This window comes from Elaeis guineensis, chromosome 8 (assembly GCF_000442705.2).
Source record: "Elaeis guineensis isolate ETL-2024a chromosome 8, EG11, whole genome shotgun sequence".
Classification (NCBI taxonomy): domain Eukaryota; kingdom Viridiplantae; phylum Streptophyta; class Magnoliopsida; order Arecales; family Arecaceae; genus Elaeis; species Elaeis guineensis.
This window is the reverse complement of record NC_026000.2, coordinates 6,394,270-6,466,358: the sequence shown is the minus strand read 5'-3', so window position 1 is coordinate 6,466,358 and position 72,089 is coordinate 6,394,270. Positions and strand designations below refer to the sequence as shown.

General features: G+C 37.8%; 4 protein-coding genes and 2 pseudogenes across 16 annotated transcripts; 1 reads left to right on the top strand and 5 right to left on the bottom strand.

Annotated features, from left to right (window-relative positions):
* Window positions 1–22,437: 22,437 nt before the first annotated feature.
* LOC105050538 (uncharacterized) lies at window positions 22,438–30,240 on the top strand. Of its 6 annotated transcripts, none has more exons than XM_019852563.3 (4): window positions 22,438–22,527; window positions 23,901–24,280; window positions 25,110–26,331; window positions 27,135–30,240. In XM_019852563.3, exons 2-4 carry the CDS (start codon window positions 24,126–24,128, stop codon window positions 29,880–29,882), a joined length of 4,125 nt encoding a protein of 1,374 aa, XP_019708122.1. In that variant the 5' UTR covers window positions 22,438–22,527; window positions 23,901–24,125; the 3' UTR covers window positions 29,883–30,240. The 6 variants fall into 6 exon arrangements, with proteins under 6 accessions (XP_019708122.1, XP_010928902.1, XP_019708121.1 ...); XM_010930600.4 differs by having other exon boundaries at window positions 22,499–22,656; XM_019852562.3 differs by having other exon boundaries at window positions 22,524–22,660.
* A 2,361-nt stretch (window positions 30,241–32,601) lies between these two features.
* LOC105050604 (chlorophyll a-b binding protein 8, chloroplastic-like) lies at window positions 32,602–33,412 on the bottom strand (annotated as a pseudogene).
* Window positions 33,413–34,815: 1,403 nt separating this feature from the next.
* On the bottom strand, window positions 34,816–42,390 carry LOC105050539 (uncharacterized). 7 transcript variants are annotated; one of them, XM_073242457.1, is made up of 8 exons: window positions 41,407–42,390; window positions 38,011–38,133; window positions 37,591–37,683; window positions 37,339–37,440; window positions 36,975–37,094; window positions 36,124–36,264; window positions 35,707–36,054; window positions 34,816–35,234 (listed from the first exon to the last, which is right to left on the bottom strand). In XM_073242457.1, the coding sequence occupies exons 1-8, from the start codon at window positions 41,899–41,901 to the stop codon at window positions 34,941–34,943; spliced, it is 1,716 nt and encodes a 571-aa protein (XP_073098558.1). In that variant the 5' UTR covers window positions 41,902–42,390; the 3' UTR covers window positions 34,816–34,940. The 7 variants fall into 7 exon arrangements, with proteins under 7 accessions (XP_073098558.1, XP_073098556.1, XP_073098557.1 ...); XM_073242455.1 differs by having other exon boundaries at window positions 37,969–38,133; window positions 41,407–42,389; XM_073242456.1 differs by having other exon boundaries at window positions 37,591–37,689; window positions 41,407–42,389.
* Window positions 42,391–48,200: 5,810 nt separating this feature from the next.
* LOC105050607 (zinc finger protein ZAT2-like) lies at window positions 48,201–49,404 on the bottom strand. Its single transcript, XM_019852232.3, has one exon. The coding sequence runs from the start codon at window positions 49,260–49,262 to the stop codon at window positions 48,321–48,323; it is 942 nt and encodes a 313-aa protein (XP_019707791.1). The 5' UTR covers window positions 49,263–49,404; the 3' UTR covers window positions 48,201–48,320.
* A 4,530-nt stretch (window positions 49,405–53,934) lies between these two features.
* Window positions 53,935–60,423, bottom strand: LOC105050540 (ubiquitin-conjugating enzyme E2 28). 2 transcript variants are annotated; one of them, XM_010930607.3, is made up of 4 exons: window positions 60,285–60,377; window positions 59,705–59,760; window positions 56,641–56,864; window positions 53,935–54,363 (listed from the first exon to the last, which is right to left on the bottom strand). In XM_010930607.3, the coding sequence occupies exons 3-4, from the start codon at window positions 56,854–56,856 to the stop codon at window positions 54,133–54,135; spliced, it is 447 nt and encodes a 148-aa protein (XP_010928909.1). In that variant the 5' UTR covers window positions 56,857–56,864; window positions 59,705–59,760; window positions 60,285–60,377; the 3' UTR covers window positions 53,935–54,132. The 2 variants fall into 2 exon arrangements, with proteins under 2 accessions (XP_010928909.1, XP_010928908.1); XM_010930606.4 differs by lacking the exon at window positions 59,705–59,760 and having other exon boundaries at window positions 60,285–60,423.
* A 3,235-nt stretch (window positions 60,424–63,658) lies between these two features.
* Window positions 63,659–68,374, bottom strand: LOC105050541 (uncharacterized WD repeat-containing protein C2A9.03-like; annotated as a pseudogene).
* Window positions 68,375–72,089: the final 3,715 nt, after the last annotated feature.

Here is a 72,089-nt window from a genome sequence, read left to right as displayed (position 1 = left end):
GTTCCCCTAACAGGCCTTTTATAAGGTTTTAAACCTGATTAGATCCTGTTTAGGAGTCATAATCAGGCCTTAACAACTCAATAAAAATCTCCCAAACCATTGGATCGAGATCGGGATCAACTCATGCCTTTCGATCGTGCACCAGTCTATGAAATAGTGCCATGGACTGCACGAAATGCGTAAAAAATGCCCACACGGTCCACGCCATCCTCTGTGCACCACCCGATCCATGGTGGATCAGGTAATCGGGCTCCCAGCGTGGCGTGCTGGGCCTGGCCGCGCACGCCTGGGCCTGGCGCCCGCGTGCTCGCACGCCCGAGTCTGGGTCACGCCTGCACGCCCGGGCCTGGCCGGCGCCACGCGCTAGGCCGCACCCAGCCGTGCGCTGCCACACCTGAGACGTGTGCGGCTGCACTGCCGCCAGCCTGCCGCCAGCGACGGCCGCGGTCTTTCGCTACTCCGAATTTCATGCCAACTTCTCTCACGCGTATTTCCTCCGTCCAAGCTCCGTTTGAGGTGATCTTAGTCTCGTTAGACTCTATTTTTTATCGCGGACCTCACTGTGGACTCAATATGGATCGAATTTTGATGCATCAAATCCTAACAATCTCTACCTCGATTCGATATTCGATCTCCTCTTGACTCCGAAAGCTTCTGGATCTCTTCGCCCTCATACTTTTGGGCAATCGCCTGCAGATCATGGATGGACAAACATGAGAATCAAGCCAGATCGTTCGATCTCATTTCTGTCGTATATTGTGTTCCACCTGATCTGAGATCTGCTCAGACCATCATCTTGCGACAATAGGAACTCATCTTGCAACGTCGCCTCCCGTCCGTCCGAGTCTCTTGTCTCGTGTCCGATCCACCTCCACTTGGAGCTCCACCTTTTCTGGACTCCTAGCTCCTGAAGCTCCACCTCGCACTGGACTCCTCGCCAGATAATAATGTCCTCTCTTCTCCTTCTTTCCCTCCAGAATAATCCTATCGCCGCATAGCACCTTCAGGATTCCTTCACCAGCTACCGTCCTGTAGCCTCTCAAATCCAATCTACTTAGTGAGATAAGATTCCATCTGAAATTGGATATGTATCGTACCTCCCCAATCTTCTCACTGCACCATCACGTGTCCTCTAGTTGACTGTCCTGATGTCTCTGATCGCACAGCTCGATCCATCCGACAGATAAACAATGCCTTCATTGTTCTTCAGGGAGTCAAACTACTCCTCTCTGCAACATATATGATGGGTGCATGCAGAATTTAATATCCACTGCTGAGAAGAAGTAGATACCTCATCAGATATCTCCAAGACATCTCATTCTGAATTACTACTGACCGTCGCCATAGTAGTCATTGTCCGATTTTTGAGTTGAGAGCAATCTCTAGCTAGATGCCCCAACTCGTCACACCGGTAACACCTGATCTTGCTCAAGTCCCTCTTGGACTTGAACCGCCCTGGTCGCAATCTCTTGTCGCTCCGTTTACCGCCTCCTGCTCCTCCAGAAACCATCAAAGCTGAACTACCGCCACCTGTGCTCGAAGCTGGATTCTCCCTTCTGAGAATCTCGTTCTGGAGTATCGCCGCGGTGATCTCGTCCATCTTGATGGTGCTCTTCCCTACTAGAAAGCAGTCATTAAGGACTCATACGAAGGAGAAAGCGACGCTAGCAAGACCAATGCCCTGGTCTTCTCCTTAACATTCTCGCCAATGCTGAGGAGATCGATGAGGATCTTCTGAAAGTGGCTGAGATGCTCCTACACGCTCTGTCTTTCAGTCATCTGCAATTGATAGAACTGCCTCTAGAGGAAAAGAGTGTTGGTGAGAGACTTCACTATGTACAATTCCTCGAGCTTCGACCACAGTACTGTCGGAAAAGTCTCGCTAAGCACATGGATTACCACATCATCTGCTAGGTATATGCGGTGGTACTCACCACCTGCATTTGTAGCCGTTTCCAATCCCGCAACTCTATGGTGATCGGCTTCTCATCGCACAAGAAGCATCAATCAACTCTTACTGGATGAGCACGTCCTTCACCCTTGCCTGCCATAAGGAGAAATTGCTTTTACCATCAAACTTGTTGATCTCCATCTTAATTGATCATGTCTTCTCCATCTTCATTTTGCTCACCACCGCTGCAATCTGCATCTTTGTACCACCTTACTCTGATTTCACTTGTAGGATGGATGTCTGGCCAGGACACCACCTTCCTGGACCTTTTCAGTACTACGCGATGCAGTAGAAAAAAGAAAAATAAAACAGAAACAATCAAAATACGTAGATCAGCCAAAAAAGGGCTCGCCTTATGAGGCATGCAAACTTTACTATGAAAAAAATATATTACAAGAGGAGATCTCATTCTCAACCCTCGTACACCTAATTTCTCCCTCACAGGAAGTTCTTTCTCACAAAAACTCTCTTTCTAAGAAGACCACCTGAACCCCTGAAGTGACCACTGTCCGCTGTCTAGGAGCGCCCTGCTCTTTCTCCTCTCAACACCGCATCACCTCTCACACTGGGTCCAATTTTTTCATTGTTGAAGGAAACCGCGCAAGACCACACAGTCCTCTGTTCCCCAAACAACTCAATAAAAACCTCCCAAACCGTTGGATTGAGATCGGGATCAAACCATACCCTCTGATCGCACGTCGGTCCACGAAATAGTATCATGGACTGTGCAAAATATGTGGAAGATACCCACGTGGTCCATGCCATCCTCTCTGCACTGCCCGATCCACGGTGTACCGAGCAATCGAGCTCCCAGCGCGATGCGCTGGCCAGGCCAACTCGGCGCTCGCGTTCCTGGGTCGCATCCCGCACGCTCGGCCTAGGTCGTGCCCTGCCGCACCCAGTCTCGCACTACCGTGCCTGAGCCGTGTACGGCCGCGCCGCCGCCGGCCATCGGCGGTCCTCCACTACTCTAGATTCCGTGTCGATTTTTTCCATGCGTATCTCTTCCGTCCAAGCTCCGTTTGAGATGATCTTGATCTCGTTGGACTCTGTTTTTCATCGCGACCTCGCTGTAGACTCAATGTGGATTGAATCTCGAGAATCAAATTCTAACACATATCCTGACGATTGGATATTGGGATGACGTACTCATCCATTGGATTTGCTCATATGGTGGAGAGGAGCCGTCTATTCATTCAAACTCGGTTCCGAATCGAATATTCTTTGATGGGGTTGGAGTCCTATGATCACGCTCAGAGAGATAGATGCACCGTCTTGCCCCCTCTAACTCCAGTTTGTTTTAGCAAAAAAAAAAAAAAATCATCTGTACCATCAATGAAATACAATGAACAATATCGCCCACAATCCTTTAAAAGAGAATAAAAACTAATTTCATTAGACGATGATTTTAAGAGCCAATTAACAACTGTCTTAGATTCTTCATCCAAACAACAAATATGAGCGGTGTCTGGACAATATAATTCAGTCCTTCCCATGCGATATGTAGTTCGGAACAGTCGTATAACCATTGCTCTGCTTTCATGGTCATAAGGTAAAATGAGATTCTTTCAAAAGGGTTATTGGCGTTCTAAAAAAAAAAGGGTTATTGGCGTTGTAACCATTTCATATTAAAAAAAAAAAAAAAATGAAGAATGATCAGTCTCCATTTCCTTTACTGGAATGATGATCTCATCTGAAAAATTTCAGCACCAGCTCTCATAATCTAACAGCAATTCACAAGATTGTCCTAGGCTGTCTGGGGTTTGACGACAAGGCCGGCGACTTCGCCGGCCGAGCCGGTGGCCTGGTTCCATCAAACAATGCATTGAAATCCGGAAGAGGACACTGTTTGAAGAACTGAATGAGGTCGGCCGTGGACTTTTCCTAGCAAGACAACCACAAAAGGCCACTTTGCCCTTACCTTTCGGCCGTGGTAGGGTTTGAGTAGGCCTACGCCAGTATTTAAGCAAGGAAAGCTGCCGTATCTGGCGCTATCCTAATATTATTTACTCTCAACGGTGGGAGCCTTCGTCATCTCCCTCTCGCCCACCTAATGCCTACTTTCCAGCTTATTGGGCAGAGTGAAACGTATACATTGAAATTTTAACCAAAAAACAAGAGAGGGTTGGCACGTACCAAGGATTCTTAAGTTTTCTTCTCTCTCCCTCACAATGGACACCTCGAGCATGCGTATTCCCAGGTTCTACACCTCATTAAAGAAATATGTGGTAGCTACTTAAATGGTATGCAGAGGAAACTCCGGGGACATTTTGATTCTTGCTGCATCTTATGCTTGATTGAAGCTTATGGCGGCAGAAGGGCGGGTGGGTCTACACTTCCAAGTTCCATGTCATATTTCCAACTTTTTGAAGTTTAGATTGTGATGGTGGACCTAAGGCAAGTGCAACTACTTTGGAGCTAAAAGAGTAAACTATCATTCGATCTCGTGAATGAGATGAATTTGTCACTATTGTCATTTATAATATGTAATTTGTTTGTTTTATTTGTTCGGCAGTCTTTTGAGATGTTGATTCACTGGATCAATCAAATCTTTTATTACTGCATATTAAAAGAATTTACAACTCGGAAAGAGAACGAGATTAGTTAGAAAGAAAAAAGAATGAATAATAGAAACACAGATGAAAAAAATATGAGGAGAGTAAGGAATATCCTTGATTTTGCTCCAAATTCTCTTGAAGGTTGATAGCTTTTTTTGATCGTATAGATACACCACTCATTGAAATTATGAAAGACCTGCATTAGCAATAGAAATAATGAAGGATTGCTTGCTAAGAAAAATTCATGCATGTTTCCTTTCAAATCTTGATTTTATTTGTAAAAATACGGTTAGATGAAGAATTAAACAAAGAAGAAGAAAGAATTCTTTTTTAAAAAAAATGCGGCTGTACGTTACCCAAAAAAAAGCAAGAGAAAAGGCTACAGTTGCTGCATTTTGTCACAAGATTAGAGAACAATTTAACCATGTAATGAGCAATATATTATGCAAAGACTATTAACAGACAAGGAGCACACCAAATGAATCCCTATCAATCTTACTAAACAATCGGTACTAAATTATTAAAGAGGTTGATAAATCCTATCCGTACTAAAAATATTTATTATAATATGGGGTGAGAAATCAAAAAAGAAAATGCTGCAATATTTAAAAGTTATGGTGTGGTAGTACATCCATAAAAGAAAATGCATGCGATAGGGGATGCCTTTTTTTTTTTCATGATACCAAAAAAGTTACAGAATAGGAACCATGTATTGGGGGATTTTATGTACCGTGTGCGAAGTATCCCTCGAGTACAACATGCAAACCCCATCCCACTACCCCCTCCAAAAACAAACGCATGGAAGTGGCAACGGACAAAATCAAAAGATCATGCGTATTTACGAAGAATAAAAAGAGAAACAACCTAAATTGTACCTACAAACAACCAAATTATCAAAGAGAAATAATCAGATTATATGAACTTTGCAGTTCTAAATATAACTGGTTGCAGATCTTGGAGGGAAATTGCTTCTCTAGAGGGTTATTAAAAAATAAAAAATATTTTAGAGCTTATGTGGTTAAGAGGCTATTGTATAATTGCCTGATCTTTCAAGTTTAACTTCAAGAGTGTTCTTGTTTCACGATAGAAATTTGAATCGGTATTGGAATGAATTAAAATGAGAATCGAAATGGCCAATCTCCTGACATGTTTGCTTCATGACTGAAATCGTAATGAAATTTACATATCAAAAAAGAATAGAGATTGGATTTTGGAGATTAAAATATTTTCGTTCCTCCTCCCTCCCTCAAAATTAGAATGAAATTTAAATACCAAAGAAAAATAGAGATCAAGTTCCAGAGAAATTAGGATATTTTCATTCTTTTCTTTTATTAGGAATCGGAATGAAAATAAAATTCTTTTCAACCAAATAATTGGAATGAGAGCCACAGTCCAACTCTTCCCATCAAATATGCCCTAAATGATAAAACTAATTAATTAAAAAATCATTTATTTCATTCCCCTAGGACTCCCCTCAAGTATCAAACTAGATTTTGAATTCTTGATCATTGTCCAAGATGGTTCGATACCAACATATTTGTCCCCTACATCAATTGCAAGTCTTCTTTGCCACTACATTGATCAATTTGAATCTAGTGGTCACAATTAAATGACCTTTCATACCGTCAATCTCTCCCATCATTGATCTCAAGTTGCAACGTAGTATCTTCATGATCCCAAGATTTCATTCATCAGTTATTAATTCTAACCTATAGTTGCCATATGATAAACAAGGAGGTACTTAGGCAAGGAAAAAACTTCTATAGCCGAGCCTATTATGAAAAGAATCATGGTCAGACTGTCATCGTCTACCATGTGTATATATTGGGATATCCATCAAAAAAGAATGATTATGTAATGTTTATCTAAACTGTTCAAATATCTCTATGATTTATTCATTTATTTTTTTTTAGTATTTTAACATGCACGATAACTCATTTTTTGATGGACGTTTCTGAAACATATCCGATCATAATTTCTTTCATGATGACTATTGAAGTTTTGTCCCTTCGGCAAGGTCTATTTCAACACCCACAATCGCACCCCTCCATGATATATTTTTCCTTTTGTAAAGCAGGAGGCACTTTTAGGAAGCATCTCTGATATAAATAAAAAGCATGAGGAATCCTAAAGATTCTGTTGGTCAAAGGGAAAAAAGAGGGGCAAAGAAACGGATAAATCTTTGTTGGAGAATGACGAAACCCGTTTGTTCCACCCTTTCCCTGTGCGTTGAAGTTTTTCAGCACCCATTTCAGCAGATCATGTCTCTGGTATCCACAATTTCGCATCCAATAAAATTATATATTGTTCAATTGCACTCTCTCTCTCTCTCATATTTACATGATACATCTGAAATAGTTCAGGCGTGAAGCAACGAAGGAGTCCCAAATTGGACAGATTAGACTCGTTTGGGGATGGAACTCTGGCAATGAGTTTCAAAGTTTTATCTAAATATGGACGTAATTTGAATTCCCATTTCGCTTGTTTGGGTATTGTTGGGATATACTGACCGACCTCTGTACGTCAATTTATCCTCAGATCGGTCTGACCGACGTCCGACTCTATCGATCGGACCGACGGACGACTCTACCGATCGGACCGACAATAACTCCGATAATGATGCCGACAATGACTACCGACAATATCCGACCGAAGGTATACCGACGAACAGATCCATACTTTCCGACCGATCGAGCGGCCGAACCATATCACCGACTCACTGTCGGGGGTGGCAGCTGACGTCCGACTTCCACAAGGCACCAGATCAGCCAACGGTGTCTCCGAGTCATCACCCGACGATCCGACAGTCGAATACCGACATACAGTCGGTCAGTCCGTCCAAATACCGTACAACCGCGTGGGGGTTGTCCTGCTAAGGACATGGGTTAATGACCTGACAACCCATGCCGATTTGACAGTCTCTGACGATTTGACAACTCCCCAGTTGGTTGCACCATTAATGACGGGACCATACCGCATTCTACTATAAAATGGGATAAGGCAACAGTCTTGGTAAGCTTTTTCAGACATGAGTAAGCTCTCTGAAGCGCCTTTAAGCTCCTGAGCTCTCTCTAGTTCTCTCCCTCTCTCTGAGTTCTATTATTGCTTAGTCTCTTCTTTGATTTGACCGTCGGAGGGTCCCCACCGGAGGTATCTTCGATCAGTGAGGATTCTTCTTGCAGGTGCGCGACTCCGACGATCGGACGATGAGGAGATTGACCGTAACAGATGTGATTGCATAGTTTTTGATATAAATATTTATTTAAAATTATGTATCATGCTTTTTATTAAAGTCTGGTCACCTTTGGTTCAATTTTTAATGACTCAGGTTCAATTGGGAAGCTTGTTCTGACTTAAAATTTAAGTGCTTTGACGCCATGAATCATGTATAATGGCATGATTCAAGAAACTCTTTTGATTACATCAATATGAGGAACCAATTTATCTTGCATCTTGATGATGATGAAAGAGATGCAATTTACGTGAAGCACTTTTTTTTTAAATTTTTTTAGTGACCTCTGCATCACACCTTATTCAACCTGTGGATTATAGAAGTAACATGCTTCGAAAAGGTGGTTGGATTTATGCTCCGCATATCAATCATGCTTTTCTATTTTGTGTCATGACCTGGATCCACCGTGTTGGATCCACCGCGTTGTTGTTCATGCTGAGTTAAATTTGTCAGACCTATTCGTACCAGAAAACAATCCATACATCACGTCTATGAATGCTTTGATGTCAGTTTCCTTTTCTCATTTTTCTTCCGTTTGTCTCATCCCTGCCTGAGTATATTTTAAGATTTTTCCCTTTTCCTTTGTATTTTTTTTTTTATCTCTAATCTTCTATAAAATTGGATGGCTATCTCCGGCTCATTTTATCTTTTTGTTTCTTTAGGAAAAAAAAAAAAAAAAGGTCGATATCATGTATTCCATGCCCTTTGGCTTTAGACAGTATCTAGGTGCGTATAACATTACTCTGCTGATAACATAGTTTGGCAACAGTAAGAAAGGTTTAATTTATTGAAAACACTGCTAAAAAAAAGATTTTTCTTTTTTTGTTCATATAAAAAATAATGTCACGTGCATAATACTATAACATATCATATGGTAAAAATCTTAGATATTGGTTGGCAGGAAATAATATTTCATATCACTTCAGTAACGTGAATTAAGTGACATAATTATTTTGTTTGGCATTGTAAAACTTCATCTCGCGACGAAGTTTCTAATGATAAATTCAGTGATTACATTGTTATATTGTACAATGAGACTATCACCATACATATCCTAAATGATGGTACATCATCGGATATTAATGATGTGCTGAATTTATTTTAGGATAAAAATATCTCTAATTAATAAATTAGAGAGAAAAAAAATCTTTCTCATCTCTTCATTTTTTTTGATCTTTTATTGAACGTCTATTTTATTTCTATAGATAGATATGATTGATTCGCATGAATGTATCACACTAAATCCTTCATACTTTTTTTTAATTTTATTTTGATAGGCTAAATCATTTTTAACAGACGGTTCGAATATTGATGGTCAAAATTAGTTAAGTCTAGATAAGCTCAATTATATATAATAATATCATAATATTATTTTAATAATCTAATCAAAATAGATATCTATAATACTAATAATATTAATAAATATTATTATTATTACTAGTATTATATATTTTTGTGAGAAGTTGTGAATGGAGAATGTTTAATAAAATTATTAAATAATTATTACATAGTAATATGTGAAACTATTTATGATATTTTATATATTATCATTATTTCGTAATATATCGAATACAGAAAAATTTTATTTCAAATAATATATCAAATATTATGATCGCATATCATCTTCATATTTGCATATCATCTCAATGCTCACGTTACTTTGATAATCATATTATCCAAGTGATCACATCACTCGTGATATACCAAACAAAAATCTTAGTTAGGGTTCAACGTGGAGTCATTTGCACAAACTAATCTTTTTTGGTTATCCAGAGCAAGCTTATTTTCCTCCAGGATAATTAATTAGTTTTCATGCAGATTAATTTATTCAAATGCAGGTTAGCCTTCTTTTATACACAATAACTCATCTTGCATCATTTGCATACAAGTCACTACCGGTGCCATAGATTAACCCAATGCCGCTGGAACCTGACGACCCAATCCCACATTCGCTCGCACACCTTCTCCTGCCACTGGTGCACAAATAAAAAGAAAGGAAAAAGAATGATTGATATTTATTATTTCGAATTAATTTTTGTTTTAAGTTGCATTAATAAGTCCCTTGGCGTCTATGAGAGAAATGTTGCAGTGCGTCGCCGTACATGAGACACCCGTGACGACTGGCTTTTCCCTTTTCCTTTGTTATTATTATGACGGATGAGTTATAGCAAAGTAGGCGAGGACCGTGGACATAATTAGAGGGATGAATGAGGAATTGGGAAACAGGAAGCTTTTAAATTTATGTACTTATTTGTCAACTTGGGGTATGATGGGATTAGGGGTTGTTCTCATTCTGGTAATGATGTACTTATTTATGTGTTTGCTCGTTAATGTCCCTTTCTTTTAATATCTGCACTACATCTGGATCAACTCTGTGTACGTTGCCTCTGTACAGCTACATCCTTATCCGTTAGTGAAGTTGCGTCTCTTACCATCTCTTTTCAAACACCAGTTTCTATAGGTGGGCTGAAGACGACTTGAGCGGAGCACGATGAATCCATTCAACGGAGAGGACTCAACCATGGTAGAATGGATCACAAATCGGACGGAGGAGGCTCTTAGCCATTCATTATTATATGATATTTGAAGTTTCTAATAAATTGTATCTCATTAGGCGTCCGATATATCTATCGTAAGATTAACGATGCAGCATATTAGGTTGCTTTTTTTTTGTAATGTAATATCCGGAGGACGTTCTCTCAAATTATGTGACCGTTGCTATAGAAATTTTTAAAAATATTTTGGTTTTTAATTTTTTTAAATATATTCATATCCAAATTATATTTATCATCCATCTTAATTTTTAAAAAAATAAAAAGCTTTAAATTTGTGTAGTTATTTGCCTACTCAGTTGTGGATGGGGACGTGGATGTTCTCATTATAGAATGGATCTCGAGTCAGGTGAAGGAGACTCGTAGCCATTTATGGTTGCATGAAACTCAAAAAATTTTAATGGATTATCTCGTTGTAGCTTGAATGATGCAGCAGATTAGATTATTTTTTTCGTAATACAATATTCGATATATTCAGTGAGATAATATGGTTGTTATTATAAAAGTTTTTAAAAATATTTTATTTTTTAATTTTTATAATATATTTATATTTAAATTATATATATCATTTATTTTAATTAAAAAAAATTAAGAAATGTGAAGCTTTAAATATGTGTACTTATTTGCCTCCTTTTGTTGTGAATAGATCATGGTGTACTCGTTTTGGCGATGATGTACTTATTTGTGTGTATTAACATATGATGTAAGATACGCTTAATCTATCTGTATACAACATCAAATCTAATCAGTTGGACTGGAGTTTCAGAATAATATTCAAACAGTGTAAATGTTTATTATCGTGATTTTAAAATAGCAGCCGTCTATGGCCCATATCACGATATTTACTTGAGTAGATGCAATCCGTGAGCTAGCAGGAGATTATTAGATTTTTATGTAAAACGGTAAAAAGTAGATTCTCCGTCATAGAAGGGACATATGGGCCCACACCTGTCGTCTGACATTCGCTACCTTCAAAATGGGTTCCACCTCGGACAGCCTCAAGTGATGAAGACTATTGGGTTCTATGTGAGAATGCCCTTACAAGGACTGCCTAATTACAAATGAACCTTGCAATTTTTTTCTTGGTCCCAAATAAGACTGTGCCCTCACAAGAAAATTAAACCTCATCAAATATGCGGAGACTCCAGCTCATCCGAGAATCACCTATGGATACTCTTTATTATTTATTTTTTTGGCCAACATTAAGGACTTTTTTTACCTGTTTTTTTTCCATTGGTACATGTTAGGATTTGACGCCTCGAGATTCAGCCCCATGACCACAGCGAGGTTCGCGACGAAAAATGGAGTCCAACGAGACCAAGATCACCTGAAATGGAGCTCGGATGGAGGAGATACGAGCTTTTGAAGTCGGCACGAGAATCGAAGCGGCGGAAGACCGCAGGCGACCGGCGGCGGACGACAGCTGCGGAGCCGCATGCGGCGGTGCGCGGGACGCGCGACCCGGACCCAGGCGTGCGCGTGGCCCAGGCGGGCGCGCGGCCCAGTCGGGTGCGCGGCCCAGCGGGGCGTGCGGCCCAGGCGCGCGCAGGCCCGCGCGCTGGCGCGGCCCAGGCCCGCGAGCGCGGGCCGGCCCAGGCCAGCGGCCTGCTGGCCCCCTTGCCCTGATCCACCGTGGACCGGGTGGTCCACGGCGCGGCCTGTGGACCGCGTGGACGTTTCCCACGTGTTTCTCGCGGTCCACGGTACTATTCCGTGGACTGGAGCGCGATCGGAGGGCCCAGATGATTTCCGATCTTGATACGATGGTCTGAGACGTGATTTGGGTTGATTAAGGAGTCCTAATCATGATCTAAGTGATGATTAAGGTCTATAAAAGGCCTGTGAGGTAACAGAGAGGTAGTGGGTTGGTTTCTCGTGCCGTACGAATCCGAGAAGAGAGAGAGAGGCGAGAGCGCTGTGAGAGAAGGAGCAGGAGGCTCCTGGACAGCGGTTGCCAGGCTCTTCAGGGATTCAGGAGGGTCTCCAAGAGAGAGAGAGCTTTTGTGAGGAAAACTTCTAGTGAGAGAGAATTGGGTGTACAAGGGTTGAGGGTGAGGTCTCCTCTTGTAAAATTTTTTTTTCATAGTGAAGTTTGCATGCCCCGTGGAGGCGAGCCCTTTTGTGGCTGATCCATGTATTTTGATTGTTTTTTCTTTTGTTTTGTTTCTTCTTTCTTCCCGCTGCATCGCGTGGTACCGAAAGGATCTTGAGAGGTGGTGTCCTGGCCATACATCCACCCAACAGCGGTCTCCAGGCTCTTCAGGGGTTCAGGGGGGTCTCCAAGAGAGAGAGAGTTTTTGTGAGGGAAACTTCTAGTGAGAGAGAATTGGGTGTACAAGGGTTGAGGGTGAGGTCTCCTCTTGTAAAATTTCTTTTTCATAGTGAAGTTTGCATGCCCCGTAGAGGCGAGCCCTTTTGTGGCTGATCCACGTATTTTGATTATTTTTTCTTTTGTTTTGTTTCTTCTTTCTTCCTGCTGCATCGCGTGGTACTGAAAGGATCTTGGGAGGTGGTGTCCTGGCCATACATCCACCCAACAAGTGGTATCAGAGTAAGGCAGTACAAAGATGCAGATTGCAATGGTGGTGAGCAAGACTGAAGATAGAGAAAACAGGAACAATCAAGATGGAGATCAACAAATTCGATGGTAAGAGCAATTTCTCCTTGTGGCAAGCAAGGGTGAAGGATGTGCTCATCCAACAGGGGTTGATCGATGCTCTCTTGTGTGATGAGAAGCCGACCACCATGGAGGTGCGGGATTGGAAACGGCTACAGATGCAGGCGGTGAGTACCATCCGCATGTACCTAGCGGATGAGGTGGTGATCCATGTGCTGAGCGAGACTTCCCCGACGGTGCTGTGGTCGAAGCTCGAGGAGTTGTACATGGTGAAGTCTCTCACCGACACTCTTTTCCTCTGGAGGCAGTTTTACCAACTGCGGATGACTGAGGGACAGAGCGTGCAGGAGCATCTCAGCCACTTCCAGAAGATCCTCATCGACCTTCTCAGCGTTGGCGAGAACGTTGAGGAGAAGACCAGGGCGCTGGTTTTGCTGGCGTCACTTTCCTTTTCGTACGAGTCCTTGGTGACTGCTCTTCTAGTGGGGAAGAGCACTATCAAGATGGACGAGGTCACCGCAGTGATACTCCAGAATGAGGTTCTCAGGAGGGAGAACCCAGCTTCGAGCTCAGGTGGTGGTAGCTCAGCTTTGGTGGCTTCTGGAGGAGCAGGAGGTGGTAGACGGAGCGACAGGAGATCGCATCGATGGCGGTCTAAGTCCAGGAGGGACTTGAGCAAAATCAGGTGTTACCGGTGTGAGGAGTTGGGGCATCTAGCCAGAGATTGCCCTCAACTGAAAAATCGGACGGTAGCTGCTGTAGCGACGGCCGGCAGCGATTCAGATGGAGATGTCCTGGAGATATCTGACGAGGTATCTACTTCTTCCCAGCAGTAGATATTAGATTCTGCATGCCCCTATCATGTGTGTTGCAAAGAGGAGCAGTTTGACTCCCTAGAGAACAGTGAGGGCACTGTATATCTGCTGGATGGATCGAGCTGTGCGATCAGAGGCATTGGGACGGTCAGCTGGAGGACACATGACGGTGCAGTGAGGAGATTGAGAGAGGTCCGATACATACCCGATTTCAGGCAGAATCTTATCTCACTTAGCAGACTGGATTCGAGAGGCTACAGGATGGTAGCTGGTGGAGGAATCCTGAGGGTGCTACGCGGCGATAGGATTGTGCTGGAGGGGAAGAAGGGGAGCAGAGGACATTATTACCTGGCAGGGAGCCCAGTGCGAGGTGGAGCATCGAGAGCCAGGTGGAGCCCAGAGCGAGGTGGAGCTCCAGGAGGCGGATCGGGCACGAGACAGGAGACTCGGAGGACGAGAGGCGACGTCGCAAGGTAAGATTCCTATTGCCGCAGGATGATGCCCCAAGCAGGTCTCAGGTCAGGAGGAGCACAGCATACGACGGAGATGGGATCGAGCAGCCTGGCTCGACTCCCATGTTTGTCCATCCATGATCAGCAGGCGATTGCCCCAGGGCATGGGGGCGAGGAGATCCAGAAGCTCTCAGATTTGAAGGAGGTCGAATATCGAGTTGAGATGGAGATTGTTAGGATTTGACGTCTCGAGATTCAGCCCACATTGAGCCTACATCGAGGTTCACGGCAAAAAATGGAGTCCAACGAGACCAAGATCACATGAAACGGAGCTCGGATGAGGAGATACGAACTTTTGAAGTTGGCACGAGAATCAAGGCGGTGGAGGACCGCCGGGACCGGCGGTGGATGGCAGCGGCGCAGCCGCAGGCGGCGGCGCGCGGGACGTGCGACCCGGGCCCGCGTGGGACGCGCGACCCAGGCCCGCGCGGTGGGGTCCCGCGGCCCAGGTGGCGCGCGGCCAGCGGGCGCGCGGCCTAGGCGAGCGCGCGGCCCAGCCGGGCGCGCAGCCCAGGCCCGCGCGCGCGGGCCAGCCCAGGCCAGCGGCCTGCTGGCCCCCTTGCCCCGGTCCACCGTGGACCGGGTGGTCCACGGCGCGGCTTGTGGACCGCGTGGACGTTTCCCACGCATTTCTCGCGGTCCACGGGACTATTCCGTGGATCGGAGCACGATCGGAGGGCCCAGGTGATTCCCGGTCTTGATCCGACGGTCTGGGACGTGATTTGGGTTGATTAAGGAGTCCTAATCATGATCTAAGTGGTGATTAAGGTCTATAAAAGGCCTGTGAGGTAACAGAGAGGTAGTGGGTTGGTTTCTCACGCCGTACGAATCCGAGAAGAGAGAGAGAGGCGAGAGCGCTGTGAGAGAAGGAGCAGGAGGCTCCTGGACAGCGATCGCCAGGCTCTTCAGGGGTTCAGGGGGGTCTCCAAGAGAGAGAGAGCTTTTGTGAGAAAAACTTCTAGTGAGAGAGAATTGGGTGTACAAGGGTTGAGGGTGAGGTCTCCTCTTGTAAAATTTTTTTTCATAGTGAAGTTTGCATGCCCCGTGGAGGCGAGCCCTTTTGTGGCTGATCCACGTATTTTGATTGTTTTTTTTTTTTTTGTTTCTTCTTTCTTCCTGCTGCATCGCGTGGTACTGAAAGGATCTTGGGAGGTGGTGTCCTGGCCATACATCCATCCAACAGTACAAGTCCTGAAAAACTTGTATATAATAATCGTGGATGAGATGTCAATCTACCTACATTGATGTAATGCTTTTTTATCATCTTTCTAATGCTTGATCTTTTATCAACTATGCAAAGGTAGTTACTTCCGGATAAGTCTCCAATAAAATCACATATATGAAAGTGGTAAATTGAATGGTATAGGTGAATACAATCATAGATCATGAATATCTAAGAATTAAGGTTATAACCAATGAGATGAGATTACATGAAAATTCATTCTATTTATTAATAATTGGTAGTTTTAACTTTTTTTTTTTTGATATTTTAAGTCTGTAAGCTCTACATATCCTAAGTGTTGGAACTATAATATGTTTTGACCTTTTTTACGGTGGAGCATGATATTGTTAAAATTGCATCACTTTTTTTCCCAAGTCATGTCATTCATCTCAACTAAAGTATTGATTTGTATTACGATTAGACTCTTATATATGCTATTTTGATATATCTTGAAATACTAATATTTGTACAATAAGAACATCCTTATTTACAAATTTGATAAAGCTTTTTGATCGTTATATTAGGAATTTAGACTGAGATGCTTTCATAAGATTTGGAGTCAAGAATATTTTCTAAAGGTTCCCTCTCTTAATTAATTCATCATTAAGAAACTCTTTTAACAAAAAAAAAAGGACATATAAATTATTCATCATGAACAATAAATTTTTAATCCCTAAATAAAATATTCAATACAATACTTTTTAGTTATTTTTTATATATTATTTTTATATTCAACATCATTAGCGTTGATGGACAGGATTATGCTTCATCAATCATGAACTAGTGAGGATATAGACATAAAATTTTAGTAAAGATGATAATTTATGATCTAATCCATCAATGCAATGTGTAAATAACCAGTCTTAAATGGATTCATATTTAACATAAATGTGTAAATCCGTCTAAATTTGTTTATTAAATAGATTGGATTAACATTTAGACCTTTAGTTCATCGAATTCATTTTGATCCATTTAATAATCATATCAGATCATGATTTAATTATTTAATCTATTTAAAATTTATTTAACTTATTTAAAAATATATTTAATTGAGCTATTTAATTTATTTAATCTATTTAAATCTATTTAATTTATTAAAAATCTATTTAATTTATTTAATTTGATCTATTTGATGAATGGATTGTACAGGTGAGATCAGATGCTATTTAGTAAATAGAGTGGGTTAAAAATTTAAATTTTTAATTTATTTAATAAATAAATTAAATTTAAATTGATAAATTTTTTATCCGACCTGGCCATCTCTAAGTTTTATAAAATTAGCTTCACTAAACTTACATATGGTCTTTCAATTTTTTCCTGTACCAGTTTCAGTAAAGAAAATCAAGATTTGAACAGGGTATTATATCGAGCTTTTTTCCTAAATAATATAAAAAAAAATTATTTACAAAAATAATTCAAAATCAAATTTTTTTACCAAAGTAATGCAAAAGGGGAAAAATATCATTTTGAATGATATTTTTTCCCTTCCACGTCACCCCTTTTTTTCCATGATGGCATCGTCCGAAAAAATATATATATATATCATTTAAAATGGTATTTTTAAAAACGTCATTCAAAATGGTATTTTTAAAAATACCATTCAAAATGACGTTTTCTATTTTTCTCACCAAAAAAAGAAAAAATTCGAGAAAGAATGAGAAAAAAATAATTTTTAAAATTTTAAATTAATAAATAAATTAAAATTCTAATTTTAATTGAAATTTAAAATATAAAAATTTGAATTTGTAATTCAAATAAAAAAATAATTTTAGATGATTTTTTTCAAATTAATTTTTTTAAAATGTCTAAAAAATTTTTAAAAAATTAAAAAATTAAAAATATCATAGAGAAAGAAAAAAAAGAGAAAAAATATGAAAGAAATAAAAATTTTAAATTTAATTGAAAAACATCATTTCAAATTCTTGTCAAAAAAATTCAAAAAATAAATTAAAAAAATAAAAAATATCATTAAAAAATCAAAACTTTAAATAAATCGAAAAAAAATAAGAATTATAATTTGAAATTTAAAATAAATAAAATTTTTAAAATTAATTGAAATAAAAATATCATTTCAAATTATTTTCTCAAATTAAAATTAATTTACTTAAAAAATATTTGAAAAAAATAAAAAAAATAGCCTAAAAAAATTTCATAAAAATAGAAAGAATTATAAAAAATATAAAAATTATATAATTATAAATTTGAATTAATTTTTTTTAAATTTGAATTAAATCTTGATAAAAAAAATAAATGCATAAAAAAGTGAAAAATGAGGAAAAATGTAAAAAAAAAAAATTTATAAATTGAACTTTAAAAATTAGAATTTTAACTTTAATTCAAATAAAAAATATCATTTCAAATTACGTTGTCAATTTCAAATTATTTTTTAAAAAAATTATCTCAAAAAAAGAAAAAAAATTATTGGAAAAAAATAAAAAAACCTTAAAAAAGAAAAAATAGAAAAAATAGAAATTGTAGTTCTAATTGAAAAATAAAATTTTTTATTTTTAATTTTAAAAATTAAAAATTATAATTATAATTGAAATAAAAAATATCATTTTAAATAATTAAATTAATTTAAATATAATTATTTAAAAAATATTTTAAATAAAGGAAAAGAATACGTAATAGAATGCCAAAAAGATAATAATGGAAGAAAACTAAAATTATAATTTTAAATGATAAAAATTTTAAAATAAATTTAAAAAAAATATTATAAAAAAATTAAATAAAAGAGAAAAATGGTAATAAAATAAAAATTATAATTATAAATTAAAAAAATTTAAATTTAAATTTAAATTAAAAATTATCATTCAAATTACTATCCTCATTATTTAATTAAATTTATTTATTAAAAAATCATAAAAAAATAATTAAAGAAATTAAAAAAATTTTAAAAACCAAAAAAAAAGGAGAAAACGCCAACAGAATGGCGTTTTCTCCCTCCCCCCTTCTTCTCTCCTTCTTCCTTCTCCCTCTTCTCCTTCTCCCTTCTCCCATCTCCCTCTTCTCCCTCTTCTCCGACATCTCTCCGGTGGCACGGCGGCGAGCTCTCGACGGCGGTAAGCTTCCTCCTCTCTCTCCCTCTTCCTCTCTCTCTCCCTCTTCCCTCTCTCTCTTATTTTTATTTTTCTTTGGCCGGCGGCAGGCCATGCGCCCCGACGGCGGGCCGCGCGCCCCGGTGGCGGGCTGCGCGCCCCGACGGTAGGCCCCGCGCACCGGCGACGGGCCCTGGCCCCCTCCTTTCCCTCTTCCTCTCTCTCTCTTCCTCTCTCTCCCTTTTCCTTGGCCGCCGGCCACAGACATATGGACTGATAGGGTGCCACTTATTTATTTGATGTGGTAGAGTGGCATCTTCCCAGTCATGTCCTGCGGTAGTTTGGTCAGACTCAGGGCATCCCAGAGCAGTTTGATACCAGTCAGGGACTTCATCGTATTGATCAACGAGGGAGAGCTCGTATTGACTGGCGTATCAGACATGCAGAGTACATCGATATTTGGGATGCACGTCGAGATCACATTGTTCATGATGATTTTATTTTGAGAGGCCGTTCATATACCGATGACTACATGGCTTGGTTTTTTAGCATTACGGTGCGAGTCATTGGACAGTCTCAGTATGCAGTTTCTGGATACGAGGGCGAGAGTTCTACTGTGCGTCTTTTGGTAAGATTACAAAAATTACTTTATGTTATTTATGTTATATTTTTGTTTTATATTTTATACTATACTGACTGTTTTATTTTTATTTTATAGACTGATTCTATGTCGAATCTCGTGTTGGACGCTCGTCGTGCTTTATCTATGACTGATGAGGACGAGCGAATTTGGATACTGCGGGAGATAGAGAAAACAAGTTCCGGAACATTGGTGGCGATTGGTGTTGATCCAAATATCTGTGCGCCTTGGTATGGAGCAGTTTCGGTGCCAGATATGAGTTATATGCCGTCACCATATGTTTCACATATGCTATCACCGCATATTCCGCAGATGTCATCATTCGATGCTGCACAGATGCCACCGTCTTTTGATCCACAGATGGCAGCGCATTCTTCTTCCTACATCCCCCAGATGACATCACCGGGTACCAGTTGGCCACATGAGTATGATACTTTCTTTTCAGGTCCATCCGTGTATCCAGATGAGAGAGTTGAACGGATCTCTCAGTCCGTAGATGATCCAACAGCATCAGTTATTTCTGAGCAGCATGATCAGCAGATCTCCTCCACTGATATAGAAGAGGAGCCATCACAGCAGGAGCAGCCGGCGAGGATCTTCCTGAGAAGGTCCAAGCGACCACGGGCACCGCGACGTCCTTGCGGGACTTAGTCTTTGTTATATTTGTATTTAATATTTTTTATATTTTTATTGTACTATTTTTTTGTATGTTTGATATTTTTATTCTATTTAATAATATTAAATGTTGATTTCATTTTATATTATTTAATTTTAAGTGATCGGATATTATGTTTTGTGTATATGGATACACATACTCGAACGTGTCTCAGAATATTAGAAGAGAAAAATTTATACTGAAAGGACTATAAAAATTATAATGTAAATAATAATATATCGAATGTTGCTCTTTGAATTGGTTTTGATGGTTACAAAGCATTTGAGGAGATTACTAATGATTTTGGTTGGAAAAAAGATTTATTGTATTTCAGGGGTAAAATCATAATTTCATCAGATCTAATTCGGAAGTTCAAGAGCAAGAACAAAAGATGTGTAATCTATTGGAGGCAATTTCAATATGTTTGAAAGAATATTTTATAAGAAAAATATGTTTATATTTTTGAGTCGACCCCATGAATCGACTCATGGCTAAAAGGGCTGAATGGCACGCAAAATTTTTGGCTGGCACACTCTGTGAGTCGACCCCTTGACTTTCTTTCGAATAATTTTTATTTTTTAAATTTATTTTTTTTGATATTTTTTTTAAAATTTTAATTATAAATGAGAAAAGTAAGTTGAAATGATTTTTTTTATTTCATTTAAAATTAGATTTTTTTTAAAGTTTAAAATTATTTCTTATATTTTTTTACCGATCTTCTGACATCGGTGGCCAGCGAAAAAGAGGGAGAGAGAGAGGAAGAGGGAGAGAGAGGAGATAGCTCACCACCGTGCCGCCGGAGAGACGCCGAAGAAGGGAGAAGAGGGAGAAGGGAGAAGGGAGAAGGGAGAAGGAGAGAAGGGGGAAAGGAGAAAATGCCATTCCCTTCGGCGTTTTCTTTTTTTTTTCTCTTTTTTTTTTAGTTTTTTAAATTTTTTTCTTAATTTATTTAATTATTTTTTATGATTCTTTAATAAATAAATTTAATTAAAATTTATTTATTAAATTTTTTAATGAGGATAGTAATTTGAATGATAATTTTTAATTTAAATTAAAATTAAATTTTTTTAATTTATAATTATAATTTTTATTTTATTATCATTTTTTTCTCTTTTATTTAATTTTTTATGATTTTTTTAAATTTTTTTTAAAATTTTTATCATTTGAAATTATAATTTTAGTTTTCTTCCATTATTATCTTTTTGGCATTCTATTACGTATTCTTTTTCTTTATTTAAAATATTTTTTAAATAATTATATTTATATTAATTTAGTTATTTAAAATGATATTTTTTATTTCAATTATAATTATAATTTTTAATTTTTAAAATTAAAAATTAAAAATTTTGTTTTTCAATTAAAACTACAATTTCTATTTTTTTCCTTTTTTTTCTTTTTTAAGGTATTTTTAATTTTTTTACAATAATTTTTTCTTTTTTTTGAGATAATTTTTTTAAAAAATAATTTGAAATTGACAACGTATTTGAAATGATATTTTTTATTTGAATTAAAGTTAAAATTCTATTTTTTTTAAAGTTCAATTTACAAATTTCTTTTTTTCCATATTTTTCCTCATTTTTTCACTTTTTATGCATTTATTTTTTTTATCAAGATTTAATTCAAATTTAAAAAAAAATTAATTCAAATTTATAATTACATAATTTTTCTATTTTTTATATTTCTTTCTATTTTTATGGAATTTTTTTATTCTATTTTTTTATTTTTTTCAAATATTTTTTAAATAAATTAATTTTAATTTGAGAAAATAATTTGAAATGATATTTTTATTTCAATTAATTTTAAAAATTTTATTTCTTTTAAATTTCAAATTATAATTCTGATTTTTTTTATTTATTTAAAATTTTAATTTTTTAATGATATTTTCTTATTTTTTTAATTTATTTTTTAAATTTTTTTGACAAGAATTTGAAATGATGTTTTTCAATTAAAATTAAAATTTTTATTTCTTTCGTATTTCTTTCTCTTTTTTTCTTTCTCTATGATATTTTTAATTTTTTAATTCTTTTAAATTTTTTGAGACATTTTAAAAAAAATTAATTCAAAAAAAATCATCTAAAATTATTTTTTTATTTGAATTACAAATTCAAATTTTTATATTTTAAATTTTAATCAAAATTAAAATTTTAATTTATTTATTAGTTTAAAATTTTAAAAATTATTTTTTTTCCATTCTTTTTCGATTTTTTTTTTGTGGAAAAATAGAAAACGCCATTCAAAATGGCGTTTTTAAAAAACGCCATTCAAAATGGTATTTTTAAAAATACTATTTTAAATGATATATATATATTTATATATTTTTCAGACGATGCCATCGTGGAAAAAAAGGGGTGACGTGGAAGGGAAAAACGCCATTCAAAATGGAGTTTTTTCCTTTTTGCATTACTTTGATAAAAAAAAGTTAGATTTTAAATTATTTTTATAAATATTTTTTTTTTATATTATTTAGGAAAAGAGCTCGTATTATATCAGGGGTATTTTGGCCAAGGAAGATTTTTTTGTTTTTCTAGTGCTCTGGCCGCTTAAGTTTCAAAGTGATCAGGGAATGGAAGGGTATGATCATAGTTTAACTGAAAGGTAGGGCTAAAGCCTAAAAGCACCCTCCTAAAACAACGAAGGACACCAAAGAAAATAAAGCTGGGCACAAAAAGAGGATGGAGTGGAAGAGCAAAGGCAGGAGGGATGCAAAAAAGAAAAAAAAAACACTAATAGAGTAGGTATGGGATAGGACAGCTCCTGAAACCCCCTTCATCTCCCCACCCAGCTTTCCTCTCCCCTCTCTTTATTGTGGTTACTGTTTAATGTACCATATCCCGCTTTTGGTGGAGAACCTGATGCTTCGATGTGTGAGTGAGTGGGTGGTGTTTTCTTTTCCCCAGTTTTTGCTCTCTCTCTCTCCTTTCATCTGTCAAACTCCATCTCCCTCCTCTATTCTTCTTTCGCCGCCTGAAGAGACAATATGATCTCATCTTCCTGAGTGTCTGTTCTCTTTTTCAATCCAGTTGTAGTTCGTGACGGGGTAAGGATTAGAAGCAGGAGGTTTCTAGAGGTTGATTATGTGGTTATTTTTTTTTGGTCCTTTTTTCCCCTTCGTTTCTTCCTCTTTGTTTTTTTTTTTCTTTTTTTTTTTTTTAAGATAAAAAAGCTGTAAATCTTTTAGATCTGTCTTGCAGAACATAGACATGGGGATTCTTCTGTGTTTCTGTATCCAGTCCAGCAAATATCAGTAACCATGTCCGAGTGGACTCTCTCTTTCTTTGGCTTCTCTCTCCCCCTTCTTTCTTATGCTCTATCTTTCGTTTGGATCCAGGAGTTATATAGGGTCCTTAGTATCTTCTAAGAGGGAATCTAGGATCGGTCTCTTAGATTTCCTTAAGATTATGTCTATGTGCAGCTTATATGGTTCGAGTATCATCTGAATATACTCCATTTTCAGTATACCCGCTCTTCTTCTGCCCATGTACTGGTAAGAAGCCATCAAAATGAAGTCGAAATCTAAATCTTTTGTTATTCCATTGACTCTTCTTCCCCTCCTTAATTATTCTCTCTGTTCTCTCTGTACTCCTTTGTGCAGCCTATAAGCATTTTAGCCTTGTTCCTAACGACACTGGTCGGTGAGTTTGCCTTAAGTTTATGGGTCTCTTTTTTCCCCTTTCCCCCTGTCTCTTGTTCACTCTCCTTCATTCGGTTCTGTATATTTTTCTGTCACATAAGCTGATATTTCATGTGATGGCATTTATGTGGCTGGATATTTTTTTCTTTTTCTCTCTCTGATTTCTGCTCCTGATCTTTTGTATTACCTATTTTAGTTTTCTGATCAGATGGATCCCAAGTTGTATTTGCTCTCATGGATTCCTTTGCATTTTTGGCCACATAAAATAACACTCCTTTGCTTTCATGGCTTTCAACCTCCGAGGGAGTCTGATCCAACTCCATTGGTTTCCAAGTCCTCAAATCTCTCCAAGTCTTCCGGCAACATAAAATGATGTTCTCCATCTTGGTTTTCTGGCTTCCTATTCTTCTTCCCCCTAGAAAATATCTGTTTTCTTGGTGTGCATGGTCTAATTTCTATTCGATTTATCTTTTGCAGGCATCAAATCAGGTGAGGGGAGGAAAGGAAAGGTGGTCTGGTTCGCTGTGGGGTTTGGTTCTCTCATAGCTGGTTTTATTGAGGGGCTGTTGTTTGGAGCTGAAGCCCTTGGATGGTTATGCTGGAGGCTAAGCATAAGAGCAGGCCCAGTTGCAGTAAAGCTCTTGGGGCTAATAGCACTGTAGTAATTTTGAGTACCAGGAAAAAGGAGGAGGCCTTCCTCAGATGTTATCCATTGAAAACCTTTCAGACCCCTCGGTTCCCTGCAAGGCTTCAGCACTGAAAAGTGATGAGAGGGCTTCTGGTACGCTTGCCTTCCAAGAGGCAGCAGATCCTATAGGCCTTGCTGATGAGACCCAGCACCCTCATTTTTCCATAAGGTAACAGTTTCTTCTCTTACCACATAAAAAGCCTTGTCATGTTATGGACTCTTCCTTCCTTACGAGAATCTTATAGTAGGATCAATCAGATCAGAGGCTGAGTTGGTGTCCTTCCACCAGACTTAAATTGCCTTTGTTTCCTGGTATCTTGGTTCATCTCTTGCAAAGGGGCTAAATTTTATATGGGTTTGTGCGCGCTTTCAGGGTTTTTATCTTCATTTGTTCATGGGTTCAGAGAAATCCTTGCTCAGAACCTTTTTCATGAGTCCCATCAGAAGCAGCTTATCGTGGCTCCTGTTTTCCAAAAAAAAGGGAAAAATGTTTGTTTTGAGCGTTCCATATTTTTTGCTCCCAATTCACGAATCCATCGAAGTCGAATTGTTGATTTCTATTGTGATTTCATGTCTTCTCCTTTGAGATTGGGTTGGCCAGAAAACATGAATCCTTTGCTTCTCCTCTTGTTGCGTCTATCCTTTGCTTATGGTTCTGATTCTCCATTCATGTCTATTAAATATTAGTCTTGAAAAGTATGCTCCTCCTTTCTTAATGGTGCACCAATTTGGTGGGCCTACCGATCGTGTGATCCATGTTCGGTTCCGTGGTTTATTTGGTTTCTGCAATAGTAGAAGTTTACATGTGATAAGGTTTTAGATAATTCATAGTAAAAGTTTGCTTCAAATTTCTGAAAAGAAAAAAAAAAAAAAAAGATGAATATATTTTTTGGATTTTTGTGTAAATCTTTCTCCGACGACGGGGTTTAAATTTCAGCCATTAATTTTATAAACGAAGCTATAAGATTGATACAGAAGTTTTGTGGGTTATGTTGCAGAGATTATGTTTCCAATTCGCGGAGCAAAGATGTCACGAAGAATTGGCCTTTTCCTCTCAAACTTTTGCAGCTTTGCTTAGAGTATGGTGTTAGTGATGTATTGCCACCTTTTGAACCGCCTGATTTGGTGAGAGGCCAGTGCTGCAGAAGAGTAGAATTCGAGCATCAGATCGCATGTTCGTATAGTGAACAAAACTCAACAGAGGTCAAATCACTTGAAACTAAAGATATTGGTCCAATTCTCGATAGCATTGAGCATGAATTCTGTTTGCCACCAGATCAATTGGTTGTAGAGTGTTCAGATCAAGCTCAACACTTATTATCATTGTCTAGAAAATCTAAGGTCGATCGCAGAATCCATTCAGGTGATGAACTGATCAGTGTTGAACCTGAACCGGTCTCCACCATTACGAATCACGGTCGGATCAAGAGAATATCGGGCCAGACCAGTGAACGACCTTGCACAGTAAATGTAAATAAAAGTGCTTCGGAAGCATCATCAGAATTAGAGGTTGAGGAACCTCCTTTGCTGCCGGAAAAGCTTGAAGTCAGATGTGAACCATCGGAGAAGAAGTGCAGGTCAGTTGTAAAGTTGAGCAGCACATCCGAGACCATCAGGGAGGAAGATATAGTATCCAGTTCCAGCACTGTTTCAGATCCCATGGCTTCAAAGGTTTGCCCTGTTTGTAAGACATTCACATCCACATCAAACACCACTTTGAACGCTCACATTGATCAGTGCCTCTCTGAGGAGTCTGATACCAAGCGGGGCGTGCCCAAGCTTTCAAAAGTGAAACCAAGGAAGAAAAGGCTGATGGTGGATATCTATACAACTGCACCCCGCTGCACGATCGAAGACCTTGATAGAAGGAACGGCACGAACTGGGCTGTAGACTTAGCTTTGGTGGCAGCGGCTGGTGAGGTTAGCTGTGAAAGCAAAAGACCAAAGTTGTCAATATCTGGTGCCTCGAATGATGGAAATGATGGGGCGGTTTATGTTGATTCAAATGGGACGAAGCTTCGAATTATATCTAAGTTCACTGATGTACCACCAGTGAATTCAAAGGAGAATCGTAAGTTGAGGAAGCATGTGAAAGGCATTACAGCAGGCAAGAGTTCTTTGATCAGCAAGAAGAAGTGTTTCAAATCCAAGTACTCAAAGTATATGAAAACTAATCAACATAAAAAAAGATTGTGCTCATTCAAGCTGTTTAGAGGCAAGGTATGGTACATTAGTTTTTCCTTTTTTTTTAAGTACATATATAGTACATGTTGCTAAATATGAGCAAACCTGGATCTATGCAAGCGTCATCCTTTTGTGAACTCATGATGAAGCAACATAGTGCAGCTGTTTGATCTCCCAAACTGTTTGATCTTCCAAAATCAGTAGAATGTGGTTGATAGGAAAACTTTGATTTAAAATATGTCATCCGGAACATGACAAACCAATCCTTCAACGTGTGTTTGTCTTTCTTTCTTTTTTGGGGTGTTACAATATTTCTGTCAATTTTTCAAAATCTGGAATCGAACTTGCAAAGGACACTGATTCTGAATCATGAAATGACCATGATCTTTTTTTTTTTTTTACAAAAAAAAAAAAAATTGTTGGCTGATATTTGATCTGACAATTAGCTGATAAGCCATGAATATGACCGCTTGACCCTGCATTGCAGTCTCAATATAATTACAATATTTTCATGTCCATGATATGATGCACCTTGCTTATGCTTGCTATTCAACTTTTTCTCATAATTTTCCTTGCAACTCTGCTAGCATTTTGAGCTCATAATTTTCCTTTTTATACGAATACTTATTATGAAGTTAAATAGTAAACAACCAGTTCTCATTTGTGCACCAAGCTACATTTATTTTATTTTTACCTTTCTCTTTTTTTTTTTTTTTTTTTTTTTTACCTTTGTGTAGTTTTGCTTATTTGTCTGAGTTGTTTTGGTCTTTCATTTTTGTAGCATGACATCAGATGTGATAACATGAGTATCTTATCTCTTTTTACTTTTTCCTTACCAGACTCTAGTGACACAAATTGGAGATTGCCATTCAAATACTTATGACAAGAAGGAAGAATCCCTATCGTGCATATTGAATGCTGAAGACCAAGCCAAGAGTCATGGTCCTGGAACATTAAGACAGTGGGTATGCTCTAAACGATCGGGTCCCTCAAGAAAATTCAACAAAAAAGGCACCCACAGAAGTATGGAAAGCACAGTGCCTAGCACTTTGGACACTTCTGTGGAAGGTAATCAGCCAGATCCAGGTAATTCTTCTGTTGTTAAAAGCCATATTCTGAAACTTTCGAGGTCAGCTGAGGTCTTGGCCTCTTCTCCAAAAACCAAAAGAGTGGACATTCTATCTAATTCTGTCCATGCTACTCATAATTCGAATACAAGGCCTCCAAAACCACCTAAATTGAATTCTAGGTTATCTCCTGAAAACACTTCTTTAGCTAGCGGTCTCATGCTGAAACCATCAAGATCATCCGGGAATTTTGTTTCTTCGCCAAGAAACAAAAGAGAAGAGATACAGTTGAGTACCTTACAGAAGTCTGATAATTCTTCTGACATTAATACAATACCTTCCGAGTGTTGTCATCCCTCACCTCAAACCAGAAAAAGGTCAATGTCAAAGAAGAATGTTTTGCTAGGAAAGTCATTCTCTTTCGAAGAGAGCAAAGGTGATGAGGGTGAGAAAAGATTGACCGTTAAGAAGTTCCGGAAGCATAGATCCATATCAGTCTCTGGTAAACGGAGAGGAAAGTTACCATCTGACATCAACAAAGGACTGCATGGTTCTACTGAAGATTTTGGCTTTGATCATTCTCCAAGAGCTAATGAGACGAGCAATGCCAACCAGCCCAGTTTATCTGAGAACCTAACAATCTCCAGAGTTCGAGAATCTGAACAAGAAAGAGAAGGCTTCTCTACAATGGTTAAGCAGCAGGATGCTAAAAAGAGACTGCATTTGGGAGCTAGAGCTGACTGCTATGCTTCTGACATTGAAGCTTCAGATATGCAGTGTGAGCCCTTTGGCTGTGATGATGTTGCAAATCAACCTTCCATGGATAAAGCTGTTAATGAACATGGCGGCGGCGAAAATCTAATTATTCAACATTTGGCACCAGCTTTCAGTCCCAGGTTGACCCCACGGCCATCTGAGCTAGAACATGGAGAATCTTTCTGTGGATCTGAAGCACCATTGGAAGGTAGACTGAATGATGAGCAAGTTTTGCAATGTGATGTTACCCGTAACAAAATAATCAACAAGCACATTGAACAGGTGGGCGAGGAGGGGAACTTATGCATACTTAAGCAATCAGAAGACCAAAGAAGTACTTCCATCAAAGTGTCTTCTACTTCTCTGATTGTCCCTGTGGACATGGTTCTTGGGTTTCCTCAAGAGAATTCATCAATAACCACATTAAGGATGACGTCAAGTCAAGATCGTAATTTGGCTGGTGGTATAGAAGCATCTGGTTCTCTCGCTTCAACTTCCTCAAACATCTGTCCTTGTTCTCCAGAACTTTCCCAATCAAAAGATTCTGATGCAAAACAATGTGTGAAAGATGCTGCTGACCAAGATAAGTTGAGCTCGAGCTTGTTAAATAACTCAGTATTGCCATGTGTTGCAAGCACCAGAGGAACTGAAGGAATGAAGTTAATAAGAAATCAAGTTAAGGCAATTGCAGCAGTGACGGAACCTGAAAAGTTGTCACATGATCAACCTTGCTACTGCTTTTGCAGGGAAAGCCTTTCACAAGAATCTCCTCAGCCCTTGAGACAAAGTACTGTGACTAAGTCCATATTTTCTTCAAAGGGAAAGCAGATTGTATCCAACTTGTGCATTAGGCCAACCATCTCCTCGTCTTCTAGTGCTTTCCACTGTTTGAAAACTGGTGAAATATCTGCCCCCATCCTGGAGTCACCTACGGAATCCATTTTAGCAGAAGTTTCTTCAGATTTTGCTTCTAAAATCCCACCAGGGAGCGATTTTGGGCCACCAAGCCCATATTCTCACGCTCAGGGTCAGGCCACTTCCAATCCAATATTCAGGCTGATGGGTAAGGATCTATTTTTGAAAAATGAAGAGTTGGCACAACTTCCTAAAGTTCTTCCTTCTGATTCAGACTATGCCTCAACAATGAAATGTCTACCTCTGGGACTTACTTCCATGAACAATGGCTTGAGTAAGATTAGCTTCTCATACCAACAACATCAAATTCCAATTGGCTGTGCGGTCCTCAGCCAGGATTCACCAAAAGCTAAGCAGCAGGTAAGTGGCTTTGTGGGGGTTCCTTCGATAAAGTCTCAGCAGAAGAGAGGAAAGAAACTCCGTTCTCCTCTGCCATCTAGCATAGGGACAACTACCGCATCTCAACATCACCAAAATCCTCTTTCTTCTGTTCATCCTCCCTACAGAGATGTAATTGTAATTGATGATTCTTCTGAAGTTGAGGCTGAACTGAGCAGAAGTGTACCTAGTCCAGCAGTAGCTTTGCCACCAGCTTTTCAAGCTTCCAGTACTCTTATTCCTCCAAGGCCTTTCTCCTGCTTCCCACCAAAGAGCCCATATGTGTCAAGAGAAGTCCGAGGAATTGTCAGGCCTTCCTACTCTCTGTCACACCCAATGGCCAATGCTTATATCCCTGTGAAGCATGATAACACTTCAGAAGGCTCAGTCCCGCTCAGCTCTTATATGTTCCAATCACCTTCAACAGCCCATCTGACACCATCATTGTGCTATAGTCGGACCTTCCAATGAAACTATCTGATAATGGTTGAAAATTATCTGGGCCTCAAAATCTTCCATTTTGCTTAAAAAAGTTGGCAATGAAGCCAGGATCTCCTCTTTTGTATACAGACTGACTGGTCATTGAGATGCATCATACTTGACCAGTGCTGAAAGAATGAAGGCTTAAACCCTGAATTTTTGAGTTTTATAATTGTTTGAAGTTCTAATGGGACTATCTTCTCAAAAGCATGAAAAATGATGTCAATGTTGTCGTTGCCTTTCTGGAATGCTGGTCTTCATCTTGTTTGGAGTATGTTTTATGTGTAAGCTCAGTTGTATTAGTACTGAATGAAAAAAGAGAGTCTTCCATATGGCTTTTTTAAGGAAATCCATGACTTCTTACTAGGAAATCGATATAGAATGTTCCTTTTGGTCCTGGAGGCATTTTCATACTGCTTAATTGAGGACTATGCCAGTCTCTCTCTCTCTCTCTCTCTCAAAATTTACAGCGCATGAAGTAATAAATAATGGCTTGTGGTAGTACCTGTGTACAAATAGGAGGTTATCAGAGCATGATTGAAGGAGCCTGAAAGGTAGCTTCTTTCTTTAGAGAGCGAGAGATGTAGGAAAATGGTCTTGTGAAAAGAATTTTAGTTGTAATCATGGCGGATGAATTTCATTTTGGCTATTTCATTTAGTCCTTGAATCCTTCCTTGAGAATTCTTTTCTTTTTGAGTTCTCGGCTATTTTAACTACCATCTTTTTCAAATGAGTTGTAGCATTTGAAAAAAAAAAAAAAAAGGGCTAAAGTTGCTCTCCCTGGTAAAGGTTCATGTAATCCTGTTCCGTATGCCTAAGCTAAATAGCTTTGGATGCATGCAGGTTGACGGGATACCTGATTTTATATAAGCATAATTTAGAAATTAAATTATATCCATGAATATTGTGAACTGTCTCACATTTATTAGCAAAATAAGATTTAGCGATACAATAGTTTATTGCATAGAAAACAAAAGCCTACAATTTTTTGTAAAATGAAAGTGAAATTATCAAGGCGGAAGATGTTTAAAGGTAATTTCGGCAAACTCTTCATTAAGTAGTAGTATAGCTATTAGTCGGCTTCCTCCCATTCTCACTCGGTGCAATTCTGAAAATATAGTGTGTGTGTGTGACTTCATCGACTCAACCAGTTGGTATTGTTATCAAAGCCTTCTATTTAAAAGATTCATTTTATGCTCTATCTTGATACCTATCCTTTGTTTTCACTAAATGATACCCTAGAAACTAGCTGGCCTCCTCACCAAAAGCAGGTTCAGCGTGACATTTGATGTGCTTGCGTTAAATCATATCATTCTCCATAGCTTTTTTGCATGTTACAACTAAATAACATGAGCCGTTTGGCATCTCTTTTCTCAACGCTTTTGCTAAAGAGAAGTTTCTAAATGGAACACTCAATCCTTCTTTTTTTTTTCCTTGTTGAATGAAAGAAGTGGAACTCTCGATCAAACTTGGAAGGTGGCATTCATTTTGTTATCCTTGGAAATCAAGCCGGTGAAACTGTTTTATACCAGCAGTTATCAAGCAAAGTAGCACCACATGTCACTGTTAATAATGGCAACAGAACACAAGGATACCCCGTGGACAAGCCGCAAACGAACGAAACCGCCCTTACCGGGTAATTCTCATTCCCTTACATCGCCGTTTTCACTTCCCCGTCCCTGTGCTAGCTTTTATGAGTGCACCATGGTAAATGGTAACTTTAGGAGTGCATGATGTCAGCGAGAGAGAGAGAGAGAGAGAGAGAGAGAGAGAGAGAGAGTTTATGGGAATATGCCAACTTTGACTTAGAGTAGTGTTAACCAACGACAGGGCTGCCTTTGCGTTCGGATCCCTCGCCGTACATCGTGGGTAGCAGTGGGTTTATTTTTGGGTCCCCGGTTTTCGGGTGCTGTTGCAGAGTCTTTGCAAGTCGTGCGCAGCTTGGAGCGAGCACAGCAAGCCCCAATAAATCCAAGGGAAGTGGGGTCGGTGTACAAGGTCCAATCGTCGTCCGCTACGTAGGCGCATGCCGAATCCGTACGGGAGCATGTCCCAATGTTCGCGCTTGGAACGGGATCCGCGGGTCCCGCCAGTTTGAATTTGATCCGCCCCGACAAAGCTTGAACCGGAGCCTCCACATTCCCCGCCACACTTTTTCACTCTTTCTCTCTCGCGCACGCGCGCGCGCGCACTAAGAAAAACTTGTTTAGTAATTATCTTTTCTACTTTTGCTTATGTTCAGTAATTTCATGATTAGGGTTTTGTTGCTTTTTATGGTTTGTGGGCTCAAGCTACATTATTAGTACAATAATAATGACGTACGGGGAAAACTTTCAACAAAGCTTTTGATTCCAATCGGTTTGCTTTACATGATAATCTCTTGACAATGATAAAATAGAGCAAGCAGGAGAAGTTTGGATCATAAGAGCAGTACTTTTTTTAAAAAAAAAATTATTCTTCTAAATATTACTGTTGTATTTTATTTATTTATTTATTTATTTCATTCATTTATTATTTTTTCCTGAGTCATACATCAATGTAACAAAAATAGCAAGCATTATTCGCCTAGTCGCACAGTAGGTTGGATAACAGTCATTATTTGTCATTTTTAGCCAATTGAGTTCAATTTGATAGATTCTGCAGGGTTTTTTTTTTTGGCTGGGTAAAGGTAGGTTCTTCAGGTTATTAAGAGTGCTTGAGATCATAACTATAGTACAGAAGTTACAGCTTGCTCAACGTGTCTACGGCTAATAATAATACACCATTCACAGAACCGTAACCCTAGTGGAATTTAAGACCGGTCAATTGTTGTTGTTGACTGGGTCAGCCAAGTGGCAGGGGGAGAAATTATTGCATGGACCAGGTCCACGTGGACCAGGACAAATCTCGGAGTAATAATTATAGCTGAACAAATTATCCAAAGGTAGCCAGCATGGCCAGCCGCCCATTCTTCACCACCTTAAGCTTCAACTCCTTCATGGATTTGTCGTCCTTCCCAAGCCCCTACAGGGTTGAACAAGGGACCACCAGGGCATGCAGGGTCCGCGGACCCAGCCAAGAACGTCTCAAAAGTACTGCTTCCAGCTTCCCCATGGAGCCTAGCTTGGTCCAGTCCTGGCACTGCCGGTGCTGCGCGAACCCAATGGCCAACTCGATCACGAAGAGGGTGCAAGGGTCGGCCCAGCAGTTATAGATCCCCGCCAGGGATGACGCCGGGCTTGAACCAGGGGAGGGCGGTCTCGGCTGGGAATAGGCCGAGCTTGCCCAAGCTCTCGGGTGCAAGTGCACCGGCGCGGCGGCACCGAGCATGGAGAACCGGCCGTTGATGACCTCGCCGTAGGCCAGCCATTTAAGCTCGATGAATCCGCCGGTGCCCTCAGGATCCGAGAGAGGAAGCATGAGATGGATGCCTCGTGCATGCTAGTTGCTGGCTATATAATGCATGTAATACTTATTTGAGTTGCAATTTACATCAATACCTTCCATCCAAGTAAGAGAGCGACTGTCTGGAGTCTGTCTGCTCCTGGCTGTGAAGACACCAAGCCATTCATATTAGCAGTGGATAAGGACCTGAAAGTTTAGCTTATTCTACTCTTTTTTTTTTTTTTTGGTACATATAGCTTATTCTACTCTTTATATTAAAGACTTTGAGGTTATTATAGTGGTCGCATGCAGAAGAATTGAATCCTAGGTTTTATGAGGCCCAACCTAAAATATCAGACTGCTAAAACTTGAGTACCGATCGAACATATGATAATATAAAGTCAGGATGTGTAATCTGTTGTCAAGAAGAAGCGATGCTGGATTCATGACTCTCAGCCTTTAAAGGATGTTTCATGGATCACAAAAACTGGACTATAAAAATAGATGGTCAGAGAAAGCAAACCTTTGCTGGGGTGTGGAGGCTGCTCGAACAACAAAGGAGGCCCTTCTTAGAGGCTCGAGAGATAGAGAGGGACTGGATTAATTGACGAGGCCTTCCCCTTAGAAGTTAGTCTTCCAGCCTCCATTGATGAGAGGAGTTTGGATTGCCATTGGCTTTGGTATCTCCTACCTCTCTTCCTCCCGTTTACTGTAGGTTTAGCTTGGAAAAACTATAGAATGTCTACTCCAGTGTTGATCTCTGTGAACAGAATCAAACAAAATAAAAAAGCATTGACAGTTAGAAGGGAATGAGAGCACGAACATCTAAATTGAATTTGAGCTGGATACCTGCCAGGTGAGGCCTGATCTAGGTGTCCAACAGATGTGGGACACATGGCAAGGGTAGCTAGATAAGGAAGGGTTTACTTGTTAGGTCTTGGTTTTGAAGCACCATCACCATGCGGAGAAGTGTGACCCAGTTGCCCGGATTTCTGACATGGGCCATTCGTTGAAGAAGCTGAACTCTTCTTGCTGAATTCATGACTCCCAAGGAGCCTGGCCGGAGACCGGAACATCTATATCAAATAAGGTGATGGTGATATCGGCCTTGTAATTCTAGTTCCCTCTTCACATCATGCCGTAATGCTTCTCCTAATTACCTTTTATCATGCAGGCTTAAATATATGACCATTCAGTCGCTACATGAAGCCCCGATTCCAAACAAATGCTGTAGAGGTCATCATATGTTAGCCCTTGAAGGTTATCAGAGGCACACTTCATCACCTCATATGGTGAAACCAAGCCAACCAACAAAAATCCACTGCCAACCTGAGCAAGAATTGGGCATAAAGTGCCAACAACTCTAGCATAAGATGATCGTACTGCAATAATTGAGACCACGAGAATAATGTCGAGGCACAGAGTGTAATGTTTATATAAGCCTAACAGCATGCTAAGTGCTTCACTTATTAGCTAGTTAAGAAGCACCTGCAACGCAGTTTGAGCATAGTTTGGGAATTGATGCTCTTTTATCAAAGAAAGCCACGTCCAGTGAGCAAAATTTAAACAAGGTGATTGCTTGCATTTAGAAAGGAGATATTTAACCCTCAACTATTTGAGGCAGATGTTGACAATTCAAATGTCTACATACACCACTCTGTGTAATATAAAGATAGCCAAGCTTCTTTAAAGCTCAACCAAGCTCCACAGTATGGTTCTTCCACATAAAATCAGACTACCCGAGTCTATTCTTTTCCTCTGCTTCAACCTCTCGAATAGAAGATCTTCATTGTGTTGTAAGGCCAGGTACTCATCCATGTCAAATTTAGACACTTCTGCTCCACCATCAGAATTGCTCAGGTGGCTTCCTACATATCCAAGTCTGCCACCTTTTTCCTCTCTAGAAATCTTGCATTCAGGGATCCAACTCCCAAGACTACTGCTGATGAGTTTCCCTCCATCAAATTCAGCACTGGCTTCCTGAAACATATTATGTCAAAGAAGACATTAACGGGCAAATCAACCAGCCAAGGAGGATCCGATACTTCAAAAGCAAAACGGACTTGGTACACATAATAGTTAATGACCAAATATCTGCATGTATCAATCATGGTAATAATATATGCATAAATTCTCAAAAATATAATACATGCATAAAACATCTCTCAGAATGCTCAGAAAACCAGCAAGTAGAGACCAAAAAGAAGTCTATAAATACCAGTCTCAAACAAAACCGTATCAACCACTATAGATTAGGTCTGAGTGACCATGAATATTGTTTAATGAGTTACAAATATTCAGCACCACATTTGTTGCCTTATTTTCTCATACAAGTTATGAAACTTACAAGATCTGAAATATCTAATATGATTGTCCAAGAAATAGTTATAGATCTCACCATCACATTCAAAAGAAAGGAAAAATGTTCCAGAAAATGAACAAAAATAACCACCTGTGCTGAAGCAGGCAAAATATTTCCTGATATCACTGGCACCTCAGTCTTAGTTTTGCATGACAGAGACATATCATTACTGGTCTCCCACTGCAACCAAGGAAGTACAACACCATCTGCCTCAACAGGCAGCGGAGCAGCTTTTGTCAAACTCGTAGGTGTTTCTGGTAAATTATTATGCAGCATCAAGTCTCTAAACGTGGAACTCGTATCACTTATTTCTCCATCAAAGGATGATATGTCTGCATCTTCAACATTTGAAAGGAAATCTTCAAAATATCTTTCTGCCTCCTCTGTCAGACGTTTAGACATCCTTGTTCTATCATTGTTTCTCTGAAACATGTTCAACTAAAAATGGTAGTGTCATGAGAAAAAAATGATGAATTCACCATAAACGATGCTTAAGAGTAAGCTTACACTTCTAGATCGTGAGGGTCTTTCTGGAGCAGCAGCTGGTTTTGGTGAAGAAAGCAACTCTTTCACAATTTTAGTAAGCTCCTGACCATGCTGCTCCTCTGCTGCCAATTCTGCCAGCAATTCTTGCTTCCACTTCTCTGACTGGAAAAATTAAGCCAAAAAAAAGTACTTTAATATATGCAGCAAACCATACAAGCGCCTGGTATTAATTTAGTAGAACTTACTCTGAATTTTCCAAACATTATCTCTCATTCTTTTTTTTTGCCATCATTTAAAGAAAAATGAATAAAAGAGCATAACATTATCAAAATTTACGACACATGATAGCAAAATATGATGATTAAGAAAAAGGTCATCTAAAATGAAGCAACATAGTTTGGACTAAAATGATGAAAGACCATAAATCCAAGTAACGCAAATTTTGTTTCATGCAGGAAACTGACTCCCAACCTAAATTACCAGATGAAATGTAGGGGTTTACCAATCTTAGGTGACTTCAAGTTTGTAACAGAATGGTTGTTTGGTTTCCTCAGTATGGTAGGCAATGAAAAAAGAAGATCAATAGTGGAAAACGGATGTAATCTTGGAAAATATAAAGGAGCACAGAAGACACAAGTAAGAAATTATATCTTCTAGTGCATGTCTAGCCTTATTTGTCTCCCAAATTCCATGCATTTCTTAGACATATTCTCAAAAATGTCATGCATCAACCAACTTTTAGTGGGATATGTAAAAGCATGACAGATTATACAAACTATTGCATTTTCATGAATTATCACAATTAACTACACAGGCTATTCACCAAATACTATATTCCCACAAGTATCAAAAAGGAATCTCCTCTATCATGCCTGTTCCAATTTGGTGGTGTAGTTCCTTCGGATATCAGTAATAACTTGGATAACATTCAAACTCTTTGCCTGGTTCTCACTGTCATTGAGAATGGTTGTGGGTTCTGTTTTCACCCTGACCTGCATAAACAATAAATTTCATGAGTATCGGAAAGTAAAGGATATCTTATATGTATGCTATTATGAACATGTAAATGATGACACAATAATGATTGTAGGAGAATCACAAACTTAATAAATAACTATGATAAGCATAAGCTTTTCCTACTATTTTGGATTAGAAACAGCCGCAATTAAAGTTAAGATGGACAAAATTTTTGTCAGCTAATGAAAACTGAGACATGAATTCCGCAAGAACACAAGCCTTCTCAAGCTCAGTCTTGATCTCTTCTACTGCATGTCTCACTTCTTTATGCATGGCTTCATATAATCCAGTCCCCTCTCCATCCCCAGTGGGATGTTCCATCTGAGAATGCAATGGGAACCACAGATGTTAGATATCTCAGGCGGAACTCAATAAATTTGAGTCATTGATTGCACTAAATGCCTTAAGATATTACTGCAGATAATGAACACTAGCTCATACAGACTGTTGGTCTCAACTAGTAAAACTAACCTTTTCCTGGGCATCAACTGCCTGAATTGTTTTCTCAGTCTCACTTTTATGTGAACAAACTTCCCGTGTTTCATCATAAGTTAGCAAAGAAGACTGGCTCTAGTAAAAAACAACAACAAAGGAGAAGAAAAAAAAGTCACATAAAGTCAAATTTCCCAGTTGTTCAAGATTACTTCACCAAACCAACACTAAATACAAAGAGTGTGATAATCAGTATCAACTCATTTTAAGCGCACTTACACTCAAGAAAAATCAATTCTTTTGCATCTATTTGTATGATCTCCTATTTCTATTATTCTTTTTATCTAGCATGCACACCACCTCCAATGAGAAGGGAAAATGCAAAATAATCATAGAATTTTAGATTTGCAGAGTTACCGAGTAAATGTCATGTGACTGCAAGAAATCCTTGTGACTCACAGATCTTCTCAAAGCATGTCCTTGATTTGTTGGCTTTTGTGATGAAGGCCGCTGGGAGCTACCATTGCCAATACTTGTCCATTTGGTTTGACTGATGGTGTTGTTATAAAGGTCCAAGTCCTTCTGTACTCAGTAAAATACAATAATTAGCCTTTCTACTTATTATCTGTTAGAAGCAAAATAAAAATCTGTATGCCACAACCATCAGGAGGTGGCCAGATCCCAAAATTTCTCATATCAATTGCGCATTTCCAATCATCCAAAATACGGTTTCTAAAAGTGGAGATATGAGGATAGGTTGTGTCCATGACACAAAATCTCCCAGCAATATATAACCCCCATATGAACTGAAATGTAAATTGTTGATAATGTTCCACACATTAATAGAGACCAAAATATGCCATACCATATGATATGATCATATCACATCATATCATATACTCCATTTTTCGGGTTTCTAGAAGAGATGGCAATTTTTAACACTTTGACATGGCACAACATGAGACGACACTCCATTGCTCCATTCTGGAGTATCTTGGTGATGTCAACAAAAAATGTGTGAAACTTGGCACTTTTCTGTCAAGTGTCATGCAGGAGACTCAGATGAAAACTTTAAGCAAAGCGCTTTAAGTTTTTAATATAAGTTATGAAAGTTATATGGACACCTCAAGCAGTGTCCTTAAGTTTTTAATATAAAGTTATTAAGGTTGTATGGACACTTTAAGCAAAGTGACCAGATAATTTTAATATAAAGCTATCAAAATTATATGGATACTTTAAGTGAAGTGTCAATATGTATTAGTATAAAATTATCAATTTAAATATCTCAACATATCTTGAGTAACCATGAACTAAATAATTCTAAACAACCTGCACATTTTTGGATGTGCTCGACATACATATATATGCAGATTGTCATGTTCAACACTTGAGGACACTTTGAAGCTTGGAACATATGTAGGTAACACTGTGTATACCTACTTCATAAGTAAAACATTTCACATATCAGTATAGATTGCAGCAGAGGCTTATTCTACTTCTTTTTTTCTAAATATAAGGTCATACAATATGTTATGTGAGTGTCAGAATGTTTTCTAGAGGCACTAATACGATCTAATACACATACCGACCATTGCACTTCAAATGACAAGGTTAAGAAGACCTTGCACATCAATATAAATTCATAATTGATGTTAATCTAATCCAAAGTTGACTTTTTTTAATATTGTGTTTTTATATAAACGTAAGTTAGTGTTAGTTCATTTCCTAGATACAGTAATATTGTTTAGAAAGGGCAAAAGTTGCCATGGAAACTGAAACTTTTCTATTGAAATAGACTGATTTCAGTCAAACCAAGCCAAAATGACACCACAAACTTTTTCAGTTAATTTAAGGTAAAGGTGACCAGTTTCAGTGGTCCCATTCAGTTTTGATGTAATGATGGGAAGAGATCATGAATGCTCTATTTAATTATTTTTTGAATATTTGTAGTCAGTTTACCAAGTCACATTGACCCCATAACTTGTTTCAACCTGTTTCAATAGTTTCACTAAGTTTTGCTGAAACTAATGGGAAATGATTCTGGGTGCTCAATTTAAATACTATTTGAACATTTGAGGTTAGTTTTGGGTCATTTCTTCAATTAATTAAGAATATTTCACTAGTTCGTGTCAAATTTGACATTTTCTTTTATGTCTGAACTTTGAAGAATATATGTTTACTCATGTGCAATCTGGCCTCCAAGAAGCATCTGGTTAAGAACAAAGGCAAACTTACAATATTGGAAAACCTCAGAAGCATTTGGGAAGAAAGTCAGCTTCTCTTCTAGATTTAAGAAATGTTTTTAGAACTTTGGAAATAAATTCTAAGGGAAAGAGGAGAAAAGGAGTAGAGTAGATCCCCCACCCACACATTTACAAGATTTGAGCTAAAATCATATAAAGATTTAAATGAGGTGTTTCTAATTGCAGTCTTATTGTTAACTTATGTAGATGCTTGGTATTTCGTAAGATGGTAATCAGTAAGCGAAGTTTTATGCTTCTACATTGAGATTGTTATCATGTAATTGAAATTGAATGACATATTTCAGTTTAGATTGGTGTGTAAAATGGGTTATTAACATTTTCGCTGGCTGTCAAAGGATTTTTATAATCTTTGATGGTTTCAAGCTTTCATCCTAAGTCCACCAAGACCATATATCCAACAATGCCAAAACAATAAGTACTCCAGAAATATGTGAAATATGAATCTGGCTTCTTTAATTTCTACTTGATTATTCTTTTTTCTCTGAACTCCTTTTTCTTTTTTAACTTAAATACCAAAATTTGTCACATCAAATTCAATGTAATTGACAAAATGAAAAACAAAGCCAAAATATCCAAACAACGTCGTCGGAGAGGATTCATATCCAAAATATATTAATATTTGCCCTGCCATATTATTCACTAGTACCTAACTAAACCATAGGTATGGCATATGCTCGAAGACTATGATACACCGATATTATTCACCAGTACCTAACTAAACCAACTATTTCACTGCCTGCCTATTTTCAAGTATTTAGATCCTTTTCTTCACTATAATGTTGCAGAAAAAAACTCAGATGTTTGCAAAGCCCTTGAAGAACTTTAAAATTTTTCAAACTACAAGGCCATGTAACTGCAACCTTCAGTTTGATTGTCATATCATACATGGCCACAAAATAACAAACTTCTTCCATATGGCAATAAGGATTCGATAACATAATCTCAATGCTGCCATCCAATTATGACACGGATGCACATAAAGAATGTTTAAACTAGTTGTCTCGCACACAATGATACATGGATGCTGCATAAAAGATTGAACGAAGATTGTTATACAACCAAGAAAACGGCCCCACAGATTAATAGACTCTGATTATCTTAAAGGGAAATTAGTTTTGACCTAGCTTCTAAAAATTAATTCACTTATTAGTTATTAAAACAACTAACACATAGCAAAGAATCAGAAGAAGCATTACATGATCAAGATCAGGACTCAGGAGCATAAAATAATTATGAAGAAAAGTTTTTCTTTCGATTTAATATATCATTTTCTCATTAACAACCGAATGTTTCTACTACAGCATATCCTGAAAAGTGCCATTACGTACAAGTTAAGATGGAGGAGGGGAACATAAGTAAAGAACTTTGATCACGAAAAGACCAAAAAGGGAGAAAAAAAGAAAAGATTTCTAGATACAAAAAAGATAACAAACTAATATGACAATGATGCTAAACCAATGGAGCTCCACGCAATCACGAAAATTTCTTGACTTCTTCCGAATTACCAGCGTAACCGTCGTTATCCTAATGCCAAGGAAATAAAAGGAAGAGAAACTTCAGGATTGTATGCCAAGAAAAAGAGCAATGGTACCTCCGAATCACTACACCGATGCCGAGCTACTGTCACTGATCGCTGCCGTCTCGAGCTACCACCAGTGGTGGGCTTCCCGTCTGCCGCCCTCCTGTCTGGAGGCCTCGACACAGACCTCCCCCGCCGGCGAGACGACTCCGTCTCCATCCTATAACTAGCGACGGAACTCCGGCGATCGGATCGGCGGGCCGCCGACCTTCTCTCCTCCTCCTCCTCCTCCTCGGACTCTGCCCTCGCCCGAAAGAACTCATCGGCAAGATCGTCGAGGCTGATCTCAGGGAATCCGGACACCCTCACCTTGTTGACGAACCTACCCCTCGGCGTCGAGAAATCATCGGAAACCGGCGGCGGCGACGGGAACCGGCCAGAGTAGCGGCTGAGGCTCCTCGACCGGCGGCGGTCCCCGCCGCAGTTCGAGGACCCGGCGTCCTCGACGCCGCCCCCGCCGCCGATGGGGGCCCGCCTAGAGGTCGATCTCAAGGCCGCCGTCGCCATTGCCGGCGGGAATCGGAGGATCAATTAGGATTTCAAGGCCTGTGATCGAGGCGGAAAGGGTTTTTGAGTCGAGAAGGAGAAGACTTGGAGAAAAGAGGAGAAAACGAGAAATATGGCATTTGCGAGAGAGGGGGCGGAGGGATCGAAGATTTGAGAATTTTTAGCGTATAAATGAATGATTATTTGCATAGGTTCACTCCTCTTATCGCTTCCTTGCGGGAGCGGCCGGAAGGCGATTATATACACTCCATTATTTGTATAGATTCACTCCTCCTATCACCTCTTTTCCGGAGCGACTAGGAGGATAACTGTGCGTTTTTCTGAAAAAAATGGATGCCATTATTCGTTTCGTAATTTTAAAGGAATATTTGAAAGGACTGAAGGCCCTCGGTTCTGGAGCATGTCGCGAGGATGGCAGTGGAAGAAGGGCGGAGTCGATTCAGACAACGGTCACCATCGGTCAGCGCTCACTCGCCTCCAAACCGGAGGAAGGAGCCATTCCGTCGCAATTGTTCCATTTACTTTGCGTATGTACGGTAAAATATAACTTCATAAAGCTATTAATTTTATATTTAATAAAAATATAACACTTCTTCCTGCCTATCTGGTTAACAATATATATATATATATATATATATATATATTAAATATAACACTACTTCCTACTGATCTGGTTAACAAATATATATATATATATATATATACACGCGCGCAGAGACAGAGGGTGTCTAATTAAAATCAGAATGAGTGAATTTAGAATCAGATTTAATTAAATTAAAATTTTATAATAAAAATTTTATATTACTGATCTAAATCGTTGAATATAATCTGTTATTTGAAAATTATTTATATTTAAAAAATTATATAATTTTTAGAGACCTCTAACTTATGCATCAAGTAATCAAAAATTAAACAGTCTAAATAAAATTGAATTAGATATATCTTTTGATTATTTGATGCATAGATTAGGGGCCTTCAAATCTATGATTTTTTATATGCAAGTAGTTTTGACATAGTAAATCATATCCAACGCTTAGATCATTGATGTAGGATCCTCATTGTTCAGTTTTAATCTAAACACTATAAATTAATCTGCTTAGATCATTGATGTATTGCCATATCATGAGAAGTTTGTAAGAAATATCTACAGGCAAAAGATTGCTAAGCCCATCCACTCCCCTCGAACATCTACATTATGCTTCACCCCCCAGTTACAGTGATAGTGCGGCATGTCTATCGAGAGACGAATAGCATGGTAAATTAGATCGTATTATTTGTTGTGGAGTGTTCTGGAGACTGGGTTTGATGACATGGTGACAGTTTTCTAATAGCTCTGTGGGAACTTTTATATTCTAGCTTTCTGGACTGCTCTTACACCAGAATAGTATGACCATCTGCATGTACCAAACAAAAAGATTTTGCTAGAGGTTCATGAACAAAAATCATATGGGATGGGCACCAAAGAAAAAATTATAAGGCGGGCTTTCGTTTTTACCATATTTTTTGTAATACTATTATTAAAGAAAAAACTTTAAAATCAAAGATTCCTTCTACTAATAAAATTATTAATCTCATAATTAAAAATAAAAAAAAAATATGATATTCTCTTTCTTTCTCATTTTCATAATATATTTTTTTATCTATATATATTATATGGCCAAGTGATATACACCTAGTAAATTAATTATCAAGCAAATCAATATATACTTTCAGATATATCAATACATAGTTTTTGAAATATAGAATCCATCAGTATGTAGTATACGGCTGGATGATACATACTTAGTAGATTAGTCATCTAGCAATCCAATACATACCTTCAAATAAATTGATTTATATTTTTTTAGATATTATATTTACTATTACACACTACGTGATTTGGTGATACATACTCATCGATTTTCTAATGTATATCATAAGTTTCTTTGATGTACATCTAGCAATAATCCAATATATGCTTCTAGATAAATTGATACATAATTTTTAAAATATGAAGTTCATCAATACATAATATACGACCAGATGATACATATTTAACAAACTAATCATCTAGCAAACTAATACGCACAAGTAAATAGCTTAATACACGATTTTCAGAATATTATGTTTACCAATACACACTGCATGGTATGATAATACATACTAATCGATATTTTGATACATACTATAAGCTTCTTTGATACATATGTAAAAATTGTGTATCGATTTGTCCAAAAATATGTATTAGATCATTATTAGGTGTGTATCGAAGAAGTTTGCAATATGTATTTGAAAGTCAATAAGTGTGTATCACTAGGATATATAGTATGTACTGATGAACATAATACTTCAGAAATTATATATCAATTTACTTAAAAGTATGTATTGGATTATTAGAAGATTAATTTACTATACGTGTATCATCTAATTATATACTGTGTATTAGTAAACTTTATAAAACTATATATTGATTTATTTGAAGGTATATACTGACTTGTTTGATAATTAATTTATTTAATACGTATTATATGATCATGTAGTATGTATCGATAAAAAATATATATTGAAAATAAAAAATTATTTTTTTAATCACAAATAAATTATTTTATTAGTAGGAAAAAAATTAATTTTTTAAATTATTTTTTAATATTAATATTAGGATAAACGTGTCAAACCACGGAGTCTGCCTATAATATTTTCTCGCGTATGCTCCATAGGATTTTTGTTTGAGGTTCACCGCAGAAATGCCCACCCACGTCTTCCGGTCCGGTTGTGGCCAACTAATGGCACCAAACTTCGGACCCGTAGCAAACTGCGAATGAAAAAGTTGAGTCGTGCATGTTCTTTCTATAAATAATAATAATAATAATAAGGGTTGGAAGAGTCTTCCTGTAATTAGGAGCCATTTGGTTCCTTTCATCCGTACATCTAAAATAAAAGCGATGTACATATAAAAAGCAATTATAATTGTATTATTTTGTTTGGTACACGCTGCTACATTTAGAGGGTGTTTGGTTGTGGTAATTAAAATTTAGAATGAAAATAAAAATAGATGACTCTCATTCCAATCATTTGATTGGGAAAGTTCCATTCTGATTCTATTTCAGAGAGAAATGAGAATGATCCATTCTTTTTGTAATCAAATTCGGACTCACCCTAATGGAGTCAAATCTCATTCCACTGAAATGAGATAAAAAAAATAAAGATGGTCAACTGTAGCGACGAACTCGATGATCTCCTCAAGAGGTGCCTCCTAGAGGAGGGAGTCGCAGGAGGATGTGTCACAGCAGAGGAGGAGCTTCTCGGCGATGTCGAGGCGGGTCTTGACCTCGGAGGGCTCATCACCAGAGGCAGCGTCCTCCTTCCACTTAGGTTTTGCAGCTTAATTTCCACGGCTAGATCAAACAAGAGAGAAAAAATGAATTCTTGCCACTATAATGAGGGATTTTTCTTCTTGCTTTTGAGAGAAGGGAGTTCAGGTCGTCGATTCCTCGTTGTCGTCGTCAAGCACCGACAAGACGGCATAGAATCTAATGATCTGCGTCTACCAGATACAGCTCGACAGTCGGGCTTGCTTGATCACAGTGACATGGGGCAAGAACCTCATGGGCCAGGGGCTAAGCATTAGGATGATGATTCTGCCAACCAGAGTCTCTGCAAGGTGGATAACAAGCCGTGGTTGTTCTCAAAGAGGAAAAGCTCAAAGTGCTTGAAGGCAAAGAATAGCAATGTGGACATCTTCTGGGACCTCTCTACTGTCAAATTTGGATCCATGCCCGACCCATTAGAAGGTTTATATGTTGCAATGGTCTTTGATCTTATTTTAATTTTTTTTTTAAATTAAAAATATTATTATTATATTAATTTTAAAACAATTAATTTAAAAAATTTTAGTTAAGAATAAAAATAAAAATTTGGATTGATTTCGATTTGTATCTTTGTATGAACCAAACAACAATAATGAAAATCATCCATTCTGATTCCGATTTCGATCGCAAATCAAATATTTTGGATGATTTAACTATTCTAATTTTGATTCCGATTCTGTTTCCAATTTTATTTTGATTTCGATTTTAATTGTAAACCAAAAACTCTTCTATTGGAATCTTATTTTTTTCAAAAAAAAAATTATCATGATTGGATAAAATAAAACAGATGTTTTCATCATTTCAATAGTAAGGCTGCGTTACTTCCATCCCTATGCTTATTTTAAATATAAATATATTTTCATCATAAAAATAAATAAATATTAAAATTAAATAATTTTACTGATAATATCTTATGTATCTCTGCCAAGGATTAAAATTTTAATCATCCTCCACGGCTACACACCTGATAATTATCTAACGGAATTTGATGACATCACCTCTGACCATTTGGTTGAAGAATACTATGTTATCACTAGATCCACCGATCATGGTCGTCCAAACGACAAGATGCCAAGTGAACTAACTTGTTAGGAACGTACTCATTACGCACGGTGATCGCAGTTATTGACTTTTTTTGGGAGACATTTTACCAAACAGCTCATGCGCACACATTACGAACGAGGATGTTAATGTTAAAGCCAATACCAGCTTTAGGAGCAGGGGCATGGATATGTTGGTCTTCTGGGAGGATGAGAAGACGGAGAAGACCCAGCGAAGTAGGTGTCAATGAGGTAGTATTGGTGATGATCTGATCGTCCATCTCATGCTTCTCCATGCAGGTATGCGCCCATTTATTGAGTTTAAGCATACCCATGTTGGTGCTAAGCCTGCAATAAATCGAATTGACTCATGACTCGATCTAGTCCAACTCGCTTAGATCTGATCCGATCTATTTTAAAGAATCCATGGAGCAGAGTCAGATTCTAAAATTAAATCTGTTCAATATTTCGAATCGAATCTGGATTTACTAAATTCGGATCCGATCCAATACGAATTTAGTATTGAATCCAACATGTAAACTATAGAGCAAATATAGTAGGATTAGAATTCTAAATACTCTTGTAGTATTATTATTTTCAATACAGTTTTACTTAATTTGATTACAAGATTTTGAAAAATTATTTATAAATTAATAGTTAAGACAAAATAATATTTATTTTTTTTGTTATAAACTTCGCATATATTAATTTATCATACGAACAAAATCTGACCAGAAGTCAAATCCAAAATTTTTACATTGAGATCGGATTATACATGGATCTGATCCAATCCAAATGATCTAATGGGGCAGATTTTTTGATCATAGATCTGATCCAATTTTTAATTGAATTGGGTCTGGATCCAACATTAGGACTCGATTAAAGAACCAGATCGGATCGAGATCATTTATGATCCGATCCGACCCGACCCATTTGCACCCTTAGTTGGTGCATAAAGAGGATGCCTACAATGGTGACAGAAAAGGCATATATTGTAGGTCCGATGCTGCTGGCTCTCCAAGTTATTGCATGAAGATTTTTGTTTTTTTTATATTCTTGAAACTGAACGGATTGAAAATTTGGTAGATTACAAATAAGGATGGCAATGGATCGGATCAGTCCATACCCATAACCACTCCATAAGTAAAAATTTCATATGCATACCTACCTTGGGTTAGTTCGGATCGAATCAAATAGAGATACGGATCAGATCGGATACATATAAATAATATAAAATTATTATAATTTTGAATGGAGGATATATATTAAAGTTATATTGGATCAAAAAATATCATTATACGTATCCGATCTGAACCCGCTACAAATATTTTTTCTAAAATCCATACCCATCCCATTCGAGTCAGGTCGGATTGGGTACCAGTTGGTTGGCTAAAATTGCTACCCCTAATTGCAAGCTATGCAGCCCACCGGATTTGCATCCGTTTAGGTCATCCAAAGACACCTAAACCCATTTAGAATCTCTAATCTCTACTAATTTATTCTTTTTCATTTTGGGTTTGCTAATCCGCTCATTCTAAGGAAAAATGTTTCCAAGATCATAAAATTGTACAATAACAACCAAATTTTTTGACCTTGGATGTTTTACAAAGTAACAAGTAATTATTCTCTCAGTAGAAATAATAATAATAAATAATCTAATAAGAATGAAGAAATATGTCTGAACTTACTTACCAACTATTCGAAAATCATATCAGAAGTGTAATAGGTAGACGGAAAGAGAAGTCTTTCATGGACCTTTCCACCATCACCAAGGATATAAAATTTTGTTTGAAGTAAATAAACCGTGGCTATGGAAGAGGAAACCAAAAAAAATTTAATTTGCAAACCAAAACAAGCTTCAATCCTTTCTTATTAAAGGAACCAATAACTAAAAAGCAAAATAATACTCTAACAGAAACATAATTTTCATATATCTACATTTTTTTGCCCCCTTCCCCCTTTTTTTCTGACTTATTTGTAACTTGAACTGGCATACACACTGCTATCCTTCCTCTAAGCGAAGTCCTGCAAGCTATTCGAGCTGTCTTGGCTCATTGAGATAGATGTCTAGATGAGGATGAATTGGTTTCTCAGTAGTCTCCAATGAGGGTGCAACAGAACTATCTGGACCCGACCAATGCTTCCGCTTGTGTCCACCAAGAGCCTGCCCTGTTGGGAATGTCAAACTACAGATATTGCACTGGTGCTCCGAGACTTTGATGGGCAAACCAACTTTGTGGCTGGATGTATGACCTCCAAGTGCTTGGTGAGAAGAGAAAGACTTGTTGCAGATGTTGCACCAATATTGCTTTCTGTTTGGGGCCAAGTCGGTCAGTATTTCCGAATCATTCATCTTCTTTGTTGGCTCATGGATTGCTGATTGACTCATGCTCGATATGCCTACTGTTCTATTGTAGCCGATCGTCGATTTATGAATGTTTTGATTCGAGCCTTCAATCTTATCTACATCCATGGATGTAGAATTTACATTCATGGAATCTAGCTGAGTGCTGATTTTCTGATCATCCTCATTGTTTATGACTCTTGGATCATCTGGTGAAGTAATTCTTTTTTGTTGTTGCCTTGTTAGAGTTGAAGCCACAGAGAAACCTCCATTGGCCAAAAGCATAAGATTGTAGGCAGCATTGATTAATGGATCCTCCGATTCCTCTTCATACCTGGGATTGGACCATTTTGTTGGTGGCAAAACTTGATGGGAACCACTGAAATCAACAGCTGGTAGGCTGGAACTTTGTTTTGGTGTTATTTGTACCGGTGTGTTCTCCTCGGGTGGACTTACTCCTTTCCAATTTCTTCTATGGCATCTCATATGACCATACAATGACTTCATCGATTGGAAATTCTTTCCACAAAGCCTGCAAGTGCTATCTTCTATCTGTTTTCTTTTTCTGGGATCATGAGAGACTGCTTTATGATCAGCAATATTCTCTTCTAGTGCTTGAAGGAAATCCATTACTATTGTTTTGATTCGGCTTAAGCGTCTGAACTTCCAATAATTTCACCTTCTTCAGTGTCACTCCAAGCTTCTACTGGACTGTCTAGGGCTGTTAAGCTCTGGTCCAAAGATGAAGTATCGCAAAGTACTCCATTATGGTGTCTATCCTTCGAAAACTTTAATCTTATCTGTAGCCCTGTTATTATCAGCTTTTCGAAATCACTTTCTTCTTCTTTAGATTGACAAAATTCACCAATCCACCTGTAGTTTCTTCCTTCACCCATAGAATAAGACATGAATCAAAGAATTGTGAGAAATCAATTTGCTACACCTTTCCATCGATCAGTTTTCAGTACCATGCAGCGACAAATTAATTTAAAAAAGAGTAACAATAACAGCTTGTTATGCAAACAAATCCACACAAGAGAAACGACAAGCTTGTAAAAACTGGGAGTAAAAACAGTGGGCATGTCTGGCACTGCTTAAAAAACAATACTTGTTTTTTTTTTTTTTTTTTTCAAAAACATTAAGAGGTTGCTTCTTTGGGATGATTGAAACTTAATTATGCATGAACACGAAAAATAATGGGTGCATCTCAATAAAGAACAAATACGTTGGAGGTTTATTTGAATGAATTATGCAAAGTCAAATTTAAATCACCGATCATGCATCCAACCAAAACCAAAACAATAAAATAATGGTCTCGTCGTGTCTTTTATCTACACACAAAGTTTTAAGCCTGCAACGTTGTGATTCAACCTTACACAATTCAACCCTATCAACACCAAATAAACTTTGACAATGTGCTAGCAAACACCAAACAACTGAAAAAAGTGCTTTCTAAAGCACTTTCTCATCTTGTCCAACAAAAAAAAGTCACCTTCTCAGATTTAAAACGAAAACTATGTTTTTAAAGAAAAACAGCAATGCCAAACATAGCAGATGGATCCTATCTAAATCCTCCTTCCTAGCTGCTCTTTTTACACCATCTATTTTAGAGATCTCAAGGAAAAATTTAGAAGAGATTACCTCAATTGCAGCTTATCCACCGGTGGTATCTTCTTGCAGCTATGAGATAGCTCTTAGAGAGCAGTATGTGCAATCTTTATAATCTTTAGCTCCAACTCATGATAGGAAACTAAGGGATCCGGTGTTGAAGACATACAAAATAGCAGAAGCTCTTCAGATAGCTAACCAACAGCAGCAGCACAGAAAGAGGAGGAGAAAACTTTATAACGTTCTCAAGCCAGAAAGCTCCCACACAAGATTGCAAGACCAGGTGATCGAAACATTCTCATTCTCACTCTGAGAACAAGATAGAAACGACTAAAAACCAGAAGAGAATACTTTTATTTCTTTCTTCCTTGACGAGGGAGCAGAAGCTTGAGCACAAAAACCTGGGAACGAAAGAGGCCAGAAAGAGAACATAGAAGGAATAAATCAAACCATAAGATATAGAGGGATATAAAGTTTTGATCTCCGAAGGCGTCGATATCGTGGAAGGGAAGTGGACTCCTAGTCAAATCTCCTACTCCGGCCAGCTGTTAATAAGTCTCCGCATCTTTTTTTTTAGGAAGGTGGCAATCGGCAAACCGGCCTCTTGGGGGTTAAAAAGGTGAAACAGCTAATCGACTGGGGATCCAAATCCTATTAGTTGCCTTCTTGGGGGCGAGTAACCTTGACGCACTATTAATCATAGCGCTTATCCAAACTTTGGCCATGTCTCCTATAGAAACCTAATTTTATTGCTTTTCAAATTCTTCCTTACCATTTATGGGATAGGCAAATCAAAACCGTCGGATTAAGCAATGCAGCCATTGGATGGATGCTGTTACCGATCCTCATGAGTAGCCCACTTTCCGCCGATGTCTTGTGGCATGATTATTTTTTCCACTTTTTTTTTTTCTTTCTTTTTTTGATTCTCCATATATTAACATGTCTACCCTAGCAAGGTTACCTAAGAATACCGAATGAATTGATCAGTTTGACAAGGGTGACCCAAATCTAATTCAAAGTTTAACAAATCAATCTTGATCGCAAAACTAGCTCCAAATTAATTTCCAGCCAAGTGAAAAAAAAATGATTAGACTTGATCAAACTTGGCTCAATAACTCTCGAACATATTAATATTATGTATAATATACAATAATTGATCATTGGATCAAAGCTATATTTAGCATCTTTATTTTTTTCAATCTTTAAATCAATTAAATATTAAAAATAGGTTTGAACCGGGCTTGAATTAAACTTAAAATCCATCTTTAACTCAAGCTTAAAGCTTGACTTGATCTCAACCCAATTTAGAATTACTGATCTTATCAATCAAGCCCAACATAGTCATCAACAAATCAAGCTTGATCTTAGAGACTTTGATCAAATTAATTTCAAATCAAGCTTGATCAGATCCAAGCTCAATCGTCTTGATCGCAATCTTGGTGGTACCAATCTGTTATGCTCATGCGACTAGATGTAGCAGCAAGTCAATGGCGCACTGCTAGCAGGGCAGGTCCCAATGCAACTTCCAACATTTTACATACATACCCTTAAGCCTGATAGGAAATCCAGTTCCCCCTTGATCAGAAGGCGTTGAGTTCGTTAGATCAAATTCTCTATTAGCCCTCCCACCAACTCCAAGCACCGTCTCCTCCTTCATGACAGAGATAAGTTATGGATTGACTAGTAATGGGATCTTCTTTGGAGCTATTTCTCTTACGGGTCAATAGATGCAGTGTAATCACAATTTAAGGTTATGCTTTGCTTATCTTTCTCTTCCTTTGAGAATTTTTTTCCTTTTTTTTTCTCCATTTTTGAGTGCTTGTGATTGGTGGGATTGATAGATAGACACATTATGATCCTTGGATAGGTAGTCTGCGAAGTGCTCATCGGAAGACTGGTTAATCAAGGTTGATACATGAGGAGACAAAGGTTGCCGTTATAAAAAAAGTCTCTAGTTTCCACACGCACACAGGCGTTGGCAACTGTCATGCATTCGATTTCAAGTTGGCTGAGGACCTTTTACGATAAATGCATTTTTTACTGTAACCTAGTAATGTAATATAACCATACATTGTTCAAGCAGCATCGGTTAGTAAAACCTAAGCACGGCAAAAGGCACGTCACCCAGTAGGCCGATGATGTGTAAGAGAAAAATCTAAAATTTATCATGCATTATGGCAAAACTCTGAGGTCTGACCCCACAACATCCAAATCACCTCATAAGATAACACAGGCATATTTATATCACCTCATGAGACAACGCAATCTCCATCAAAGTAAGGTAATACCCAGTGGAATCTCAAATTGCTTACCATTTGCTGTGGTCATGTAACAGGGAAGTGCAACCAGTGGCAACCTTCTTCGAGATCTTCTAACTCTCTACTTGATTGCTAGAATAGAAAGTTGTATGAAGATATGATCATCGAAAGGTTCATAAGTGTAACCAGATTAGCCAGTTTTATGGCTCCATCTCCATGAGCTTTACTTTCATCATCCAAAGAGAATGTTAATGCTCCAGGATTTGAGATATGAGCTGACAAGATGAGTGGTAGCGACAATTACAAGCAATGAGAGTTTTCTACATGAATTATTAGACATTGGCAGAAGCATGGCGAGCACAGAGAGCACAGTGCTGAAATACAACACAAAGCTTCAGAAGCCTAGGAGGGATTGGTTCCATTCCATTCAAGTGAGTAACTTGGGCTTGTTTCTTTATCATCCACTAGTAATTTAATTCCCTTTGATTGGCTAACTGACCATTTTAAGAGAGGGAGAAAAGAGCACTGTACAACCCAAGATACCAGTCCTTTATAATCTTTGGTAAATTATAGCACGACATCACGACAGCACTAATATGTTCAGTAAACCAACTTTGCGCACTTTCAGATGAATGAATGGCAGAATGAATTCCGATTCAACAATTCTATAGGCTGCAGTTAATGATAAACAATGTTAGATATTCAACCTAAAGAATATTTCACTGACTCCCACATGCTATGAATCTTGATAGCTTTCATCAGTCACAAACCCTTGTTCACGTATTTTATAACTATCTTGCTGACGTTTTTTATAACTATCACTGCAAGGCACTGTTTCTCTTCATTTTTTCTCTCATTCTCATATGATCCTCTTAATGTTTTCTTCCCTTAAAGCTTTCCTCACATTCGGCACCCAATATAATTGCCAATCATTGGTATCTTTCCATAACTTTTACCCCACCCTTCGTTTCTTTTTTTTCTTTTCCATGTTTGTTCACTTCCCACATCCTTTAATATTTGTATTACCTTCTTTTTTCTTATATCGAGAGGGCAGAGTTAAAAAGATTGCAGTTATTTACATTGATGTCTCTGTAACAATCTTTGATTCTTAACAATGTCCTCATTGAAGCTACAATAAATACAAAACAAACCCCTTGGAATTCCCATCCTCTAAGCAGTAGATAAAGAGATTTCAACTAAACCTTATAACTCAATCTACTTCAAACAAACAGAAATTTCATCGTAATCCAATAACTTACAAGCACAGATAATCAATCAAACAAACGCAATCTACAAAATCAGAGCAAATAAAATGAAAGAAGTACCAAGAAGACTAAAGAGTTGGAGTCATGAAAATAGCTAGTTCAAAGGTGTGATATAAAGCTTTGAAGCAAAGAGATACCTGCACCACATGTCAGGTGTACTAAGAAAGTATATAACAGAACCAACACAAAATTCATATATGTCACAGTGATCCAATTCCACAGTGATATACAGAAACAAGCATGCCATGCCAAACTTCTTTTCATCTGGCAAAGCCATCTCAGACATCATAAGATAAAAAACTAGATTGTCTTGGTTCTCACAACATGATGTTCTTTTACCTCGCAATTTTCTTTCCAGACTGGAGGATGTCAGCCCATGGCATACTTCTGGGTCCATGCTCTGGCCGTCTCCTCATAGCGGGACCTCTGTGTCTTGTAGATGTGGGCAATCTCAGGGACAAGAGGGTCATCGGGATTGGGGTCTGTGAGGAGAGAGCAGATAGATAAGAGAACCTTTGATATGGTCAGGGCAGGGCTCCACTGCTCCTTCAGGATGTCAAGGCAGATGCTGCCATTGGAGTTGATGTTCGGGTGATAAACCTTCACAGTCCGATACAGAAAGTCAATATCTTAATATCAAGAATGCAGAATATTTAATTCAGAGAGATGCAAACAGGTAGCAGATAACATGTACTAATATAATGTATACAGACATGCTAGCACATATCATCCATACCCTGGAAGTGGGTAGAATTTAACAAAGATTACCATCTGGTAGCTGAAGTCCAGTTTATTCCTCAATCAAATGGACAATAGTTTAACTAAGAAATTTTTATAAACTCCCTCATCATCAAGAACAAAATCCATTTTTTATGAACTTAGAAAACTGTGATTCATCACAAGCAAAACACACACAAACATGACTTCGAGTATGCCACTTATTGCTGTAATCTTGTTACATTAGTCATTTGAGGTTGTTTCAAAGTTAACCAAGACCAAAGTGTTATTCCAACTCCCAGCATCAAGTCTTTGACATGCAATAATTCTAGTTAGCAGACAACAGAAAAGATATTAATTTCATGCAATACAGAGCCCCAGGTAAACTTTCTGAGGTCAGCATCTTAGCATCATCAATTTCTCAATTTAATAATGATACAGTGAATTAATCATCAAGATAACTATAGGTCATCTACAATCCTGGTGATGTTGAGAAGCAAGCACCTTATAAATGTTTATGGTGACCACTAAAGAGCTTTAGGGTCTCGGATTTTAAGTACTGTTAAGTATCCCTTTTTGAAAGTGAAAACTTGGACCTAACAATAATCAACAAAAGAGAAGTTATTCCGAAAGTCAGAAGTGGCAAGACATGCATCATCGTTATTTGTTCTATCAAAATACACCACAACAAGTGAATGCTGTTGAGAAATAAGTAATCAAAGGAGAATATGATAACACCTGATGCAGGCTATCAGCCATCACAGCCATCCAATAAGTGGTGATTCTCTCATCAGGATACCGGACTGAACAATTTCTCTTAACATTTAGTTGTAGAAGGTAACAAGGAAAACTAGAATCTCATATAATTGTATAATGACCATCAAATTCAAAGTTTTAATATTTGTTTACCATGATGTCCTACTAAATTTGCTGAAACCTATAAAGTAAGATTTATATATCATAACTCTTTCATGGATGGTAAATTGAGTAGCAATCAGCCAGCAAATAAGCATGTATGTGTGCATGCATGTGCGTGTTTTTAAACAAAACTACACAACACTGCTAGCAATGTTTTAAAGGACTCTAGGCAGCAAAAGGGCAGCTAGGTGGCCACCTCGTACCTAGGCACCAAGCATACTCTGAGGAAGCATCCCAAAATTAATAAACTAGAAAAATAATAATTACAAAGAGAATCTAAAGAAACATAACCAAACTGAAATATATCACGTTGAATAAGACATGTTATAAGATATTGGGAAGTATCAACCTGACAACATTTGATACTAATTCATGTATTGGGTTTATCCTCATTCAACGCAAGAACATATTGATATGCTTCAGCTGTTAAAATATAAAGGTAAGAACCAAGACAGGCCTGCCTAGGAAGCCAATGCAGGCATCTCTTAAAACATTGACAGATAACATATTGATATGCTTCAGCTCTGTATTTTATGCACCAAGGTGTTAGTCTTCTACAAAACAAACAGCTATGGAACCTGTATATGAAATACAAGCACCATAGATTCTAAACCAACAAAATCAAACATTAAAGCATCATTAATTTACATCTGCAATTAAACAAAACAATTGACTTAAAGTAGTACTCTGTCTAAAGGCTGTCAAAGAAGACAGCAAAATTGCTTCTAAAATGATATTAATCTTCTCCAAGCTATTAGTAGTTAAAAGCACGCTAGAAGTCAAATCATTTGGCAGCAAGATGCAGTCATATGTTTACAACGTAATTACCAACTTCTACTTGCAAACACTACCCTTTAACAAACTCCCTGGCAGATAAATTAATACTTGTAAATTTTACTCAAGAAATTTCCAGCCATCTGCACCATCGTACAAAGTTCCAATCACTTATATGCAAAGTTAGGCATCTAAGTCATTGCTATCAAATTATCAAAGATAATCAATTTCATAGCAAGAAACAATCTCAATCCAAAAGTCGGAAATATTTAACCATCTTATTAGTTTGTTATTGCAGTACCTTGTAGATTTTATTTTAAAAATAAAAATCATAGACAACAATTTGCACAATCATAACCTTCCAAAATCATCTTATGAGTCACATGCATACCAACAGAATATAGCAACAGTAAATAAAAATCTGGTAACAGAAAAGGCAAAAACATAAAGGCACCAGAACCCTTGTACCTTGGTCTGGAAGTTGACCTTGGGAGGCTTGAAAGGATAGTCCGGAGGGAAATGAATTTTAATGAAGAAGACCCCTCCTGAATAAGGGCTGTCAGCAGGACCCATTATCGTTGCCTGCCAATGGAATAGATCCTCCCCAACAGGTCCAGCACTGCACGATGTTGGAGGATCTTTTTGCAAATCCAGAAGTTCCTTTTGAATTCGTTTGCTAGCCATAATACCTCCTGATTCAAAAAGAAAGCAGAAGGAAAACATCTTTAAACTATTATCCTAAAGAAGATACCAGAAAATATGCAATGGATAACCTTGATCCCAAAATTTCAAGAACACTGCAAAAAGAAGCAATATATGATAAAATTAGATGGCAAACCATTATAGATAAAACAATCAATTTGGCAGATGATATGCCACACGCTATTGCAAGTACACAGGAAAGGAGATAGGATCGAAAGTTTAAATGGTTGTTTGCTGTAATTCTACATGGTTATTTTCTGTAATTTAAATATTCAACTCATTCACCTTCTTAATCAATAGAAGGAAGTTGTTGAGATACTAGAAGCTTTGAAGTTTGATCTTTCAACCATACATGATCAGTGTTCTTGGAAATTTTTGGTTCAGTCGAGATCATCTACCTTATGGCCCTTCAGTTTGGCCCATTTATCTCATTTCTTAAGTGAAGACATCAGCTAGCTATGTGACCTGCCAGCTTTGGCAAACATTATGGAGGGGATTGTGATGGGTTAGTAACCCCAAGATCAAGGATGATGTGGGTGGAGGCAACAAGATCACCATGTTTGGTTGCCCCACCTAGTGATCCTAAATGATAGTATTTCATACCATCTCCACTCCTAAAAGCACAACCCAACCTAGTGACCTTAAATCCATCCTTCGAGACAGGTTTCCAGGATCACCCCAAGCTGTGATCTTGAGCCAAAATTTAGGGATAAAAATGCCCCTCAATACAAAGAAAAAAATTGATATATCAATATACCATTAATATATTATATCAATATTATATATACTATATTCTATTGATATTACATATATAGTATTCATTATATATAACATATTATTATCATATTATCATTCAATTATACTTTCATAATTATAATAGAAATATATTATTATAATTTATATTTATATTGATATTATAAAATTATGCAATATATTACTTCTATTTCCCTATTTTCCTTATCAAAATATATATATTAATACTAAATAATATAATATAAGCATAAATGAAAATATTAATTCTATAATAATAATTAACATATTGTCATAGGATTAATAATTTTGATGCCAAAATTATAATGGATCTGTCCAAACAATTCTACATATAAATGGCATGGACCGGCTAGCCATTCATTTTTGTTTTTCTATGATTTATTTGACAGTTTTGTTTACCGGCTGCAAAAAATATCGAATATATCAAGGTAGTTTTGGTATTATATGATCAATGATCTTAGATTCTCATGACTCACCAAACAGGTTACTCATGAATAACCGAGGATCTTTAATTACTAGAACATAGTCTACCAAACATAGTGATCTTAGATCATTGAGGATCAACTCACCACCGAATGAGGATCACTAGTGATCTAAGATCACTATAGTGATCCCATTAGAGTCACCAAATGCCACCTATAGTTGGTTCCCTCTTACTCACTGCATGCAAATACATGCATGGATAACACACATGTACAAGCACAACATATCGGAAAAACATGAGCATGCACACATTGCATAAAGAATAGGAAAAGAAATAGTACTTTGCAGAAAATAGTTACGTCATGCTTTGTGAACAAGATTACCAAACTTTAAAAGCTCACTAATTTGTTCACTTATAGAAAATCATAAATTACCATACAAAGACTTTTTTCACTAATAAGATATACGGATACATATGTGTGTAAAGCATATCAGAGGGCTTAACATTCGCAAGGTATGACCAGCAACATTAACCTCAACAGTCAGTGTATGGTAAGATATCCACATCAATGATCCACAATGTCCATCATGATATACAACATGAAAAAAATGCCCAAAACCAAAATTTCAAATGTTTCCTGGACATGTTACCTATGCAAGAAGCAGTGATCACTTAATCATAACTTAGTAGTTGATCTTCGATTAAGAACAAATATCAGTTTGAATGGTTTAAACAACATTAACAATAGTGACGCATACTAAATAATACATTTACGACAACAATTAGCTGCTAAAATTCCAAATCAATCTAAGAACAATCTAAATAATTGCGGAACTAATGTTTGCTCAAAATTCAGAATTTAAGCATACTACATATTAACCGATCATGTCCATTGTATATGATGCCTACCATTTGTATGAGGCATGTCATTTAATCTAGAGTTGATGTTTAAGTATAGTTATTTTATCACACTTTTTCAAGTCTTCCTAGTCCCCTATTCCGGTCTTCCTTGGCCTCACCTTCCTCTTCCAACTATGTGGTCCAAATTCGAGACATCAAATAATCAGGACTATCACTGGCCTTTGCGGCGCATGACATAAAAATCTTCATCGTCATTATTGCATTCACCATTTCTGCTAAATATTTCATTCATGATTTTAACCATATACAATTAGAAGCATCACATGTAACTCAATGTTCTAACTACCATCGCTCTATGCACATGTTCCCTTTTTTCACTTTTGGATTATCCACATGGAGCATCTGGTCTCCCTTAGATCACGAAAATTTGCCCTTGTGTCATTAATGGGGGTGAGACCACCATCAAACTTCAAAAAATAACATTCTCCACATCAGCCCCTTTCTTTCTAAACCTTCTCAGTCATCTCCAACTCTTTCCATGTAAATATATTGAAACCATTTCAGGATGTACAGACCATTAGATTTGGAACGAACATTCATTAATTTTCCACTACACTTGCATTACACATAATCATCACGACTTAAAAAGAAAAAAATCAGAACTCAAATTCAAGCAACTCTGAAAGCATCACAAAGTTATACTATAAAAATAAAAATAAAAAAATTCAGAAAGGACAAAGCTGAGCATCTAAAATCTAGAAATGTAGTATCAACTTAAAGGGCTTTTCTTCGAGAATGCATTCTAAATTTCACTGGAATATATAGGAGACCTGGAAAAAGAAACAAAAGGGGCAAATGTTAACGATCCAAATAAAATATTAGAAACAAATGGAAATCCAACATATCTAATGAAAGGCTAAAGGATTTCCAATATACCATTAAACAGGAGCTAGATCAACTAAAATCAAAGGAAAAGGAAGAAGAAGAAAGGTGCACAAAAAAGAAGGATCAATAAATCATCAAGTATTTCAAACGACATCAACCTTAAAGAAACTAGAGTCCTGAATTCTATCCCAAAAATAAGAGTCAAAAATAGAAGAATATAATAACCAAACCCTAGATTCCCGATATCAACAGCAGTATCCGATTAAGATCCGAATGAAAACCACATCGTTTCCATCACATAAAACCCGATCGCAATCTAATCCAACTATAAGCTCGTCTTTTGATCTAGAATAGGAAATCATTAAAAAACATAAAAAGGAAAAACATACAAAGCGGGTGCGTGAAAGCAACCGATCCGAAACTACAAGAACTGAGCCTAATCAATGATGAAAAGGAGAGATCTGCTTACAAATGGGAAGATTTCGATCGATATGAATGACAGGCTGGAGGAAGCGATCTCTCTCTCTCTCTCTCTCTCTCTCTCTCTCTAGACGGAGACAGAGAGAGAGCGCAGGCTGTATGATTGCGAAGAAGGGACGAAAAAAAGAAATGCGAGACTATTTATATGAGGAATTCGTGGATCCGGTCACCACCGAGGGAAAGCACACGGATTTCCGCGCTGCTGCTTATCTGCGTTCCGTGGGCGATGAACGCGTCAAGACGGTTGCCGACATTCAGATTCGCGCACAGAATGAGCCCGTGCACTGCGATCTGTGCCTAAGAAGAGTCTGAGCAGATGAGGATTGTGACAGAGAAATACATGGGATGCAGACAGCCTTTGAATAACATATCACTGGGTGAAGCTGTGCATTTCAAAAGAAAAATGTGTATTGTAACACAGAAATATCAGAAAACAATTGATATGTTCTTCTATTGCTCCTGTCACCGATAATATGGATGGTGGTAGCTAGAAATAATATTTTAAGAGAGTTTCGTATTAGCTATCATCGTTATCAGGATGGATTTTTGCTTATTAATGGTATGTTTGTGTGCGTGAAAGAGATGGAGAGGCAGATTTCTATCTTACGATATTTTTTTTTCTTTCAAAAAGCTTTATGATAACCAAGTCCAACATTTTTATTTATCATTCTAGCATTTTGATGAATCATAAATGGGTATTATATATGGATATGTATTCATCCAATATCACTTTTTTTAGACTATCATATCCGCTTATATAAACAAGATGGCAGTGTAAGTTTAATACAAATGATAGATGCTAAAATTATACAAAAACTTCTTCATCAAAAAAAAAAAAAAAAACTTTATTATATGACCCATACTTATAGGTTCATCGATAATTATTTATTTTATAAAATATATTATCATTTTTCTCAACAAATTTGTAATCAATTAAAAATTTTGAAGGCCTACGAGCGTATATACAAAAAAAAATATTGTATGATAAATTATATAACTAGCCATTGCCATGACATTGTTACTTCCACCATACCTCCAAGGATTGCTTTCTCCAACTCTTAACAAATTACAAATATTTTTATTTTACAACATGTATTTATGTTTGCTCATACGTATCCACATAAAAATGATTAGAATTTCCATCCATGATTAGAATCCCTCTTGGTGTGCTTAGAAGCCTTCCCACGCAAGAGGACCTTTAATTTCCAGACGGGCGTTAGGACAATTTACCAAAAAAAAAAAAAAAAGACGGGCACTAGTACGAAATCTCTGCCATCGGTGACGGGATCCAAATCTCCCGATGCGCGGAGACATCCAGCTAGATGTCACGTGACCGTGACCGTGACCGAAGTGGAGATAAGGGTGACGGACCTTATTTTTCTTTAAAAAAAGTACTATACTTGTGAAGCGAACCTAAAAGCAAACTCAGTCTCATAACTGAGGATCCCGCAACTCCAAATAGAAAACACCAGCAAATAATCGACTTTGGGTCTGCCTCTGGGGCTTCTTCTTAGCGTCCATCCGAAGGAGTTCTGTCTCGTACCTGCCCGCCAATATTCTCTTGCAACAATTTGACGTGGCACTTCTCTACCGGCGTCGACCGACCGCAGGAAGCTTCGAACAACAACTCGCTGTCAAAAGAAGCGTCTTCCAGAGTATTCTTCTACCGAAAGTACCCCCGATGACATCCCTTTTGACCTTCATGTCCTCAGCTTGCATCGCCGGCAGTGTGTGAGGTACGTTCAGCGGACAGCGCCTAAATGTACACCAGCATGCCGGACGGCGACTGCCATAGGAGGCTGTTTTAGATTCCTGAATTAACAGCAGAAGGCCCAAAAGGAGGCAGCGTCATGAAACGGACCAACGTTTTTGTGACAGCGGCATCCTTTATAAGAGTGTTATATAGCACTCATAAGAGAACAGCCATTACTTAATTATGCCACTTCCCAAGAACAAATTTTGTTTAGCAGAAATACATCGATAAGTACATATAGGTATTAATCATAAACACATGACGGCAGCTATAATGACCCTCATCAAAATCATGGTTTTGTCAACACGTAGTTGCTGGAGGTTCTCTTTGTAAACTAACAATCAGAGCCATAATTAGAAAATGAGCTCCACATCAATCTCATAAGAAAATCACTTTCTGTCAAATGTGGAAACATGTGTTCATAAAAGTAGGGTGCATCTAATTTGTGGTTGGATTCGGAATGGCCACATCTTCTAGCATGTTTGATTTTGGTCCAGAATCAAAATAAAATTTAAATATTAAAAAAAATAATAATTAGATTTTACAAAATTGAGATATTTTTATTGTCTTATAAAATCAAAATACAAATAAAATTCTCTCTAATTAAATTATTAGAATAAAAATTATTCATCTCTATTTTCATTCCAAAATTCAGTTTCCTCTGACTAACCATGCTCATGATACTTTTCATTAACTATCCGATCACATTTTCTGCTACATCGCTGCCTCAACCTTCCAAGCCGTTCAGCAAGGGTCAAATCCATCGCCGTGTTTTATCCACAAGGCCAGGCACAGATGAAGATTACAGACAGGCAACAGGCACAATAGCTTAGGACAAACAGTTGGACAACAAAATATTACCAAAGAACCAAGATTACATCAGTATCAAGCTAGTCTGCTAAATTAAAACTGACAGTCCTTTGCACACAGTGAAAGCTCCATACAAACACCTCAATCCTCACCGGTGCACTCTTTCAAGCAACTGTACAACCCTTCTTTATACACTCCATCAGGAGTCCATTTTTATTGGACCAAAACATGGAAACATTCATGAACCATAAACTTAGAGTGCATTTGGTTGTATTTTTTTATTTTTAATTTTTAATTTTTAAAAAATATTTTTTATTTTTTTTATTTTTACTATTAAATAAAAATAAAAAAAATAAAAAATATATTTGGTAACTACGTTACTATAAAGCAAAAAGCAAGATTTGAAGATGACAGATGAAGAGCTCGACGAAGAACGAGAGTTCAAGAAGGAAGGGAGAAGGAGGTGGAGAAGTAAAGAACTCAGAGAAAAATTTGGGCTCTTTACTTTTTATTTTGGCATTTTAGATGTGCGGAAGCAAAAAAAATAGAAAAATAAGTTTTGGAAAGCAAAAATTTTTTATTTTGTATATAAAATAATTATTTTTTTTTTTTTTTTCATGATGATATCAAATATTATTTTTTAATTTTTATTTTTTTAAAAATAAAAAATATATATTTCTTCAATGGCTAACCAAAACATACCCCTGGGAGATGGAAGTCATTTCCAGTTTTCAATGTCCGGTACAGCGCATCAAAGTAGATGAAGCCCCAAGATGTGCGGCAGAAGAGCGATGACTACCTCAAAACAGTGAGTCGAGGTATGAATACTTTCGGCAGCGATCGTACTGAAGGAGGCCACCATATGTGCGGTCCCATACAACAAAGAAAGCCTCCGTGTCAGGGCTAAATGACATGCCTGATATCTCACCAAAGAAATCCAATTCCTGTTGCTTGTTGTACCTACTTCCCACGTCAAAGATGCGAACAAAGTCTGCTGGCTCAGCCATTGCCATGAACCGGAGGTGAAGTGGATTGATCTTATGGCTCCAAGATTTCCTCTCAAGACGGTCACTGATTTGGCGAGGTTCCGGACATCCCAAATCCAGCAAGTCTTATCCTGGTTACCAGTGGCAAATGTTCGACCATCTGGGCTCCATGCTGAGGCAAATGAGTAGTCCTAGTGTCCATGCAACCCTGGATAGTCTGTAAGAACCTATGCGTCAGCAGATACAATTTTTAAAGTTCGCATCTCTCCACTGGTAATGGTGATCGAGACCGAAGAAACACAAACAAGCCAATTACCTTTCCACATTCAGCATCAACCAGCAATTCCTGAGGGTCGTCTCCCTCAATGACAAGAAGCTTTCTATCAGGACAGAGTGCGTACGCTGGAAAAAACAATTGCAGGAATAAGGACAAATTCCAGAGATATGCTCCACAACCATTAATTAGAAAATAAAAGTACATTGTTTCCACGCTTCAGATTTGAGAGCAATCCAGATCAAGATCCTGTAAAGTCACAAGACTCAGAATTGCCATTTCTTCTTCACTCGCATTGTCCATTACTTCTATGCATTTGTTTGATCATCCATTTTTATTAATTTTCCAAAGCAGAAGTTGATCCCCTTCTAACTTCTTTTTTTATGTAAAAAAAAAGACCAAAGCATTCAAATCAAAACTAACAATGAGGTTCTTTTACCTAGACTGCCACTTGTAACCAAGTATACACATCAAGGAAAAATAGCACATCTATGGCTTACATTCACTAGCCGCTCAAAATGGAAATGGTTGGAAAGCTGAAGCTTCTCCATGTCAAAGTCTCTAACTCCACAGTCATTGTTTGAAGCCATCAAGTGAAGAGCACCACTGAAAAGTTTGAAGATGGACGAGCCACTGAAGTACTCTGAAGGAAAAATAGCAAACAGAATGCAAAGAATGATAAGTCACCTAGAACTGTCAGAGCATTGCCATCATAAGTTGTCCGCAAACAAAAGCTTACCCCAGGTCATTCCAAATACTACACTTTCCCATGTCAGTAACATAGCATGAGTAAACAAATACATTTTCCAAAAGCAAATAAGGGGAAAAGATCATTTTTAATCTTTACTGTCAATCAACTAAGGGGGTGTTTGATTAGGGAAAGTGGGGGTCTGGAATCGGAATGGGTGACTTCCATTCCAACCATTTGGTTGGGAGGAGTCCAATTCCGATTTCGATTCCGATTGCAGGATGGAATGGGAATGGCTCAATTTATATAGAACTCAATCCCTACTCTCCTCTATGGATTCAAATTTCCATTCTAATTTCGATTTCAATTCTGATTCCGATCACGAACTAAATGCTTCGGAGGATTTGGTGATTCCAATTCCAATTCCAAACCATTCCGATTTCCATTCCCATTCCGATTTCGGTTACGAACCAAACACCCCCTAAATATTTTATCATCTATGTAATGCAATGCACTGATGTTTCAGAAGGCAATAGCATTAAGTGTATCCTTATGTTCCATCCATGTCTACGTCATGGTTTTACAAGCTGGCACATAACATGTTGGGCTAGTACTGGCACCTAGTACTAGGTTGGAAGGATATATATTATATTTTTTTTTCCTAATTAAAAAAGGTTTTTAAGTCCTTCTATTTGCTTCAGCATGGGACGTGGCATGCTGCCATGCCAGCCACTATGGGCGCACCATGTGCCAGTGGCACTCCCATCCTTTGTCTCTGGCATGGAGATATCACAAAGTGAATAAGTAAATTCTTCAATCAGACATGCTGCAATTGTAGTAGCATTCAAAAGAGATTTAAAGCTGGCTTAGATGCAAAGGACAGAATTTATATATTAACACGACACAGGTTTATGACCTTCCCGTGGTGATGACAGAAGTCAAAAACTTCACAACTTAATGAAATAGGTTTTCGTAAAGATGCATATTTGCATATATCCAGATTTTGGACTGGACCACAAACTAATCAGATGATCATTTTGTATTTTGGTCTGATAGTAGCAGGATGGCAATCAAAACCTCAAATGTGAGAAAGTCTAAGAACTGATCAGGGCTGTAGTCTACAGCTCAGACAGTTACAAATATTTGCAACTTTATGATAATAGGTTTAAACAGCTTTACCATTGAAACTTGAGAAAATATCTCAGCCAAAAAACTATTCATCAGATAATTTGGCATCAGCTAAAAAAACTCATTATTTGTTATGTAAAAGAGCCTTGGAGATATTATTCTCCTTGAGAGCAGATAATGTGCTTTATTCAGATAAATATAAATTAAAAATGATTGACAATTTTCACTACATGCAGCAGAGAAACATGAAAGTTTAACTAGAGGTGAAAAAATGTCGTTTCAAAAAATGATTGCCACCGATCAATCATAGAAAAAATAACTAGATAAATGGTGAGCATCGATATTACATGCTAAAGACAATAGCGCAGCTTGGCAGATCCACACACAATATTAGGAAATTCCTGTGTCATTCTAAGCTCTTGTAAAGCCTTCTAAGGTAATCTGAGTCAAGTGATGAAAATTACCTTACAAATAAGTTCCCCCTGAAATCCACCGACAAGAAGTAACTTATCCTTTACAGCTAATACTAACTTGAATTTGAGAAAATCCTTCCATAAATTATCTGGGTGTTACTGTAACAAAACAGAACTCACACATATAACAATCCTACATACAAAACGATCAGAGAAAAACTTTATAGTAATTGGAAATAAATAAAAATGTTCAAAGCAAGGTTCCCCATCTCGATACCAGACCTCATACCGGTAAAATCCTATTATAGTATCGGTATATGGTTCAGCATGGTACGGTAGTGTCGGTATGGGTTGGTACGGCACATCAGTATGGACGGTATAGCAAACCATAGTTCAAAAAAAATATTTAACAAAATTATAGGCAAAAAAGTATGCACCTCACATGGTGCCACATGCCCTGAAACATTTAGAACTTCAGACTTCTCATAACTTAATGCTAATTGATGAATGACTGAAAAGTGTGACATAAGGTAGACATTATGCCTCAATGTAGCCCAGACCAAGTTCCTAACCTGCAAGGAGGAAAAGAAACAGAAAAGGAAGTCAATTATTCATTTCCCAGAGCACAGAATTGAATAGCATATCAGAACTATTGTTTTCTAAATAGAGGCAGCCCAATGCACAAGGCTCCCACCATTGTAGGATCTAGAGATGGCCAAATGTATGCAGCCCTACCTCCGCGTGAGGCTTACCCCCTATCTAGACCATTATTTTCTCTTATCAAGGAAAAAAAAAAATTCTGAAGTATGAACCATTACTTTCACAAAACCTAAATATCATGTTAACCTTCTGATTGCCACTGCACCAAAATTCCAAAGGGATCATGATCTTGGTGAGGATCATATAAGTGAATTTCAGATGAAGTTACATGGCATTAGAGTACATTCATTAAATTGAGGTAACTACCACATAGATTGGAAGGCAATAATATATTGGCAAAATAAAAATAAAAATCTAACAGAATTTCAACAAGCATTGTTTCAGAAAAAAACTTAAAAGAAAAAAAAAATCACATGTCCAATCTGGGATCATAACAATGGGATCAAGCATGTCCTCTCACCTATGAAGAGCAAATCACCAAAAATGGCACCAATTATATGCACCCTCATCTAGAACATACAAACTTAACCCTTCATCCTGATGACTACTTCCAGAATTTTGAAGAGATTTCAAATGTTAAATGAAACTAACCTAATTTAGAAACCATTGATATGAAACCAAAAATAAGTTGTCACCGCTTACCTGAAAATAAAGAATAGTTGATTTCACAGATCTTGTATTATGCCAGAACTCATAATACAATCCTCCTTTCTTGGTTGGTTTACAATCCTAGATATAAAAAAAGGGAAATAACTAAATTCAAAGAAAAGGTGAGAATGAAATAATACAAAAATGAATATACAGATATATAAAAATATATACCTTTTCAGATGCTTCTCCAGGAAACTTCTCATAATTCTTATATTGTTCTAATCTAGTTTGTCTATACTTTTCCCTTGTTATGCTTAGCCTATCCCAGGGTATTCCTTGTATATCTGTTCCTTTCCTTGCTTGTGCAGATGAAGTGTCTGTCACCTTACTATTCTGTATCAAAATAGAAACCTTGCTTTACTGAGTTACACAAATATTACCATATTGGATAAAAGAACGAGCTAAAATTATTGATGCTATTGATTAAGAAACAAAGAGATAGGAAAAGAAAACAACGGATCTAAACCGCTAAAGATGGATCAAATTGAACTAAGTAGTAGAAAGCCTTTTTTAAATTTGTTTCAGAGGCAATTATAGCAGCTAGCAATATAGGACCATCTTTTAAGAAGATAAGCATACCAACTGGCCATATTCTTCATCGTCAGAATCTAAGTCTCCCATGCCTCTTCTGTGAGATTTTTCATCCATGTCATCATCCACATTACCCACTTTGTACTCATCAGCCATCCCATTTCATCCCCTTGGTAGTGAGACATGTCCTGCTTACTATAATGTAGATCAATACAACACCTGATAAACCTCAAACATTCAAGACAGGTAGAAAGGGAGGTAGGCGTGCCTATGTATGCATATGCAGGATATGAAGGTCCATTCAATGGGAAGAGTTACTGCATCATTTTCCAAAATTAATAGGTAATGTGATCAGCACCACAAAAATATGTTGACAAGAATGAGCTCCTAGAATAACAAAAAAATTTACCATGGTTGCTGAGGATTTAAAAATTAGCTACATAAAAAGCAAAATCTCAACATACAATCGAAGCAACATAAAGTAAACTTGATTAAGAATGACGAAAAGTTTCTATGGCAATTAAGATATTTATTGAAGAAAGAAAAGACAAAAAAAAAAAAAAAAGGTTTGACTAACAATTCAAGCATTAACACTGATAGTAATAACTGCTTTTGGTATTTACCAAAGGGATACTTTTGCATACATTCCAGAAAGCTTCCATAATTGATTTAGATCCTGCAAATCCTAAAATAATATGCGTACTATACTTACTATTGACCTCATCTTTTACAACTTAATCAACTTAAGTTATTAGGAACCTTTTTCTGCAGTATTCTGAGTCCTAGTTTCACTAAATGGAGAGTCATATTTCAGCAAATAAATTGGGTTGATGAAGTCTTAGAATTAATTAGGTTTTGTTATTAAGTGTTTTATGTATATGTATTCAGAGGGCTCCAAGGTGATCTAAATCTTGTACCTGATAAGTTGATTGTTCTCTGTTATTCTTAAGCAGAAATTATGTCAGCATCATGTTTTTAGTTCTTTTTTAGCCTTCAGCAATGCAGAAATATCTCCAATAAACATAGAAACTGAGTCAATACATTGCCAATGATGAATACCAGACAAAGGCTTTGATTGAACTTATGTTTCAAGATTTTGAAATAAATTCCTAAATGATCGATACCAAAAAAAAAATTCTTGTATTAATGGCCAGTCAGACAACAAAGGGCTGATAACAGCTATAGAACAGATAAGGGTAGTACAAGATGCGGGATCAGCATGCAATAGTGATGTCAGAAGGATATCCTAACCACAAAGGTATGACTATAGAAGGAAGCTTGTAAATCTAGTGAAGAAAATTGGATGCCACCTAAGGTTTACATAATCCATGTCAAGATAACGCAAAGACATACTGTAAGAGAGCCTCTAAGGTTGTATGCATTCAATTGGGGTCCAAAGTCAGAGCAATTGGGACCAATTAAGATAACACAAGCTATAGAAATTTCCAAGTCGAAAGGGGAACATGTAAATGAAAAATGATCAATCAATATGGTTTAAACATCTATAGCCACAAAGCAAGGCCTTCACCACATCCATTTGACTATGTCAAACAACAACAAGACCATTAAAGTCAACGCCTTCAACAATGTCATTCATGCAATAACATTGAAAATGAATAATCCATCCGGAGGCATATAAGCATTTGCTTTTGAGAGAAAATGAGAAAGAACAAGAGATCAGCTTCCTTCTAAAACACTTGATCCAATCAAAGATTTCCCAAAGCATTCTCTACATCAAGAATCACCATCCAGCTTCCACGTAAAGAGACTGAATAACAAGATCATGGAGCCTTTCTGTATTTCATCTTGTAGCACGAAGAATCTTGCCTATAATATAGAAATAAAGGCAGCATCCTGTTGAAAAATGGCAGTAAGGTTTAAAATTAGCCATTTAAAGTGGAATGACCTTAAAATGCTTCCTTAAGTTGGACATGAAATAATTCTAGGGCCTACATGCAGCTGCCCAAAAGATTGCAAGGGTCAATATGCAAATACATTGGTGGTAATATACACATGCTCATATGAATGTTTCTAGGTACCATGTCATAGAATAAAAAACTATTATTTGCACCAAGTGACCTTGGTTGAAGCATGTTATTTATCAGTATTAGCATTTTCTTTGTTGGTAACCAAGTCATCTATCCATCATATATATTCCTAGTCAGATAATTATTTCAGACTCCTTCACCTCTTTCCTAGGATGAAAATTAAGAATCCCTCAAGCAGGAGCAAAATTCACATACATGAGAAAAGGTGCAAGTTTGACAGTGTTATTTTTAAGAAGCGCAGGCTCTAGCTTCTTACCAATGTTATAAATTTATTAATTAATTGCAAATGTGTGTGTTGTTCAGAGAGAAAAAGTTGGAGCATGTGCATTGTTGCGGCCAATCCCCCGTTGCCCGATCGCCGGTGTCGCGCACCTGCAAGAAAAGTCCTCACAGATCGGAGATGCCTCCGGTGGGGACCCTCCGACGGTCAAGTTAGAGAGGAGACTAGGCAACAGTGAAAAATCCGGGACTCAGCGAGAGAGTGGAAAAGAGAGTTCAAGAGCTTAGAGGCGCTTCTCGAAACTTAGAACTTAGGTCTTGGAACTTACCAATACTGTTGCCTTACCCCGTTTCATAATGGAATGGGTATGGTCCCCTCATTAATGGTGCAAACAACTGAGGAGTTGTCAAATCGCCGAGGGCTGTCAAATCGTCATGGGCTGTCAAGTCACTGGGATCAATCTATATCCTTGGCAGGACAATACCCCAAGGCGGCCATGCCGCATGTCCTTGACAAGACAACTGCCCATAGCGGTCGTACGGCGTTTGGGTGGGCTGGCTGACTATATGTCGGTATTCAGCTGCTGAGACGTCGGGTGATGACCCAGGGACACCGTCGGCTGGTCTGGTGCCTAGCGGAAGTCGGACGTCTGCTGCCACCCCCGATAGTGAGTCGGTGATTTGGGCTCGGTCGCTTGGCTGGTCGGGAACAATATGGGTCTGTTCGGCCGACATACCTTCGGCCGCATATTGTCGGCAGCCATTGCCGGCAGTCATTGTCGGAGCCGTCGGTAGGTCCGGTCGGTAGAGTCGGACGTCGGTCGGACAGGTCCGAGGGTAAGTCGGCGCAGAGGGGTAGGTCGGTATATCCCAACAGTTGCCCCCCCACTCCTGAGTCGGATGTCGTGTTGGCCAGCGTTTCCATGTGGGCGACGACTTCGGGCGAAAGGAGTGGTTATCCATCACGTCATACTCTGACTCTGGCGACCGTATCAACGAACGATCTGGTGTCAGACGTCCCATTGGGAATGTGAACTGCCGTCTCCTTGAGAATATAAACCGCCGTCTCCTTGGGAACATGAACCACCGTCTCCTCGGGAACATGAACCGCCATCTCCTTGGGAACATGAACCGCCGTCGGTTAATGAATCCCGAGACGCGATTTTTCTGCCACGTGTCAGGGGGCTATTGGGCCGGAACTGTTCACGCGGATGGAGGGACGTGGCTCGATTTGGGGGCAAGTGTGTCGAACCGTCGGACTGAGGAAGGACCCAGGTGCTGCCACGTGTCGACATCCGGGAAGCCCTCGTTCGGTGCGCTTTCATCTCGACCGTTGAAGGGCCTTATATATATAGGGCCACTTACATCCAAAACTTCACTTTTGCTGCAAATCTGCTCCTGACGCTGAGGCTCTGTCGAGTTATCCTCCAGTTCCAGGTAGTTGTCTTCGTGCTCTCCCTTCGAAAGCTCTTCTCGAAGTTTTATCTGTTTTTGTCTTCTTGCACCCTTCCTCCTTTGCCATTTTCTTTTTGTTCTCCTTTCTGAGGCTAGCGTCATGGCTAGAACCTCTCCTCAAGGAAGTCAGTCGGGCAACCCGACTGACAATTCCCGATCGACCCCGGAGGTGGAGGTT

Bases quoted from the DNA above. Each gene is read 5' to 3' on its own strand.
- LOC105050538 (XM_019852563.3), top strand. From the start codon at position 24,126: ATGTTATCCATTGAAAACCTTTCAGACCCCTCGGTTCCCTGCAAGGCT. The intron at 24,281-25,109 runs GTAACAGTTTCT...GTTATGTTGCAG, and splicing joins CACCCTCATTTTTCCATAAG to AGATTATGTTTCCAATTCGC. The intron at 26,332-27,134 runs GTATGGTACATT...TTTCCTTACCAG, and splicing joins TCAAGCTGTTTAGAGGCAAG to ACTCTAGTGACACAAATTGG.
- LOC105050539 (XM_010930601.4), bottom strand. From the start codon at position 41,901: ATGGCGACGGCGGCCTTGAGATCGACCTCTAGGCGGGCCCCCATCGGC. The intron at 36,265-36,974 runs GCATGATAGAGG...TAATTTTTCCAG, and splicing joins ACACCACCAAATTGGAACAG to TCAGAGAAGTGGAAGCAAGA. The intron at 35,235-35,706 runs GTGGTTATTTTT...AATATGTTTCAG, and splicing joins TTTTGCCTGCTTCAGCACAG to GAAGCCAGTGCTGAATTTGA.
- LOC105050607 (XM_019852232.3), bottom strand. From the start codon at position 49,262: ATGGATTTCCTTCAAGCACTAGAAGAGAATATTGCTGATCATAAAGCA.
- LOC105050540 (XM_010930606.4), bottom strand. From the start codon at position 56,856: ATGGCTAGCAAACGAATTCAAAAGGAACTTCTGGATTTGCAAAAAGAT. The intron at 54,364-56,640 runs GTACAAGGGTTC...CGGACTGTGAAG, and splicing joins AGGTCAACTTCCAGACCAAG to GTTTATCACCCGAACATCAA.